Source organism: Dermacentor silvarum, chromosome 3 (genome assembly GCF_013339745.2).
Source record: "Dermacentor silvarum isolate Dsil-2018 chromosome 3, BIME_Dsil_1.4, whole genome shotgun sequence".
Taxonomy (NCBI): domain Eukaryota; kingdom Metazoa; phylum Arthropoda; class Arachnida; order Ixodida; family Ixodidae; genus Dermacentor; species Dermacentor silvarum.
The window spans coordinates 174,435,035-174,507,123 of NC_051156.1; positions in this window are offsets into that span (position 1 = coordinate 174,435,035).

Sequence of the window (72,089 nt, forward strand, 5' to 3'; positions counted from 1 at the left end):
ATATTATCATCGCGAAGCATAGCGGATGCGATTTGGAGAGGAGGAGAGAGGCATGTGGTAGTGGGACGCGTAGAGCTGCTGCCGACGCCGATCGCGTTTCCCGCGTTCGCACCGAACGCACCTGGTGTCCGTGACCAGCCGATGTCTCTGGCGGCGGCGGCGGGGCAGGTTTTGACCGACAACTGGGCACTAGTAGTTGCTTCCAAAAGACAGAAGCGAGAACCGGAAGCTGAAACCAAGCGTCGCAGAAGGGAACATCCTGAGTTTCGATTGGGGGAAGCCGAGAGTTCGCGTAGGCCAAGAAATGAAGATCCGGAGGCTTATGAACGTGGCCGGTTGAATTCATCGCGATACTACGCAGAAAATCGCGAAGAAATCCTGAGCGCCAGAAAAAGTGTGTGGTTTGCCACTACTTTACTAGGCTTTCCTCAGCTACGCTGGCCTCTGGTGTTTGCGGTCGCAGAGCCACGCATAATTTTTACAGCGAAGCTGTATACCTCTCGTTTGTCGGAAAATTTCGTAGCCTTAACACAAAACGCCAGGTTAACAATTGAAGGCAAACGGCGTATCTTGCTTTGCAGTCATATTATATATATATATATATAGTGACGTCACCACGCTTTCATATATAAAAGGGAGGCCCGTCTAGCAACTCATTCATTCATTCTAAGACTGCTAGGAGGAGACCACGGAAATTAGACACCAGAAGAACAGCGCGAATACAGTGCTCGACCATGTGTGGTGTTTGATACAGCTTCACTGGACATTCACGTTCGCAGGGCGGGATGCGGCCAATTTGTTTTCCAACACAATGATTCTGCTTCGACTACCTTGCAGTAGGGTGGTGCGACTTGTCTGAGTGTTCCCGCAGTTTTACGCCTTTCCAATTCATTCGCTTCATCGAGCTCTCAATGCAATATAACTAGTCGATGTAGTGCCGAGCTCAAGGAATCTCAGAGGCATATTCCTGCATCGCACAAGTTTTTCCGGGCGTCTTTCTTCAACACGGTGCGGAGGCCCTGCCCGCTTCAGTGGCATATATATATATATATATATATATAATATATATATATCACAGCCCTTCCACTACTGTGAAGACGGACCCAGTGAAGCTGTGACTTTGGTGGGTCGGTTGTAGTGAATATTGCCCCCCACGATAAGAATGGGCGTATCGTTGTTGAGCATCATCCAACCGAACATGTCTATCATGAACGTTCCGGTTGAGAAGCTCACGTTGAAACCTAGCCGTCGCACCGGGGAAGTAGGCGCTGGCGTTGCCGAGGCATGAACCAACCGTTGTCGGGTTTCAGGAGGGCAAGACAACGCTGACACTTGGCCTCAACATTGCGCTCCCTCAACTCGGGGTCCGCGGCTCTTCGCTGACGTTTCGCCTGGGCTTCGGAAGCCCTCACGCTAGAATCGGCCTCGTCGATGACGAGTCCTTTCCCGAGCGCGTTCGGGGCGGCGTTGCTCAAACGCGTTAGGACAGGTCGTCCAGTTGCTCACGAATGGCTCATACCCCCTTAAGCAATGGCTCATAGCCGCGTAAACGCGGCCTCCCAATTACGACGACCGAAGAGAAGTGAAATTTTACGCTGGAATGATTAGCGGCAACGCAGCTAACTGTGCAAGCAGACGACGACAACTACGAAACACCGGAGCAGTGGCACGAGCCCGAGCGCTAACTTCACTGCCTCCCAGCTCCTGCTCTCCCAGCTCGGCGATGCTGCGCACGACACGAGACCAACCTAGCGAGCCTTTAACAACTCTGCTGTAAAAAAAGAAAAAAAAATCACCAGCCCTTCCTTCCCCTGTCGAGAAAATGGGGGTAAGCGAAGCTTGTCGTGTGTGTCTCTGATCTCCATGACGGTTGTCTTTCTTCCTTACTTTCTCTCTCTCTCTTTCTTTCTCTTTCTTTTTTTTGTCCCTGGTATCTGCCATTGAGCTTGGACCCTTTCTGCACTATCACCAGGATCAGCCCACTTTTCAGCGGGACACCACCACCACTGCCGACACTTGTGAGCCTATAAAGCTACGCTTAAAGAAAGAAACGAAATAGTAGGTCAGCACCGAGGTGCTTTGACTTACCAGAGCACTGGTTGTGTAGGAGGAGGTGATGGCGGAAGCGTTACAGATAAGCCGCTCCTGGTCGGCGAGTTCTCCCCAGCGATTCGCTCGTACATAGCCGGGTCTCTTGGCGTTCCTGGCCAAAACAAGTTTGTCCGCATCCGTTGTATAGTTGAATGCTTCCACTAATCTTCGTGGATGGGCCGGTGACCGCTGACTGCTGTGCCGAGGTGAAGTATCTCGGGGAGTATGAGCGACACTGGATAGCACGAGCAGCAGAGCATTGATGGTCCGCTCCGCTCAGACCGTTGTATCCTATGGCTTTTCGCACAGCTGCTCAGCGGAACGCTAACACTAATGCGCGTGCGCACAACGCTCACATCGGCAGCGGAACGAGGAACGTTGCCCATGCTCCGCTAGGAAGCCGTGTGAGCGGAAGCGTTACGGTGCGTCTACTGGTTGCGTTGTCGTTTTACAGCCACGTTGAGCGCGCGCGACTGGCGTCTCTGGAAGACGCGCTTGTCAAACAAGCGAAATCAACTTACTTCATGCAGTCAGTGGTGTGCGTGAAATGTTAGCGGAGCGGAGCGTAAGCAACGCTCTGCTAAAACTGTCTATTAACCCTTGAGGCTTGAGCGGGGGCGGCGGGACAAGGAGCAGATAGTGAGCCAAGTTACAGTGTTCAAGGGCTCCAGATTTATGCACCTCTTTCCTCCTTTCCATTTATAGAAAGCAAACGCGACTTTTCCGTCGCGCGAAAGGATGTGGGGGGACGGGAGCGATGGAGGGGAAGCGACGTTTAGCTGCGGCACCAAATGCGTATTTATATAAAAACGCCGCGCGCGTTCGGCGCGAACGCGGGCAAAACGCCGTCGGCGTCGACAACAGTTCTGCGCGTTGTTGGTGCTGCTGCATGTCCAAGTTTATACAGCTGATAAAACTACTATCCTTACTCGTATAGCTCTCTACTAATTTGCTATCGCAATTGATGCTTCGCCTTTCGGGTGAAACTGCGGCAATTTTTTTGAACTCCCTCGCCCATCCGCCTATTGCAACTCCGTAAATTCAGCTCCTGCAACGCCGTTTTACTACCTGGAAATCTGGACAGTGTGAGTCTAGAGACTATGAGTGAGGGGAAAGAAAGGCATTGGTAGAAAACGGGGCAGAGGGCTGAGCTAGAGACCCATTTTTCTGCTATACATAACCCCCCCCCCCCCTTGCTTTTCCCCACGTTTTTCCTTTTTTCTTCTCGCAGTCAATCTCAACTCTGTTGCATGAAAAAATAAATTTGGGGGTTTTACACGCCAAACTATGCTCTCGTTATGAGACACGCCATAGTGGGAGACTCCGGATTAATTTTGACCACCTGGAGTTCTTTAACGTGCACCGAATGCACGGTACACCGGTGTTACCCGCCGTGGTGGCCTATTGGCTTTCGCGTTACGCTGCTAAACCCGACGGCACGAGTTCGAATCCCCGTCCCCGGTGACCGAATTTCGATTGAGGGTAAATGCAAAAACTCTCGTGTACCATTCACTAGGTGCAGATTCAAGAACCACAGGTGGTCAAAATTATTCCACAGTCTGTCACCTACGTCGTGCCGCATAATAATGTCGTGATTTTGGCACGTAAATCACCAAAATTTGATTTTTTAGACCATGTTCCTGAATTTCAGCCCCATGGAAATCCGGCCGGGCTGGCTCGGATTTGATTCCAAAACCTTGTGCTTAGCAATTAACCGGTTGTGCTAAACTGGTTAACATCCCTTCCTTTCCTTCTCCACTCTTTCCTTCCTTCCTTCCCTCCTTCCTTGTGCTTAATTAGCAGCGCAACGCTGTAGCCGCTCAACCACCATGACGGACCACTATTTCTAGCACGTGCAGCGAACTGTTTTGCATGTGCCGAGTTGTTTTGTTCGTATATTGCGTATTCATTTTTTGAGGCGTGCTCTCACAATGAAATCGTACAAGTTAATCACTGGTTTCCTTTCCTTTCTCAATAAACCATCCTGCGCTGAGGCGATAAACAAAAAAAAACGACAACACACTGTCGAAAGCCCTGAATCGTAGCTAAATGAAGACGAATCGTAGAAAAAGAAAAAAATCACAGCATATCCACGAAGTGAATGATGATGAGTGGACGAAGCACCGGGGGATAATTCGGGTAAACCACAGCTACGGACGAGAGATAAAGAGAGCGCCCGTCGGGAACGAACGCCCTTGTGCAATGCAGCGCCACTAGCTACCGACGAGAGAGAGCGTGCGTCGGGAACGAAACGCCCTTGTGCACCGCAGCGCCCCTAGCTATGGATGAGAAAGAAAGAGCACGCGCGTCAGGAACGAGAGAAAGAGAACGCGCGTCGGGAACGAGAGAAAGAGAACGCGCGTCGGGAACGAACGTCCTTGTGCACCGCAGTGTACGTAGCTACGGACGAGAAAGAAAGAGAGCGCGCGTCGGGAACGAGAGAAAGAGAACGCGCTTTGGGAACGAACGCCCTTGTGCACCGCAGTGTACCTAGCTACGGACGAGAAAAGAAAGAGAGCGCGCGTCGGGAACGAGAGAAAGAGAACGCGCGTCGGGAACGAACGCCCTTGTGCACCGCAGCGCCCCTAGCTACGGACGAGAAAGAAAGAGAGCGCGCGTCGGGAACGAGAGAAAGAGAACGCGCGTCGGGAACGAACGCCCTTGTGCACCGCAGTGTACCTAGCTACGGACGAGAAAGAAAGAGAGCGCGCGTCGGGAACGAGAGAAAGAGAACGCGCTTTGGGAACGAACGCCCTTGTGCACCGCAGTGTACCTAGCTACGGACGAGAAAGAAAGAGAGCGCGCGTCGGGAACGAGAGAAAGAGAACGCGCGTCGGGAACGAACGCCCTTGTGCACCGCAGTGTACCTAGCTACGGACGAGAAAGAAAGAGAGCGCGCGTCGGGAACGAGAGAAAGAGAACGCGCGTCGGGAACGAACGCCCTTGTGCACCGCAGCGCCCCTAGCTACGGACGAGAAAGAAAGAGAGCGCGCGTCGGGAACGAGAGAAAGAGAACGCGCGTCGGGAACGAACGCCCTTGTGCACCGCAGCGCCCCTAGCTACGGACGAGAAAGAAAGAGGAGCGCGCGTCGGGAACGAGAGGAAAGAGAACGCGCGTCGGGAACGAACGTCCTTGTGCACCGCAGTGTACCTAGCTACGGACGAGAAAGAAAGAGGAGCGCGCGTCGGGAACGAGAGAAAGAGGAAACGCGCGTCGGGAACGAACGCCCTTGTGCACCGCAGCGCCCCTAGCTAGGGACGAGAAAGAAAGAGAGCGCGCGTCGGGAAACGAGAGAAAGAGAACGCGCGTCGGGAACGAACGCCCTTGTGCACCGCAGCGCCCTAGCTACGGACGAGAAAGAAAGAGAACGCGCGTCGGAACGAACGCCCTTGTGCACGCAGCGCCCCTGGCTACGGACGAGAAAGAAAGAGAGCGCGCGTCGGGAACGAACGCCCTTGTGCACCGCAGCGCCCCTGGCTACGGACGAGAAAGAAAGAGAACGCGCGTCGGGAACGAACGCCCTTGTGCACCGCAGTGTACCTAGCTACGGACGAGAAAGAAAGAGAGCGCGCGTCGGGAACGAGAGAAAGAGAACGCGCGTCGGGAACGAACGCCCTTGTGCACCGCAGCGCCCCTAGCTACGGACGAGAAAGAAAGAGAGCGCGCGTCGGGAACGAGATAAAGAGAACGCGCGTCGGGAACGAACGCCCTTGTGCACCGCAGTGTACCTAGCTACGGACGAGAAAGAAAGAGAGCGCGCGTCGGGAACGAGAGAAAGAGACGCGCGTCGGGAACGAACGCCCTTGTGCACCGCAGCGCCCCTAGCTACGGACGAGAAAGAAAGAGAGCGCGCGTCGGGAACGAGAGAAAGAGAACGCGCGTCGGGAACGAACGCCCTTGTGCACCGCAGCGCCCCTAGCTACGGACGAGAAAGAGAAGACGAGCGCGCGTCGGGAACGAGAGAAAGAGAACGCGCGTCGGGAACGAACGTCCTTGTGCACCGCAGTGTACATAGCTACGGACGAGAAAGAAAGAGAGCGCGCGTCGGGAACGAGAGAAAGAGAACGCGCTTTGGGAACGAATGCCCTTGTGCACCACGGCGCCCCTAGCTACGGACGAGAAAGAAAGAGAGCGCGCGTCGGGAACGAGAGAAAGAGAACGCGCGTCGGGAACGAACGCCCTTGTGCACCGCAGCGCCCCTAGCTACGGACGAGAAAGAAAGAGAACGCGCGTCGGGAACGAACGCCCTTGTGCACCGCAGCGCCCCTGGCTACGGACGAGAAAGAAAGAGAGCGCGCGTCGGGAACGAACGCCCTTGTGCACCGCAGCGTCCCTGGCTACGGACGAGAAAGAAAGAGAACGCGCGTCGGGAACGAACGTCCTTGTGCACCGCAGTGTACCTAGCTACGGACGAGAAAGAAAGAGAGCGTGCGTCGGGAACGAGAGAAAGAGAACGCGCGTCGGGAACGAACGCCCTTGTGCACCGCAGCGCCCCTAGCTACGGACGAGAAAGAAAGAGAGCGCGCGTCGGGAACGAGAGAAAGAGAACGCGCGTCGGGAACGAACGCCCTTGTGCACCGCAGTGTACCTAGCTACGGACGAGAAAGAAAGAGAGCGCGCGTCGGGAACGAGAGAAAGAGAACGCGCGTCGGGAACGAACGCCCTTGTGCACCGCAGCGCCCCTAGCTACGGACGAGAAAGAAAGAGAGCGCGCGTCGGGAACGAGAGAAAGAGAACGCGCGTCGGGAACGAACGCCCTTGTGCACCGCAGTGTACCTAGCTACGGACGAGAAAGAAAGAGAGCGCGCGTCGGGAACGAGAGAAAGAGAACGCGCTTTGGGAACGAATGCCCTTGTGCACCACGGCGCCCCTAGCTACGGACGAGAAAGAAAGAGAGCGCGCGTCGGGAACGAGAGAAAGAGAACGCGCGTCGGGAACGAACGCCCTTGTGCACCGCAGCGCCCCTAGCTACGGACGAGAAAGAAAGAGAGCGCGCGTCGGGAACGAGAGAAAGAGAACGCGCGTCGGGAACGAACGCCCTTGTGCACCGCAGTGTACCTAGCTACGGACGAGAAAGAAAGAGAGCGCGCGTCGGGAACGAGAGAAAGAGAACGCGCTTTGGGAACGAATGCCCTTGTGCACCACGGCGCCCCTAGCTACGGACGAGAAAGAAAGAGAGCGCGCGTCGGGAACGAGAGAAAGAGAACGCGCGTCGGGAACGAACGCCCTTGTGCACCGCAGCGCCCCTAGCTACGGACGAGAAAGAAAGAGAGCGCGCGTCGGGAACGAGAGAAAGAGAACGCGCGTCGGGAACGAACGCCCTTGTGCACCGCAGTGTACCTAGCTACGGACGAGAAAGAAAGAGAGCGCGCGTCGGGAACGAGAGAAAGAGAACGCGCTTTGGGAACGAATGCCCTTGTGCACCACGGCGCCCCTAGTTACGGACGAGAAAGAAAGAGAGCGCGCGTCGGGAACGAGAGAAAGAGAACGCGCGTCGGGAACGAACGCCCTTGTGCACCGCAGCGCCCCTAGCTACGGACGAGAAAGAAAGAGAGCGCGCGTCGGGAACGAGAGAAAGAGAACGCGCGTCGGGAACGAACGCCCTTGTGCACCGCAGTGTACCTAGCTACGGACGAGAAAGAAAGAGAGCGCGCGTCGGGAACGAGAGAAAGAGAACGCGCGTCGGGAACGAACGCCCTTGTGCACCCGCAGCGCCCCTAGCTACGGACGAGAAAGAAAGAGAGCGCGCGTCGGGAACGAGAGAAAGAGAACGCGCGTCGGGAACGAACGCCCTTGTGCACCGCAGTGTACCTAGCTACGGACGAGAAAGAAAGAGAGCGCGCGTCGGGAACGAGGAGAAAGAGAACGCGCTTTGGGAACGAATGCCCTTGTGCACCACGGCGCCCCTAGCTACGGACGAGAAAGAAAGAGAGCGCGCGTCGGGAACGAGAGAAAGAGAACGCGCGTCGGGAACGAACGCCCTTGTGCACCGCAGCGCCCCTAGCTACGGACGAGAAAGAAAGAGAACGCGCGTCGGGAACGAACGCCCTTGTGCACCGCAGCGCCCCTGGCTACGGACGAGAAAGAAAGAGAGCGCGCGTCGGGAACGAACGCCCTTGTGCACCGCAGCGCCCCTAGCTACGGACGAGAAAGAAAGAGAGCGCGCGTCGGGAACGAGAGAAGAGAACGCGCGTCGGGAACGAACGCCCTTGTGCACCGCAGCGCCCCTAGCTACCGACGAGATAGAAAGAGAGCGCGCGTCGGGAACGAGAGAAAGAGAACGCGCGTCGGGAACGAACGCCCTTGTGCACCGCAGCGCCCCTAGCTACGGACGAGAAAGAAAGAGAACGCGCGTCGGGAACGAACACCCTTGTGCACCGCAGCGCCCCTGGCTACGGACGAGAAAGAAAGAGAGCGCGCGTCGGGAACGAACGCCCTTGTGCACCGCAGCGCCCCTGGCTACGGACGAGAAAGAAAGAGAGCGCGCGTCGGGAACGAACGCCCTTGTGCACCGCAGCGCCCCTGGCTACGGACGAGAAAGAAAGAGAGCGCGCGTCGGGAACGAACGCCCTTGTGCACCGCAGCGCCCCTAGCTACCGACGAGATAGAAAGAGAGCGCGCGTCGGGAACGACAGAAAGAGAACCCGCGTCGGGAACAACGCCCTTGTGCACCGCAGCGCACCTAGCTACGGACGAGAAAGAAAGAGAGCGCGCGTCGGGAACGAGAGAAAGAGAACGCGCGTCGGGAACAACGCCCTTGTGCACCGCAGCGCACCTAGCTACGGACGAGAAAGAAAGAGAGCGCGCGTCGGGAACGAACGCCCTTGTGCACCGCAGCGCCCCTAGCTACCGACGAGATAGAAAGAGAGCGCGCGTCGGGAACGACAGAAAGAGAACCCGCGTCGGGAACAACGCCCTTGTGCACCGCAGCGCACCTAGCTACGGACGAGAAAGAAAGAGAGCGCGCGTCGGGAACGAGAGAAAGAGAACGCGCGTCGGGAACAACGCCCTTGTGCACCGCAGCGCAGCTAGCTACGGACGAGAAAGAAAGAGAGCGCGCGTCGGGAACGAGAGAAAGAGAACGCGCGTCGGGAACGAACGCCCTTGTGCACTGCAGCGCCCCTAGCTACGGGCGAGAAAGAAAGAGAGCGCGCGTCGGGAACGAACACCCTTGCGCACCGCAGCGCCCCTAGCTACGGACGAGAAAGAAAGAGGGCGCGCGTCGGGAACGACAGAAAGAGAACCAGCGTCGGGAACAACGCCCTTGTGCACCGCAGCGCACCTAGCTACGGACGAGAAAGAAAGAGAGCGCGCGTCGAGAACGAGAGAAAGAGAATGCGCGTCGGGAACGAACGCCCTTGTGCACCGCAGCGCCCCTAGCTACGGGCGAGAAAGAAAGAGAGCGCGCGTCGGGAACGAACACCCTTGCGCACCGCAGCGCCCCTAGCTACGGACGAGAAAGAAAGAGGGCGCGCGTCGGGAACGACAGAAAGAGAACCAGCGTCGGGAACAACGCCCTTGTGCACCGCAGCGCACCTAGCTACGGACGAGAAAGAAAGAGAGCGCGCGTCGGGAACGACAGAAAGAGAACCTGCGTCGGGAACAACGCCCTTGTGCACCGCAGCGCACCTAGCTACGGACGAGAAAGAAAGAGAGCGCGCGTCGGGAACGACAGAAAGAGAACCCGCGTCGGGAACAACGCCCTTGTGCACCGCAGCGCACCTAGCTACGGACGAGAAATAAAGAGAGCGCGCGTCGGGAACGAGAGAAAGAGAACGCGCGTCGGGAACAACGCCCTTGTGCACTGCAGCGCACCTAGCTACGGACGAGAAAGAAAGAGAGCGCGCGTAGGGAACGAGAGAAAGAGAACGCGCGTCGGGAACGAACGCCCTTGTGCACCGCAGCGCCCCTAGCTACGGACGAGAAAGAAAGAGCGCGCACGTCGGGAACGAGAGAAAGAGAACCCGCGTCGGGAACAACGCCCTTGTGCACCGCAGCGCACCTAGCTACGGACGAGAAAGAAAGAGAGCGCGCGTCGGGAACGAACGCCCTTGTGCACCGCAGCGCCCCTAGCTACGGACGAGAAAGAAAGAGCGCGCACGTCGGGAACGAGAAAGAGAACGCGCGTCGGGAACGAACGCCCTTGTGCACCGCAGCGCACCTAGCTACGACCGAGAAAGAAAGAGAGCGCGCGTCGGGAACGAGAGAAAGAGAACGCGCGTCGGGAACAACGCCCTTGTGCACCGCAGTGCACCTAGCTATGGACGAGAAAGAAAGAGAGCGCGCGTCGGGATCGAGAGAAACAGAACGCGCGTCGGGAACGAACGCCCTTGCGCACCGCAGCGCCCCTAGCTACGGACGAGAAAGAAAGAGCGCGCACGTCGGGAACGAGAGAAAGAGAACGCGCGTCGGGAACGAACGCCCTTGTGCACCGCAGCGCACCTAGCTACGGACAAGAAAGAAAGAGAGCGCGCGTCGGGAACGAGAGAAAGAGAACGCGCGTCGGGAACAACGCCCTTGTGCACCGCAGCGCCCCTAGCTACGGACGAGAAAGAAAGAGAGCGCGCGTCGGGAACGAGAGAAAGAGAACGCGCGTCGGGAACAACGCCCTTGTGCACCGCAGCGCACCTAGCTACGGACGAGAAAGAGAGCGCGCGTCGGGAACGAGAGAAAGAGAACGCGCGTTGGGAACGAACGCCCTTGTGCACCGCAGCGCCCCTAGCTACGGACGAGAAAGAAAGAGAGCGCGCGTCGGGAACGAGAGAAAGAGAACGCGCGTCGGGAACAACGCCCTTGTGCACCGCAGCGCACCTAGCTACGGACGAGAGAGAAAAACGCCGGAAGCGTTCTCCGGAAGCCGGAAGCTGGCTTCCGGAACCGGAAGTGGAACCGGAAGTGGAAGCGGAAGTCGGCTTTCGGTTATACTATACATATACATATATATGTATATATTGTCACGAGCCTCGAGAAGTAGCCCTGAAGGTTTAATAAACGTAGAGCAGCTGGCTCTTGGAAGACGCGACCGTCGGGGCTGGCTCGAGCAGAGAAGGAGCGCGCGGTCTTCTTTCTTCTCTTGAGCTCGACCCACTCTTGCCCTCGACCCACTACCTACAGGTGGCAATATCCCCCCTTCCGAACAAAAGCATCGCCTCGATGCTAAAAAAAAAAAAATAGGCGTAGAAGACAAAGAAGAGGAAGGCAGCCAAAGCGAAAGTACACAAAAAAAAATGTAGCCGTCACGCCGGCACAGTCAATGAACGAAGAAGCAAGCTCCCAAAGATAAATGAAAAGTAGAAACAAAGAAGGGAATGAGAAAAAAAATGAAAACAAAAAAAAAAATTACGGACGCGCAATGTACGGCTTCATGCGCACAACATGAACTATGTCTGAGGTCGGTTGTCTTTGTGTCCTACTCCGTGTCTGCGATGTTGTGTCCGGAACAACTTCGTAGTTTACGTCACTGACGCGGCGGAGCACTTTATACGGACCGAAATACCGGCTCAGAAGCTTTTCACAGAGGCCACGACGGCGAACGGGGGTCCACACCCAAACTTGGTCTCCGGGGTTGTAGGACACGTCCCTGTGGCGGATGTTGTAGCGTCGTGCGTCTGCCTGCTGCTGCTGGCCGATATGCAGCCGCGCGAGCTGCCGAGCTTCCTCAGCACGCTCTGCAAATTCCTCGGCGTCAGTTGTCACTTGGTCAGCGTCTTGACACGGCAGCATAGCGTCCAGCATCGTCTGGACTTCGCGACCGTAGAGAAGGCGAAAGGGCGTGAAGCGCGTCGTCTCTTGCACGGCGGTGTTATACGCGAAGGTCACGTAAGGCAAGATCCGATCCCATGTTTTGTGTTGAACGTCGATGTACATTGCGAGCATGTCTGTGACAGTCTTATTCAGTCGCTCGGTAAGTCCGTTGGTCTGCGGATGGTACGCGGTCGTCTTGCGATGCCTGGTGTTGCTCAATTCAAAAACTTCGTCCATAAGCTGCGCTGTGAAAGCTGTCCCTCTGTCGGTTATTACAGTGGAGGGAGCACCGTGACGCAAGACGATGTGGCGCATGAAGAACTACGCTACCTCTGAGGCCGTGGCTCATGGGATCGCCTGCGTCTCAGCATAGCGTGTTAAATAATCAGTCGCGACGATCACCCATATGTTACCCTCGGCCGAGAGAGGAAACGGTCCGAGAATGTCCATGCCGACTTGGTCGAAAGGCGTGTGAGGCGCTTCAATTGGCTGAAGTAAGCCAGCCGGTTTAACGGATGGTGTCTTGCGGCGCTGGCATTCACGGCAGCCTTTAACGTACTGTTTGACGCTTGCTGAAAGCCCGGGCCAATAGTACATTTCGCTTACTCTAGCGAGTGTTCGTGAAAAGCCTAAATGACCAGATGTCGGTTCGTCATGGCAAGCGAAGAGGATGTCGTCGCGCATGTCCCTTGGAACCACCAGGAGGTAAGCACGGCTGGTCGAACGAGCATTCTTCTTATAAAGCACGTTGTCTCGTAGACAGAAGGACGTCAGCGAGCGGGACAGATGGCGTGGTATGGTTGTGTCGTGGCCCTCTAAATGATCGATGATCGGTCTAATCTCAGCGTCGTCACGATGCCGTCTGCTCAAGTCCGACGAACTAATGGCGCCCAGGAAGCCGTCATCATCCTCTGTTTCCTGACTGGCAAGATCAATGGGTGCGCGGGACAGCGTGTCAGCGTCTTCATGCATCCGGCCAGACTTATAAACGATGGTGATGTCAAATTCCTGTAGCCGCAAGCTCCACCGTGCCAGTCGTCCTGAAGGGTCGCGCATGCTTGCCAACCAACAGAGGGCATGGTGGTCCGTCACTACTTTGAAGGGACGACCATAGAGATAGGGGCGAAACTTGATGATCGCCTACACGACCGCGAGGCACTCTTTCTCCGTAGTCGAATAATTCGCCTCGGCACGGGACAGGGAGCGGCTGGCATACGCTATAACTCTTTCCACTCCATCTTGAAGCTGGACGAGCACTGCGCCAAGGCCAATGCTGCTGGCGTCGGTATGCACCTCAGTATCAGCATCATCGTCAAAATGTGCAAGAACGGGTGCTGACTGCAGGCGCTGTCGTAATTCAGCAAAAGCCGCCTGTTGCTCATTATGCCACACAAATGGCGTATCGTCCCTCGTAAGGCGTGTCAAGGGTTCCGCTATCTTCGAAAAGCCTTTAATAAACCGGCGATAGTAGGCGCACAAACCCAGGAAGCGCCGGACGGCCTTCTTATCGGCAGGAGCTGGAAACGCGGCCACAGCGGCAAGCTTGTCGGGATCGGGGCGGACCCCTTTGGCGCTTACTACATGCCCGAGGAACTTGAGCTCTTCATAACCAAAGTGACACTTTTCGGGCTTAAGTGTGAGGTCTGCCGATCGGATGGCTTCTAGCACACTCCGTAGGCGGTGAAGATGCTGCTCGAACGTTTCAGAGAAGATGACCACATCATCCAGGTACACATGACAGGTCTGCCACTTCAGTCCAGTAAGGACAGTGTCCATCATTCGCTGGAAAGTAGCCGGGGCTGAACACAAGCCAAAAGGAAGCACTCGAAATTCATAGAGCCCATCTGGAGTCACAAAGGCTGTTTTCTTGCGGTCGCGTTCGTCTACCTCGATTTGCCAGTACCCTCTTTTTAAATCGAGAGAAGAAAAATAGTGGGCACGCCGTAGTCTATCTAACGAGTCGTCGATACGCGGCAGCGGGAACACGTCCTTTTTAGTCAGGTTGTTGAGCTTGCGGTAGTCGACACAGAAGCGTAGCGTTCCGTCTTTCTTTTTGACAAGAACGACCGGAGACGACCACGGGCTGTTAGAAGGTTCGATGACGCCATCGTCAAGCATCTCGCGGACTTGCGTACGTATGGCTTCGCGTTCTTTTGCCGACACGCGGTAAGGCTGCTGGTGTATCGGGCGTGCGTCTTCGTACGTGATGATCCTGTGTTTAGTGATCGAAGACTGGCGTACCTTGGAAGAATGTACGAAGCAGGTCCTGAATTCAAGCAAGAGCTTGCGCAGTGCTGTCTGGCTATCGGTGGACAGTTCAGAATTGATGTCGAGATGGCCCAGAGACGTGTCTGCTGTCTCCACTGCTTCTGACGTGAAGCAGTTAACGTTTGCTACTGCGTCAGCAAACGCTAACGAAGTGCCGCGGAACAGGTGTCGGTGCTCGTAGCTAAAGTTGGTAACAAGCAATTGCGAATGACCAGCACGAATCTGTATAACACTTCGAGGCACACAAACACCTTGCTTCAGTAGGTGTTCCAAGTTACTTTCGGCCACCGCTTCGCCATCGCGTAAGCCACAGCATGTAACGTCGACGAGGACACTGGCTCGAGGAGGAAGCGTTACACTGTCTGCCGAAACACGAAGTACGTCGTCGCGCCGTTGGCCGTCTTGCACGTCGATTGCTCGTGCGGCAGAGAAAGTGATACGACGCTCTTGCAGATCGATAATCGCGCCGTACTCCTGCAGGAAGTCAACCCCAAGAATAACGTCGCGGGAGCATTCGCGTAAGACAAGGCAGCTCGCAACGAATGTAGATCCTTGAATCTCAACTCTAGTCGTGCAGGCGCCCAGCGGAGTAACGACGTGGCCGCCAGCCGTCCGAATCTGCGAGTTATGCCAGGGCGTGATCACTTTCTTCAGCTGCGTTGCTATTTTCCTGCTTAGTATGGTGTAGTCTGCGCCGGTGTCCACTAAAGCACTCACGGCATAACCGTCAATGGTCACTGGTATATCGAGCGAAAGCCGGTCGTCTCGTTCAGCTGCAGGCAGTGGCGTAGCCAGAAATTTCGTTCGGGGGGGGGGCTCAGGTTGCGGCGCGGCCTCCTCCTTATAGAATTTGTCGAGGGATCAAATGCATATACAATAACTGCATTGCCAATGCCATTGTATATTAGATGCTGCAAACGAATTATTGAATGCTATGCACTGTCAAGTAAAATATGTATTTTAGGGGCGAAGCTCCTTAGGGTGTGGGTCTGTCCCTCCTCTGTAGTATGTAGTAGTAGTAGTAGTAGTCGTCGTCGTAGTAGGTAGCCACGTCTACTTTTATGAAAAAAAAATCCGAAAGTTGTGTCCGTAGCGCGGAATCGAACCAGGGACCCCTCGCTTCCGAACGTGCGGCGCTAGCCACTACGCCACGAAGCGCACATGGACACACGCACCACGATGACAATAAATACCCAACATTAACGAAAGACTGCGCGTTTCTAACGCGTTTGTGCTAGCGCGTTACGGCCCGTGTAAGAAGCTGGTGTAAGACGCTGCGGCCTCTCCGCTTTACCCCCGTATTCATAAACGCTCCTCGACTTGAACTTGACTTGCCACCGCCTTGGGCGGGAGGATCTGGAAGGAAGTCTGCTGGTCTACACAGATGGATCAGTCCTGGCGAACGGATCGGCTGCTGCAGCCTGCACCATCCCGGCTAGGGCGGTCCACAGACAATGTCGGATCCCCTTTTCCGCGAGCTCTACCGCGGCAGAACTAGCGGGGCTCCACCTAGCCGCCGATGTCCTGGCTGAGGACCCTCCTGGGCAACCGGTGGCAGTGCTCTGCGACTCGAAGCCAGCGCTCCAGAGCCTAATAAACCACCGCCGATCAGGGCTTACGGGGGCCCTGCTCAGCTCGAAGTTCTCGGCATTGGCTGCCGCGGGGGTCACCATCTCATTTCATTGGCTGCCTTCCCATGGTGGAATAGCAGGTAATGAGGCAGCGGATACCCTCGCCAAAACCGCCCACCATCCTGAAGTGCCGCTCACACGAGCAGTCGCTTCCTCAGATTTTTCAAGGCAGCGCCTGAAAAAACTGCTCACAATCGTCCACCCGGATGCCAGAGTGGCAAATGGCAACGGTCCCAGGCCACTTCCAGAGTGTGGCCTTACCAGGAGGGAACGCGCAACGTTGCTTCGAGTGCGCACGGGCTGTGTCTGGACGGCGGCGCGGCTGCACGCCAAGGGACGCTCCACATCACCGGCCTGCGAACGTTGTGGCGACCCCGAGACCCTCGAGCACCTTCTCTGGGCATGCCCAGCGCTGGCACAGGACCGCTCAAGGGTCATCACTGCCTACAGACAACAGGGTCTACCTGCTGCGACAACCAGCGACCTCCTGTTGCCGTCACCTCCCCACCTCCGAGCTCTCCACAGCCTTTTGGAGTTTGTGGAACTGAACGGAATCTCCGCCCATCGCTAAGCACTCGTCCCTAGCAGGCCATCGCCTCCATCACCAGCCTCCTCCATGATCGGATGAGACTCTTGCTGCTTCTTCTTCTCTTCCCTCCCTTTCAACATCTTTATCTCCTTTTTCCCCTTCCCCTGACGCTGCGCCGTGCTCCCTATTGGGCAGCAGAAATAAGCGTCACTTTCTTCTTCAATAAAATCACTACTACTAACGCCTTGGGCAGCGCATTCGAAACGCGTTGAAGGCGGTGGCAAGTCAAGTTCAAGTCGAGGAGCGTTTATGAATACGGGGGTTATACTCTCTCAGCAGTCATGTGATGGCGTCGGCAAACGCGGTGCACGTTCCGGCATGTGTAAACGGCTGCGTAAGACGCTGTGGCCTCTCCCCCTTACTAGAGAGTACTGCACGTTTCTAACGCGTTTGTGCTAGCGTACCCTTAAGCGGGAGATGGTGCAATTATAATGAAGGGTGCTGTTATAAAATAGGAATGACGTCACATATGGCGCGTGTCATTGGTGGAAGTCAATCGTTCGATTTAGTGCGGCGAGACTGGGCGAATTACACGGACGATTCACGGCTTACCGATGATTCCCTCCGGAGCTTCGCCCACTCATCATCATTCACCCCATGGATATGCGGTGTTTTTTGCTGCAGTGACAAACAAAGCCCCCTGTTTGAGCAGGTCAGCAGAGAGAGGCCTGGCCTCGCGCGAGCGTTGCATGCTGCCGCCTCGCGCGTACATTAAAGGGTTTTTTTTCATAAAAGGATATATTCGTATGTCCCAAAAATTGTGGCAGAAGCAACTGATATCAATGCATCTGCGTTTTCTTTTGTCTATTTAATAAGTAAAGAAAATATCACACGAACTTTAGAACTATATCAGTTCGAAACCAGCAAAGCGGTGTGTGCAGCTGATATGAAAAACATAAAGGCCAAGAAATGCATAAGTTGAGGAGAAATATTTTGATGAATCTTTGTCATTCAAGAACTTTGTTTACATTTTTGTACATATGCAACGGAAAGGAAGAACCTCAATGACGCTGTCCTTCGGTGCAATAGATTGCGCAGGAGCAGCTGTAACCGGTCGTGTATTACAATTACACCGAGATTATACTCGCAACAGTGAGTAGAAATAAAATGTAGGAGTTCTGAAAAATATACATTAGAAATGCGAAGATAGAATGGAAAAAAAATAAATGCGAAGATACAACTCGCTAAGGGGCAAAAAAGAGTCGCTGGAAACAAAGTTCACTGCTTGTATACACAAAACCTCGCAACAAGATATTTAAAGACACGTATAAGTCTGCAATAAATCTACGTATTTAAGCAAACGTCACTGCATATAATGCGTCAAACAAGACAAATAAACATGTTGCGCAGTCACAGATAGTAAACTTTGCGCACAGAAAGACAGATGATCCAGGCAAGAACAAAACTATGATCGCAGAAATCGTGATATGTACTCGGGCCATGCGACGGTCGTGACAGCGCCATATGGGTAGAGTAATAGAGGAATAATGCAGAAATCCGTTCGAAAATGTTTAATTTAACTGCCTGCACCGCGCCAACAATTATTCTGCACCCAAAACTAAAGGAGGGTGTTGCTTCGTTTCAAAAAAGAAATAAAAGCAGGTAGCTAAAAAGGAAAGAAAAGGACAAACGAAAGCCACAGATGGTGCAGCAAGTTAAACTATCCAATATCCGAGTGTGTTTTGGCAAACGCCGCGTGGGCCGGGGTTTCAATGAGCAAGGCCAGTCAAAATTGGTTATTGATGTCCTCGTAATTTTTGTATTCGCTTGATAATTTTGATCATGATGCTAACTGCGATAATAAACGGCGAAAATTTCTGCGGTTTTAAAAGCTAATGAACAGTCATACGTTTTCATAATTAAAAGCTTATGGACCTGAAGGAACATAGCTTTTTACTTGCATTGCTTTTTGCTGCTTCGCTATCTACAGGACAAACTTCTCTCGGCGGGAAGTTGAGTGAAGCGGTCAATGACTTCGGGCACGTTGATGCCGTCATTTCTGTGGGGGTATAGAAGCGCCAGCCTAATCATGGGTTCCACAGACATTGTAGAGCGCAAGTAGTTTTTTAGTAAACCTTTGTTAAAAAATATTCTCTCTGCGCTGGCAGTGGTCACTGGAAGGGTGACTAGAATCTGCAGTATTATTTACACATTTACATAGAACCTGCAGTGGCAATGAGAGCTGGGCATTTATTCCGGTGTTAAAACCTAAAACACTCCTTCGATGTCGTTGGCATCCTTGTTTACGTACCTTGCAAAAACAGTAGGCTGTTCGATTCCAGCCATGTCCGTCGTTTCGGCAGGAAGTATGGAGAAGCAGCCTGCTTTTGCATCTATAGGCTTTCTTTGATAATTTCACCTCAAATTTCTATAATTAGGTTTTGCGGATCTGGGCTTAAATACGAGGCATTACTGGGGCAACTTTCCAAATGGTTCTTCAGATATGTATCTCCACAATCAGCTCGCATGCGAAGAAGCGCTTTGAAAATACCTGTATTTTCAGGGGGGCTATGCTGAAATCCATAGGGCCACTGCCCCTGTGGCCACGGAGAGCCAGACCTTGTAGCACGCAAAAAAAAATCTCAATAGTAGGCCGTTTACTTTCTTCTGTTTTCCCATATTTTACTTTGCCTGCCCTGGTCCAGGTGATCGATCACATTGGGCACGCTTCCTGAAAATCTTTGGAGAAAATTATCAGCTGCTAGCTGACAGTCACGGTGATATTTAGTATTTTCTTGTGTGTAGAAGATTGCGAGCACGTGCTTCCATTTTTGGAACGGCTTGGACACGAGGGCTCCAGTGCGCGCATGTTGGCCCAAGTTTATAAGAACATTAACCCCATAAAGTTCCAGAATGGAAAATCTTTTAAAGCACGCCTTTGGTAATGTCAGTGCACCTTTCGCGTCAAAAGTTTATGAGAACTTTATACCCATAAAGTTTCGTAATTTAAATCCATGCGCTCCGTAGATTCTGCGGCCGCTGCGAGATGCCGCAACGCGCCTGCTCACTATCGAAAAACCCTTGAAAGTTTGTGCTCGGTTGGGGCTCCATGTGTTAAGTGACTCCAGGTGCAAGGGCATTGCCACAAAATCCAGCCCGGGTTAGCAATGTTCGTGCCAAAATGTCTTTTAGAGCGTGAAAAAGACATTGTAGACAAAATCCAGAATGATTACAGGCGTCAGTGGTAGTTTTGGTCGGCGGTGCATGCCAGCACGAAAAAATTTCGGGGGGGGGGGGGGGGCTGAAGCCCCATCAGCCCCCCCCTGGCTACGCGCCTGGCTGCAGGTGATGGCGGAGCGGTATGTTTCCGTAACTGCGTCCGTCGGAGGTCTTCAGCGCTTCGACCGTCAGCGACCTCGCCCCCAAAGATCGCCTCAGTTAGTTTTCCCGGCGGGTACTGGTCGACCGCTCGGGAGAATAGCGCTGGGGCGGAGGTGAAAATCGTCTGGGAGACGGCGATCGCGACTGCCGCCTGGCAGGCGGTGGCAAGCGCTGCTGAGAGAGGTAGTCCTCAATGTCCCGGGGTCGCTGGCCGTATCGGGGTGGCGGCGAGTATGCGGAAAAGCCGCGAATCCCAAGGCGCCGGTATGGGCACTGGCGGTACAGGTGGTCAGCTTCACCGCAGTGGAAGCACAGAGGCCGATGATCGGGTGTGCGCCAAACATCCGACTTCCGAGGGGGCGCTACGTCGACGTAGCGAACCGCTTGCTCCGAATGGTGGGCAAATGGAGCGGCATGAACAACCGGCGGCGGTGTATACCCAGCGTCGTAGTACGACATCGGCTGCGCCGACTGAATTGACACCGTAGGAGGAGCACGAACGAAGAGGGAGAAGGGCGCTTCAGGGCTTCCGCGTAGGTCGCACGCGGATATCCAACAGGTACTGCCGCAGCGTTAGCAGGAGGCAAGGTGTCACGGAGCGCCTGGTGCACTTCGTCCTTGATAATGCTCGCTATGGATCTTACCGTAGGGTGCGGTGTTACGGCGGCCTTTTGCAACTCTTCACGCACGACAGAGCGGATGAGTTCTCGCAGACAGTCACCGTTGCTTCCTATGGCCGTGAAAATGTCAGCAGCAGACATGCTGTTCGCTTGCCGCTCATACATGTTCGAGCGATGCAGAAGCATCTTTTCCATAGTCACGGCCTCGGACAAGAACTCCGCGACAGTCTGCGGAGGGCTCCGTACGAGGCCAGCGAAGAGTTGCTCCTTGACCCCGCGCATCAGATGACGTAACTTCTTCTCCTCCGTCATTCTTGGATCGGCCCGTCGGAAGAGGCGCGTCATGTCTTCGACGTAAGTGGTCACAGTTTCGTTTGGCAACTGGACGCGGGCCTGAATCGCACGTTCCGCTCGTTCGTGGCGATCAGGACTGGTGTATGTCTCCAAAAGCTGACGACAAAACTCGCGCCACGACGTCAGTTGCCCCTCGCGGTTCTGAAACCACGTACGCGTGCCATCCTCCAGGTAGAAGTAGACGTGTTGGAGTTTCTCCGTGTCGTTCCATTCGTTACGGAGGCCACGCGCTCGTATTCGACCATCCAGTCTTCGACGTCTTCGAACACTGTGCCATGAAACGTCTTCGGGATCCGTGGGCTCTCAAGTGTGTAACGGTTAGACATCGTGCTTCCCGTACCGGTTGGGGCGGTTTGAAGAGAAGCGTTGGTCATACCGGTTGATGTGGTGGGAACTGTAGCGTTGACGACTTCTGGAGACAGTCCCCTGATCCTGCGGCTGGCCCGATGCACGGGAGTGTCGACAGGCACTGGATTCGTAGCGCGGATCCTTGGAGGGGTCTGCAACATGCGTGAAGACGCTTACCCCGCACCTCCACCAGTTTGTCACGAGCCTCCAGAAGTAGCCCTGAAGGTTTAATAAACGTAGAGCAGCTGGCTCTTGGAAGACGCGACCGTCGGGGCTGACTCGAGCAGAGAAGATGATGATGATGATGATGATGATGATGTCCTCAGCACATGGCTCGTACCCACTTCGGGGGATTGGCCAAGAATTGAGCATCTGAACTTTTACATATGCATTCTGAAACTACAATTAATGTGCATTTTAGTAATCAGAACAACAGACAGATTAATTTTTCTGAACTGCATAATTTATAATACTAATGCCATAAATTAAAACTGAAATATCTCTCAGAGAATTGTAAAAGTGGGAATTTAAAATTTTATTCGTTTTGTTGATTGAATGAAACCACAAACGGCATCAAATACGTCCCTGTGGCTAAAGCCCAATACCGAGGCACCGAAAGTGAGTACTGATTCTGATGTTAAATTTAACCCTAATTTAGCAAGCGGTATTTCAAGAAGTCTTTTTCTTTGTAATTTATACTGACGACAGATTAAAAAATAGTGTTCTACGGTTTCTATTTCTAGGCAGAATTGGCACAGCGGCGATATCGCCAGACCAGCCCTGTGTAAATATAAATTTAATGGTGGGACACGGCAACGTAATTTTGTAAGGATGACTTCCGATTGTCTTGATGGACACCAATGAATTTTCCACGGAAATTTTAGGTGCTGAAATTCAGTCCATGATGTTATTGTTTCCACGATATCTCTACGAATTGCATATTTCCGATATCTGATCGCTGTTATTTGTGCCACCACTGGAAGGACCGATAGTATCGGTCCATTCAGGGATGCTCTCGCTAATGAATCGGCCATTTCATTTAAATGTAATCCGCAGTGTCCTGGTACCCATAATAATTTTATAAGATTCATCTGGGGGGGAACTAATGTTAGAAACGTCTTTAGAGCCGGTGAATTTGTTGAAGCTGTAAGCGCAGTACAGGCAGAAAGGGAATCTGTTAGAATTAACGCGCTGGATTCATTTAAAGGGAGTTTCCGCAAAGCTAGAATCATTGCCAGGAGCTCAGCTTCAAATACAGGAGTGAAATCTGGTAGTCTGAAGGAGAATGACCAGCCAAGCGAAAGCGAGAAAATGCCTACGCCCGCCTTTTCGTCATTCACGGAAGCGTCAGTGGCTATTATGTTAATTGTCTGTACGTGTGCAAGGTAATCTTGCAACATATTATTTAATAACCGGACTGAATGAAACTTAGGGTTCTGTGGGAAAATTTCATCTAATTCAATCTTTAAATTCTGATTTGAATGATATGATGGAATAACGTCTCGAATTTTTACATTCAAACTGTCTAATTGCTTTTGTACAAAAATAACCAGTGGGGTGTGAAAACGTGGCCAATGAGCAAGAAAGAAGGAGTTTGGATCGTTTATAAATACATATTCAGATCGTCTAATTGGAGAACTGTAAAATTTGAGAAATGTTTGTATCGTTAAGATGCGGAATCTGCAGGGCAATGTTGGTAGGCGCGCTTCCTGATAAAGAACATTGTTTGCTACAAACCTAGGGAGTCCCAGGCACAGGCGCAGGGCTTCACGCTCCAATAGAACCAGAGGCTTAGTTTTATAAGCAGGGCTTCCCGAGAACAATACACAGCCGAATTCCAATATTGGACGCATGTACATTTTGTATATCATTAAGAGGGCTTGCCTACGTAGCCCATATTTTCGGTTGCTCAGTCTGCGTAGTAAACCTAAAGCACGCTGAGCCTTAGATGCCACGTTTTCTATATGTGGACTCCAGTTGAGTTTTCCGTCATAAATGATACCTAAATATTTAAGAGACTCAACCTGCGGAATGTTTTCTTGATTGTAAACTATGGATATAGAAACCGGATGCATAAGTGGGAACACCAATATTGCGCTTTTACTTACGTTTAATGACATGCCAATTGATTGAAGCCATACCTCAAGCATACTCAAGTATCTCTGCAATTTTTGGTATAAAGAATATATGTCATTGTCGGCGGCGAAGAATGCAATATCGTCTGCATAAACGTAAACTTGCACGTCCTGACTGGCTGGAATAGAACTCATTAATATGTTAAATAATATTGGAGATAGGACTGCTCCTTGGGGGACACCACGAGTCTGTTTGAACTTAGACGAAAAGCAGCCATCCTTAAAGCAATAAAATTCTCTTGATCTCAAAAATTCTGCCAACCACGCAATTATATAATTTGGGACATTAGGATTCCGTAGTACATTCAGTAGAACTGTATGTTCTACGGAGTCATATGCTTTAGCTATGTCTAATGTCACTAAAGCGGCATATTGTCTTCTTTTTCTAGCGAGTTGTATGCGGCTCTCTAAATCAGCATGGGCACACCATATAGAGCAGTCAGCTCTGAAGCCTATTTGATTTGGATTTAATATTAAATTATCCGACATCCAGACAGTAATTCTGTAATGTAGAACCCTCTCTATGAGTTTAACCATATTAGAAGTAAGAGAGATAGGTCTGATATTTTCTATGGAGTAACCTAATCCTTGTTTTTTAGGTATCGGGATTACTTTAGCTAGTTTCCAATCGTATGGTATCCAGGCGTTGTTTAGAGAATAGTTTATAATGCTTAGGAGATCAGAAGGAGATAGTTCGAATAAAATTTTTATCATATGCACTGTAATTCCATCAGGACCTGGAGCTGACACGGGTAAGTTTCGAATTACTGGAGCTAATTCAGGCAAAGTAACTTCATTAAAGTCTGACGTTAGGGCTGGTTTTTGCAAGTTTTGTGACATAGATGACGTGAATCTACGCTCAAGGCCTTTCGCAATCTGTTCTAGGGATTTTGTCATTCATCAGATGTTAGAGTTACATAATCAATATTAAATGGTGGTGGCAGAATTTTGCGATTTCGCGTATATCTAAACAGCGCTTTTTTGTTTTTGGGATTTGAAAGGAAATCAAAGTGCTTCCTATCATAATCTTCTTTTGATTGAGCGACTGTGCGTTTAAATATAGCGGCGTAAAATTTGTAATCAGCCCAATTTTTGGGGGACTGGTTATAGAGTAGTTGCTTCCAAGCTGCTTTTCTTCGTCTGTAGTCTCGTGTACAGTCTGGATGACTATGAGAGGCTCTCTTGGCAGACTCAATAATAAATTCAGCCTCTTTGTATGATCGTTTGATAACAGCACAAATTTTCATAGGTTTGTATTCTTCGCGCTCTTCAGAATGGTGGGCCAAATGTGCTTTTAAACCATTTTTAAATTTATTGTAGTTCACGAATACTCGGATCTGAGAGCACAATGGTATTAACGGGCAAGCAATTTCAAATATTATTGGACAGTGATCACTGTTGGTGGCACAGTCCAAGGCTGCCCAAGATGAACTAGTGAGAGATGAACTTATGAAACTTAAATCCAAGGCTGAGCGCGATCGATTACAAACAAATGTAGGAGTTCTAGTGTTGAGACAAGTCATATTATTATCTGTTGACCAATTCCACAAGCGTTTGCCACATTGGTCTGTCCGAAAACCCCAACACGTGTGATGGGAGTTGAAATCTCCCACAAGGATTTTATCCTTGCACCATGACGTCAACGCGGAATCCAAAGATCGAGTGTCTTGCACACCCGCAGGAAAGTATACATTTACTAAAGAGAATGGTAGGCAGCCCGGTAAGGTTACATCTAAAGCAAAAATTTCACTTTCAGGGGACATATGTTTGTATGAAATCTTCACCTTAAGACTAACTCTATTACTAATGAAGAAGGCTAAGCCGCCGCCTTTCGAAGGACGGTCCAATCGGAAAGATCGGAAGTTATTTATATGAAAAGGTTGATGTGTTGAAAGCCATGTTTCTTGTAGTGCAATAATATCCGGGGAGAATTTCGATGCCAAATACAATAAATCTGTTACGGAAGAGTGAATGGATCGGCAATTCCAATGAAGAATTTTGAGGAATCCTATGGTTGCGAAAGGATTGACTCAGTAACTGCCTTGCTTAAAATGTTGTCTTTTAAGAAATCGTTCTTTGTAAGGTTTTCTTTCAGGTATTTTTTGGTCTTTGAGTGAATAAGTGTAGTGGCTGTTTTCGACAAAGGGGATCTTGAACGTTTTAGCGATCGGGGGTCCATGTCCATTTCCTCTGAGCTTTGTGCCTCCTCATTGATGCTTTCACTGTGATTTCTGTTTGCATCAACAGATGGACCAGCAATTTGATCATCTTGGGACATGAGTTTAGGAGCTACCTCTTCATTTGATGGTCGTGAACACTCAGTAGTTTGCGAAGTTATAGTGATAGGTGCTGTTGTGCCGAATATCTGCGCCATCTGGGTAGCTAAGATTTGTGACAAGGACTCACAAAGGTTTCCAGCTAGGCGCTCCATGGCCTTCTCCATTGCCCTTTCGACAGCATCGGCAATTGAAATTGAAAGAGACGCTTCCGTGGACATTGTATGACGGGCTGTGACACCTGCGTACCCCTGTGTTCTAGCCTGCATTTCAGCTATGGCTTCTTGACGAGAACAACGTCTTCGCTCAACGATTTCTAGAATCTGTAGTTCTCGTGCCCTTGCTGAGCAATTCAAATAATCAGCAGAGTGGCCTTCACTGCAGAGGCAGCACTTTTCTTCTTTGTTGGTGCATTCGCTGGAATTATGTTCCTCACCACAAACTCGGCATCTAGGAGCAGACCTACATCCTTTCATTGTGTGTCCGTAGCGCCAGCACTTTACACATTGAAGAGGACGAGGGGATAAAGGTTCCACTCGATAGATTAGGGGCCATGCCTTGATTTCTGTTGGCCTATCTGTCCCTGCAAATGTTACAATGACCGATTCAGTAGGAATTTTGTTTTTGTCTACGACACGTCCACACCGATAAATTGAAATAGCACCTGCTGGTGAAAACAACTCTAATATTTCTGTTGCTGACATGTTGACATCAACGCCACGCACAAGCCCTTTCACACACGCCAAGTGCGGTGGGATGAATGCCCTTACCGGATTGGAGGCAAACGTGGAACACTTTAGAAGGTCTTGTACACAGGGCTGGTCTGGAGAAAAGCAAAGGATACCTCCTCTGCCGAACTGGCGGACCTCTGTAATATTCAGGAAATGGGCTGTCGCGGATCGCAGTTCCGCCTGAATCGCTTTCGGGTTCGTCATCCGTATGATGCCATCATTGGTTGGGACGATAGCCACGGGAACTGATTTGACGCCGTTACGCAGAAACAAGTCCACAGGTAAATCCTGCGAGGGAATAGAGGCGGACCAGGGGAAAGCCCCGGGCCCTGGTGACGAAAATGGCATCTGTCTGGTCTGATTACCCAAAAAGCACTTATTAAATAACAAATATGCTACAAAAACAGTTAACAAGCAAAAAAGAGTCAGGAACTACTCAATTCGTGGCCGCAACCCCCAGAGCCGAACACGGTCTTCACAACACGATCGTGGCGTTGCAGGGGCTACAACCTTTACCCAAACTGATCCACTCAATCCACCCAAATTAATCCTAATTAATTTAATTAGAGAAGGAGCGCGCGGTCTTCTTTCTTCTCTTGGGCTCGACCCACTCTTGCCCTCGACCCACTACCTACAGGTGGCAATATGCGTATACATACATACATAGCGGTCTCCATGCCAACCAGAGCTACGGACTTACGCCATCTAGTGAACACTTCATAAAACTACAGGTGGCTACATTCTACATCGGAGGAAGGACAGACCCACGCCCTAAGGAGCTTCGCCCCTAAAAGACGTCACGTTGGAGCTTGCGTGTCAAATACGACGAGCTCCAACGCGTCTCTTAATTTTCGCGCTGCTGTCGATGTCCCCGGCCGGCCTGGTGGCAACGGTGATAATGAAGGCAACGGATGCCAACTATACGTGGGTCACAGCGTGTTTTATGAGAACTGCATCGTATAGTATACAGGGTGTCCCACCTATCATGCATCAACATTTAAAGATATCCAAATGCCACGTAGCTGGGCAAAACTAAAATAATCTTCTTTGCCGTCGCTGGGAGATACTCAGATTATTTTTGCATTCCGTCTAATTGCAAAATTAATCCTAATTAAATTATCAACTTCTGAAATAATAATTGGATGAAAAGTGTCACTGGGAGCATTGTAGAGCAACATGAAAAACTTTTGATCCAGCTTTCTGTTGTTGAACACGTGCTACATAAAAGCGTTTTTCCGAGCGTGAAAGAAGTCCACGAATACACGCAAAGTGCTTCCAGGGGCCAGTCGGGCTGCCGACGTTTGGTAAGGGTGGAAAAGCACGCCATGTGAATTCACAACGACGAAGAGGCAATATATAAAGTCTTGCTGTCACGGTGACTGCCTTCTGTTATTATATTTGATTATTTTGGCCAAGTGATGCTAATCTTGATGCAATTAAAACGCCGTAAAATGCCGCTATATTGTGCAGCGCTATTTAAATCAAGTGCGCTTCTGTTTCCCACCAGTTCGAACCCGTGGAGCGCCATTTTGCCTCCAGCCGAGACCAGCGCACACTTCGTGCTTGGCGCTTCATGCTACATGTTTGTGTCTACGAGTCATGTTAGAGCGGAGCTGTTAGGCTCCCGCTGCAGTGGCGAGCGTCGGCGTTATCCTTCGTAACGATGGGAACGAACGCAGCGAGCGAGAATGTTTTATAATGGACGTGCCGGATTGACATGTTAAGAAGCACTTTCAGTTCTACGCTCAATATAACAATTACTTTCCTAGGACCTTCAATAACTCAAGTTGGAACTCTTGCTCTTTACGTCACATTAAAAAAAATAAAAGGAAATGCTGTGGCCCCTATGCACACAAACAACTGCATAGGACTCGTGCTGTCTAAGTGGCTGATAATTTGTATAATTTGGGGGACATTGAGATCCTAGTCTCCTTTTAATATTGATATGAATACATGGGAACTGGGAAATAGTGCTGTATTGGCAACCACTGCACTGACATTGACGAAGTTCGTTGCATCTGAAAAAGTTAAAATCTAGTAAGCGTGTAGAAAGGAAATCTTAAGTTACGTAGGTGTTTCGCAGTGCATATGGGTGAGAGGTGACGTTTAGCGCACAATTCTGGACCTCACCAGTCGCTTGCTGCTTTATATATTGTCATTGGTTCAAGATGGTAAAAACACACTATGTTTGCCGCTTCTAATTACGTTGAGTTGTATTTCCTAGGGTCATACCTGCATGTTTATACCAGCACTGTGATACTTGACTGTGAAATCATAGCAGTGGCCTCATTAAGATAACATGCCATAGACATCCTTTAGCACGCTAAGGCAAGAGAGAAATAATTCATTCGAGAAAAAGCACAGACGTCGGCCTGAGCTGGTATACTCTAACAGGTCACGTTGCCGAGGCCATGTCATATATGCTTGCTGATCACGAGCAAACAAAGGTGCTTTAATCTGCGCTGTAAACACTTCTCAATGTTTCGTGTAGGCTGTCCTATAGAAATCCCTCCCCCCTACCCCACCAATTAGAAAGATTTATTATGATAACTACAGACAACTAAGTAAATCGCCAACAATTTACGATTTTTTCATTCATTCAGGTGTCCTAAAGTTTCTCTACATTTGTGATTGAATCTTACTTTGTATATTCCATTGTTTTCTTCAATAGCATGTCTTCTCTTTTTTTATGCCTACGTGCACATTGCACCTAGCGTCTTGCAGCGCCCACTTTACTGCTGATGGACTCAAGACCATTGCCGCTAAGTGTACGTCAAAGGGCGCGTGTGACTATGTTCGTGTACGTAGATTCAGTTGCTCATTTCGTCAGGCCACTTCTGCACATTCACTAGGCTTCCAAACGTTCCTGAAAAACCGACGTCGAAAACCAATCATCCAACCCCTATCATGGAATAAATCAATCAATTTGCAACAGCAGGCGTAACAAAAGATTAAAAAATAAGAGGTCGAATGAAACATGAAGGAAAAGGAACAGCACTTGTGTTGTCATTTCGTTTTTCTTGCGCCCAATATTTTTTTGAAGGGCCCCTTTAGCGCTTTACAAAAGAGTAAGAAGGGAAATGAAGGCTCGCTTCCCACATCTCTCACCTTTGGTTTGCACCCCCCCCCCCCCCCCCCCCTGGCACAATGACCACGTAGCTACGCTAAGACCACGTGGCTGCCTCCTTACCAAGAGCAGGATTTTTCGGCCTTCATGAAAAGCGTAGCACTCGTGAAATAGCGCCACGAAAGAGCATGACCAATGTGGTATCTCCCCTCACCGCTACAATATGCAGAAGTGTGTTCCAGCTTTGGGTTATCAATCCGTCTCAGCTGTCTTACGCCTAATATTTGTCTAATGAAACTAACGCACAAAGAACGGGAACAACGACACGATATAGCTGTGAACTACAGCAACAACTTCATTGATACGAGAGAGAAAGAGGCAAAAGTCATAGGGAAAAACAGGGTGGTTAACCAGGCTGAGCCCGGTAGGCTACCCTGCAATGGGGAACGGGGAAAAGGAATTGAAAGAGGAGAAGGAAGAGAGAAGTTCACCGTCAGCACATTTACACATTCAAGCGTTTATCGCTGAGTTTCGTCAAAGGTGTTCATACAATCCCGTGCACCTCAAAACACTCAGCAGCGCCTTTGTAGCCCTGCACATAGCAAAGCGTCAAAAGGCTCATTGAGCGAAAAATCCGGCGCCTGTAGCCGCGAAACTGCACCCAAACCCCATTGGCTGCGACGTGACGTTATAAAGGCGCTTCTACGAAGTTCCCGTTGGCTGCGGCGCCACGGCACGAGCGCCCCTCGATGGAGCAGAACAGGCGAAAAGGCACACCTGCTGCTGCTTGCTGGCTCGGGCAGCACGTGCCGCTATCGTACATTACTCGTAGCGCAAACCTAATATATATATATATATATTTATATATATATATATATATATATATATATATATATATATATATTGTAAGCACATTTCACGTACTTCGTCGTTCTCATTTGTATATAGCCATCATCATCCCTGTTTCTCTTCTTCTTCGTGTTTGAGCCTCGGCCGTGCCGGTGGAATAAACGGGTCTGCCAGTGCTGCCTGTCCTGGTCGTCTTCCGTCTTTCAATATATATATATATATATAATCATATCATAGCAAGTCAACAAACTTAGACACCAAGGACAACATAGGGGAAATATCTTGTAATCACTAATTGAATTTAAGAAATGGTAAATTAATGATTAATAAAACAGATGAAAAAAAATGTCAGTTTCGCCCTAAGGGCGAAGCAATGAATGCGATAGCAACACAGCAATGTCATACGAAGTAAGGTGAGCGGCTTTGGTAGCAATATGAATTGTAGTAAACATGAGCTGATTAAGTAAGCAGGTGTGCTGCGGCGTAAGTAGACCGACATGAAGAGAGACTCGATGACCACGAGAAGGCGCGTGTGAAACGGTGGTGTTGATGAGAAGCGCTTCCAGTGGGCAGCGCGTGCGAAGGGACACACCTGTAGCGCTGCACTGCCGATCCGGGCAGCATTACATGTGTAGCGTGCGTTGGAAAATGTGGCCCGACTATTACTAACTGAATGAACAAGCGTGGTGTGAGCGCGCACAAACAAACATGAATAGATCACACTGAATGACTGCAGACAACGACCGTCAAAACTCTGGCAGCAAGCTCATACGCCGCAGCGGCGAAGGTACGTGCGGTCTATCGCTTCAACGGAAACTGAGCGGCGAATGCACGGCGCATAAAGGCCCAACCGCATGCACGCGATTTTCGAGCGACAGCGACAAGCGACGGCGACGAGCGACAGGTTTTGCCGTCGCGGAGGGCTATCCGTCGCTGTCGCTGGTCGTGTCGCCAGTTTCTGGCCAGCCAGAAAATATCGTTTGTCGCCCGGAAGTCAGCGCGACGACATCCGCTGGGGACAGCGATTGCACAACAACATGACAGCAATCAATCTGCCCGCTTCGATCTGAATTCGCTCTTGCAACTTGCTCTCTGCTGTGAAAGCAAAAAATAAATAGTACAATCAGTCATCGCTTAACCTCATCGCTAGCTAAAGACTAAGTATCGGCGCTCTCTTGTCGTTATTATTGAGATCGGTTGTTTTGTTTTGACGCTGTTAGGCCTGAGACGCCACCGAGAGCCGAGAAAGTGTTTTAAGTTTTGCCCAACAGATGGCGCCACGGCACCTTACACTGGCGGCATGGGACGGAGTTCCACTGGGGATGCATGGGACGGATTTTCACTGCGGATGATAACATATTTTAGCTAGGTCTAGATAAAACATTGACCTTTTGATAAAATTGAGATTTCTTTACGCGCGCACGATAACATTTATTCGCACAACAATGTAAATCCGTCGCTACTCTTTTTCTTGATGTCGCGTTCATGCGGTTGCTCCACGCCGCGACACGACAGCGCGACAGGGTGTGCCTGTCGCGTCGCTTGTCGCTGTCGCTTGAATATCGCGTGCATGCGGTTGGGCCTTAAAGGTCAGAGCCGTGTGGAGATAAGAGACGGTGCGAGCGAGCGACGAGCGCGGTTGTTGGCAGAGTGGAAGTGCGCCCCCCCCCTCCTCCCCCCCGCTCCCTCCGGCGCTGGCTTCCCGCTTCCTTGCTTGCGCGTGGGAGATTGAGTGCGTTCGCTCTCCGTGATAGCGGGCGTCCCCGCACGCTTCCGCTCGGGCATACGGCGCGCGGCGAAGATTTTATCTATGGGGAACCTCACGGCGACGGCGACGGCGAAGCCAACGGCAGAAATCCGGCTGAAGTGTCCATATAATTGCTATCGCAATAAAAGAACTTGCCGCAGGTGGGGAACGATCCCACGTCTGCGCATTATATATACGCGCGCGATTCTCTTACCATTGAGCTACCCGCGGCGCCATTCTCCCATCCACTTTCTGGGGTATTTACGTGTTTACAAATAGAACAAACCCTAGGAGTGTTATGCAGCACCACCACTCACAAGCCCATGACTATATATATATATAGGCTTACAATGCATGGGCAATGGGTGATGTCCCTTCGCTGTTAGCACGTTAATTATGCATGCTATCAATGTTTTCTGGCATAATTCTAGATCACTGAATGAGGTGCTAAACAAATTGCTTAGAACTCACTTTCTGCTTGTTTTGTGACGTTACATTAACCGCTTACAATGCAATGTTTCTCGATCCGATGCCTGGGAGAACAAAAGGTGGCTTTTTGTTGTGGTTGTTTTGAGAGAATGCATGCTGTGTTACGGCTAACATACTTGGAAATTTCCAAGTGTGTTGGTTTATTAGAGTCATTGAAGATAACGACTAAATATTCGTTTTCATCCTCTTCAGGTAAGTTATACAAAGCGCGTACTTCTCTTGGTGCCCTGGGAGAAGTGAACATGTTACTTATGTTATAAGCTTACACGAGGATAGGGGACGAAAGGGGTTCATGTTGAGGATCATGTGCGATCACAGTTTAAACTGCGTGGGTTAATTGCAGCTGTCGCTGAAAATTACTAGAACAAGTGTTGGACATTACAAAGCGTTAAACGCGTTTTTATGAACCACATACGAAGTTTGCTCAGTGCCCGAAAAAAATTCTGAACGTGCCACAGAAATCAGGTTTCGAGAAAATACGGGGCAACTTATGATGTTGGATGCACGCCCAGTTGAAAAAGAGTCAATTAATTACGGGCTCTGAAAAATGGCACAGGGTTCCGTGGCACATGCTGCACAGTCACTGCGTATTCTGGACTAGCGCCTCCATAGGAAGTCGAATTTAGGCAGCACGCACTTGAGGGTTCATACATTGCGAGGAGGCGCCATAACGTGTAGATAAACACAGGCACCGAGAGTACGCGGCGCACATGTCACATCCCTTGGCCCGTGGTACGATACAATTCTGTTGACGGTGATGCCTATTATCATTAATTTTCATGCCCTTTGAAACAAGGCGGTGAGAAATGGTCAGGTCCATGCTACATGCAACTGCTATACGTTTTTCATTACATCCTTTTTGCATACATATCCTTAAACTTCTTTTTCTTCCTTAATTTTCACTACCTACCCTTTACCACTACCTATGAGCTGCTACATGGCATGCCACCTGGTGTAATACTATGCAACTGCAATGCGAAATATGCACATATCGACGTTAGGCGGTGCCCATCTCACATCGCGTGCCACATGACGCGATACGATGCTAATGATTTAATTGAATCTCCTTTAAAATGGGGTGGCGACCAACAATTACCAGGCCGCCTTGATTTCTCCCATGCATGTTCTGCATTCTAGGATTTTTTATATATCTCTTTAATCTGCTTTTTTTCTTGCTCAAGACTTCTCTGTCCATCTCGTACCGCTATCTGTGCAACTGGTACATGGCGTGCCACCTGGTGTAATATTATTCAACTACAATGCAAAGTGTGCACGCATCGACGCCACGCGGTGCGCATTTTACATCACGTGTCTCCTCGCGCGCTATAGGACGCCTGTGTAGGGCATGTGTCGGCTACAAGCTAGGAAGCGCTGACTCAGTGGTATAGTAGGGATGGTCGATTAAATATTTTAATCGATTAACGATTAATCGTTCGTCGGTTTAGCCTATAATCGATTAATCGCTTTCGATGCGGGGCTTTTCGTCGATTAATCGATTAATCGACTTTTTTTCGGGTGCTTTAAGAATGCTGAAACACAGTTATCTACTCACGTAAGTACCCATTATAACGTTTGAAAGGTGGAACCAGGATAAGAAATACAAGGGTATAACCTTTGATGAAGAATAATGTTTTTTAACTTCTTAAAGGCCAACTATAATTGCCACTAGGGACTAGTGAAGGAATAAACAATGTACAGGGTGTTCATATGTAAGTTTTACGGAATTTTTCAAAATTGCCTGTGGCAGGTAGCATAATTCTTATCGTTGAGCTGGGTTATTCGAAGAGGCGGACATTAGTAGCACGAAAAATCGAAATACATATTTGACTAATTAACAAACATTGAGTAATGAACTTCTTAGTTAATTACTTTACGACATATATTACAATTTATGAATTGTAGCCGATGAGTTTGGAAGACCCACTTGAAAGGAATTTACAGGATGACACCAGTTTCGAGATATTTCTCAAAGTGTGGGACGAAATACATGGGCGTTCTAGTTACTTTTGTTCTTCAATGCATTTTGGTAGAAATGTAAGTGGAACAACAGCGTTTTTTTACGGCGAGTTTGATAGTGCATATCTTCAAACTGGTGTCATTCTGGAAATTCAGTAAGTTCTTGATGAGGGCTAGTTGGTTCATAATTTGGAACTGAGATTTGAACAGCGCGAAGAAAACAAGGACACGAAGAAAGAAATACCCCAAACAAGCGCTTGTTTGTGGTATTTGTTTCTTCGTGTCCTTGTTTTCTTCGCGCTGTTCAAACCTCAGTTCCAAAATCTGGAAATTCATTCCAAGTGAATAAGCCTGACAAGTGGATACGCCTGTTTTCTAATGTACAGCGGTGAGCACTGTTAGGGTGAACACGCGAGCGCGTGGCCGACGGCACTATCAGCGCCGCGTAACAGCCATCGTTGGAAACATTGCACATGCGCAGCATGTGCTTTGCGAAACACTCTTTCCACCGCGCGCATCACGTCATCGATACGCTTGTTCGTCGTCTGCTAGCCGCATTTTTTGTTCGCTGAGCTGATACCTTCTGCATTTCAAGGTCCATCTGGATTGAAGATTGGCGCGTGAAGGAAAAAAGTGAGTGTAAGAGGGATAATTATTAAACTTTTTATTCAAGAAAATTGCCGAAGCCAGAGGGTTCCTGGACTAAGGAACCTTCCCACCTCAGGGTGATACCGGGCCTCGCTCGGGACACTGTTTCAATAATAAACGTTTCTCTCTCTCTCTCTCTCAAGAAAATTGCACTTTTGCAATTCAAGTTAAACAAGACCATGAGAACAAATATAAAAACATGAGCAAATCTAATAGCGAGTCATGTGACCACTTACAGCAACGACTGCAGCTATTCTGGACGGTAACGAGTCGTAAAGTGATCGAACATATTCCCGATCGGCTTTCAGCCTTTCCCACTCGTTGCTGACTTGCGCCCACAACTGGTCCGAAGTCGCGGAATAAAGGGGCTTCCGGCCTTGCCAAAGAAGCTTTCAGACGGCCCCACACGTTTTCTATCACATTCAGGTCCGCTCCTTTCGGAGGCCATTCCAGTAGCTGCATGTGCTGCTCCGCCTGGAACTCCTTGACAGCCCGCGCCGTGTGTATCGGTGACCGGTCCTGTTGGAACAGGTAATCACCGTCTGGGAATAAACTGCTCGCATATGGCAACAGCACATTGTTCAAAATGTTGCAGTATTGTTCCGACGATAAGTGTCCACGTATACGTTGCAGGGGCCCTAAACCATATCTTGAAACAGCACCCCACACGTTCACACTCGATCTCCCACTGGCAGAAACACCTTGCACGTTGTCCGGGTCGTTCCTGCGTGGCATTGTGACGTTAACTAAAACAATTGCTTTTCAAAGCAGGAAGTTTGCCTCACCGTGTGCCTGGTAGTCTCCAAACACGCAATCTTTGGTCTTGTCGCGTCGAAAACGTCGACTCATCCGAAAAGATGACGTGACCCCACTCTTCTGATGTCCATGCTTCGTGCAGCTCAGCGAACTGCCGTCGTGCGTCCTTGTTTGCCGCCGTTAGTAGTGGCTTCTGCGCTGCGACGCGACTGCGAAGGCCCGCAGTACGCAGGCGACGTCGAACAGTGGTGTCCGAAACGTCCAAATCCAAGTCCTCGCGTATTGCTGGGGCTGGCAAGAAAGGGTTACGAACAGCAGCTGCAACTATGAGGGCGTCTTCAACGTCTGTGGTAGCTTTAGGGCGGGGCGCGCGGGGTGCATCCTGAATGCGACCTTCATACTTGTAGGCTTGAATTATCCTGTTCACAGTCTTCAGGGGCCTATTAACTAAAGCGCCAATATACCGCTGGGAATAACCTTTCAGGGAAAGATCGACAATTGAGCGCCGTTCATCATCGGGAACCCTAGCCATAATACGATCTGGCGACAGAATGAACGGCTGCGAAAGATGTTTGGTTGTTTTATATACGGCGTTGCATGCACAACAACTTTGAAGGGAACGAATAGACACGCCCCCATAGATATACAAGTTTTTTTGTCTTGTTCTGTTCAAGCACAGATGTTTAAAGAAATCTTAAAATGCAGGATGCATGGGCTTAGAAAACAAAAATGCGGCTAGCAGACGACGAACAAGTGCATTCATGACGTCATGCGCGCGGTGGAACAATTATTTCGCGGAAGGCGTGATGCGCATGCGCAATGTTTCCAGTGATGACCGTAACGGGGCGCTGACAGTGCCGTCGGCCACGCGCTCGCGTGTTCACCCTAACAGTGCTCACCGCTGTACCATGCAGCAGGTGTTCCTCAAGGCTCAGTCCTCGGTCCACGTCTCTTTTACAGCGAAAGCTGCATATGGCTAGGCGAAACGAAAAACCGTTCGTCCCATGTTTCGATAAACGTCTCCATTGGCTGCACCGTCAGTTACGTCGTTCTCTACGTCGCACCCAAGCGCGCGCGCCATTGGTAGCTAGCGCCGTTAGTGACATTGTTAGCGAACGCGTTCCCGCCATTGCCAAGTTGACGCTGCTGTGCCTGAAACGCCTCCTCCTCGGCTCGCCGTTGTCGCATGCGTTCGATATCTCGAGTTAGCTCGGCGTAGCGGATAGCAGCATCCGCCCGCCATTGGCGCTTGCGTTCCACTTCGTGATTTCAACGTGGACGTTTTGTCGCAGCCGAAGCCAAAGTGCCGCCCGAGAAACTCCCGCCGAAAGCGGGCGTTGCCCCGGCGAACGCGTTCCCGCCAATTCCACGTTGACGCTGCTCTTCCCGCAACGCCGCTTCCTCGGCTCGCCGTTGTCGCATGCGTTCGATATCTCGAGTTAGCTCGGTGTCGTGGTTATTAGCAGCATCCGCCCGCCATTGGCGCTTGCGTTCCACTAGAAACACAAACATGTAGCCAATATTTGAGAAACGCTTCAATACAGCGTCGGGATTAACCACTGCTAAACACCGGGGCCGCACGTTTCAGCTTCGCTGATTAACCATCTGTACGGAGTGCTTGGGCGCTGTTTTTTTAATCTATATTAACGATCTTCCGAACTGCGTTCTTTGTTCTTCCATAAAGCTATTCGCAGATGACTGTGTTGTATACCGTAAAATTCCTAATCCTTCCGATTCCCAAGAACTGCAGGACGACCTTAACCGCGTAACTGAGTGGTGTTCTAGTTGGTGCATGCAACTAAATTCAAATAAATGCAAGGCCATGCGAATATCTCGTAACACTGTCATGCACACGTACTTTATTAATGGTGCACCTGTGACGTCAGTTACTTCTTACAAGTATCTCGGCCTTCACATATCAAATAACCTTTCTTAGCATTCGCATATTGACTATGTTGCTAATAACGCTAACCGTATGGTTGATTACTCGCGCCGTAATTTTAGCTCTGCCCCTTCGTCCCTGAAGCTAACTCTTTACAAAACTTTAGTTCGCTCCAAATTGGAGTATGCTTGAGCCATTTGGGATCCCACTCAGTCTTCATTAGTTTCTACTCTAGAAAGTATTCAAAACCGCGGTGCACGCTTTGTCTTATCTAATTATTCTCGCTATGCAAGTATTTTATCAATGAAACGAACTCTTAACTTACCAGATCTTTCGTCACGCCGCAAATGTTCCCGTCCGTTCCCTTTTTCACAAAGTTTTATTGCGATAGCAATTATATGGACACTTCAACCGGATTTCTGCCGTCGCCGTCGTCGTAGCCGTTGCCGTCGCCGTGAGGTTCCCTATAGATAAAATATTCGCCGCGTGCCGTATGCCCGAGCGGAAGCGTGCGGGGACGCGCGCTATCACGGAGAGCGAACGCACTCAATCTCCCACGCACAAGCAAGGAAGCGGGAAGCCAGCGCCGGAGGGAGCGGGGGGGGAGGGGGGGGGCGCACTTCTACTCTGCCAACAACCGCGCTCGTCGCTCGTCCGCTGCACCGTCTCTTATCTCCACACGGCTCTGACCTTTATGCGCCGTGCATTCGCCGCTCAGTTTCCGTTGAAGCGATAGACCGCACGTACCTTCGCCCGCTGCTGCGGCGTATATATGCGCTTGCTGCCAGCGTTTTGACAGTCGTTGTCTGCAGTCATTGAGTGTGATCTATTTATGTTTGTTTGTGCGCGCTCACACCACGCTTGTTCAATCAGTTAGTAATAGTCGGGCCACATTTTCCAACGCACGCTACACATGCAATGCTGCCCGGATCGGCAGTGCAGCGCTACAGGTGTGTCCCTTCGCACGCGCTGCCCACGGGAAGCGCTTCTCATCAACACCACCGTTTCACACGCGCCTTCTCGTGGTCATCGAGTCTCTCTTCATGTCGGTCTACTTACGCCGCAGCACACCTGCTTACTTAATCAGCTCATGTTTACTACAATTCATATTGCTACCAAAGGCGCTCACCTTACTTCGTATGACATTGCTGTGTTGCTATCGCATTCATTACTTCGCCCTTAGGGCGAAACTGACATTTTTCATTTGAACCCCCTTTTAAAAGAAACCCGTCTTGCCCCGCCGTCTTATATTTCGTCTCGCACTGACCACAGCCCCAAAGTCGGGGTACCATCATTGTGCCGCACAAACCGGTACAGTGACTCATTCATCCCTAGGACAAGCACGGACTGGAATCGCCTTACCGCATCAGTCGCACTCATCACCGACCAACTTCAAGACCGCTGTTCGAATGCATTTGGTTAATATTTTTGGTTTGTATTTTTGCTGCATTATTTTTTGTTTTTGACTCCACTCCTTTCTGTAACGCCTTCGGGCCTGGAAAGTACGTGCAATAAACAAACAAAAAACTTCACCGGCTGCAATTGGTAAATTGCAATATGCGTCGTAAATTAATTAACTACGAAGTTAATTAGTAATTTTTATTAATTAATTGAATTTGTGTTTCTATTTCTCGTACTAATGTACGCCTCATCAATGATAAGAATTATGCTACCTGCCACAGGCGATTTCTAAAAATTCCATAAAACTTAAAAATTAACACCCTGTATGTTGAAAATGGCACTTACTGAGGAGGGTGGGCGTGGAGGAAGAAGAAATTAGAACAGAGCATCGCAGCACAACTGACATCAAGAAGTAACGGCGCAACACGTGATCGCCACATCAGAGCGCGCGGTCGGTTTAATGCTGCCGGGTGCAGGGCAGCAGCGCAGCTGAATGGGTGCGCACCGATTTGAAACTACTGCGAACCAAACTTTATCGGCCAATACGTTGTCTCTCAGGGTCACGTGCTGACCCTATACTGCGAGGTGAACAGCGAAGGAAATGGCTTGTCGATGAGTTCGCTTTCCAAGACTTGCTGCCTCACGTAATGCTCTCTCCTAGTTTATTTCTTCCTCCACGGGGGCGGCCTCTCTCCGGCCCCAGGTAGCCTGTGTGACGTGTGCGTAAAGCGGGGAAACGCTTGGCAATCTCGGCAGGACTCGGGGAAAACAGTTGACAGTCGCTCTCGGTCTTCGCAGCCGCGCTGTCGTTGCTCGTGTTCCGCATTCTATAGTACGATTTCAAAATTTTCACGCCACTTTAGTCACTGTCTGGAAAACGATTAATCGAAGCGGTTTAATCGATTAAACCGATTAAATTAAAGGTAGACATCGATGACGATTAATCGTTTTGCGGCGTACTTTTCGTCGATTAATCGATTAATCGTTCATCGGTATTACCATCCCTATGGTATAGAGTAATTGACTCCAGCGCAGCGGACCCGGGTTTGATCCCGGTGGGAATCTACCTCAGTAACGTCCTTGAAGCCGTACAGAATCGCGCTACTAGGTTCAATATTTCAGAACATTCTTACGACATCAGCGTATCATCCTTACAAGCAGACTCCCTTTTACCGACTATTTTGAATCGCCGTCACTTCACTAAAAGATTTTTTTACGCTCCACTCGCCCCCGCACCACACATTTCCCGACCAGGACGTACATCACGTTCGAAAGGTCATACATTAGGTGTTGCCCGCCCCAAAGTGCGCACTGTTAGTTCGTCTTTTTTCCCTCGTGTAGTTAATTGGACACGGGAACGGGCTTCCTTTCGACACCGCTGGAATCACCAGTCCATCTAAATTCACGGAAGAAGTGTCAGCGATTCTTTCACCTTCACTAATATTGTTTTGAGTATTGTTGTAATACCACCCCTTACGTAATGCCCCCCGAGTTGGATCTGTTGAGGAAATAAAGAAAGAAAGCCAATTGTCAGCACTGCCTGTAAAGCCCTACGAAGCTGACGTGCCGCTGGTGCAGGCGAATTCGTAGCAGCTGTGCTGCACTTCAAGGACACCTGTTTGAATTGGGCTAAATTGAAAAGAACCGCCGTCGTATAGAGCAAATAAACGTCTACAAATAATCGCCGAATCTCTTTTAAAAACAAGACACAGTTCTTGTCATAACAATCTGGCAAAACCAGCGAGGAATGAAAGGTGGCCATGGGTGGATCAGAACGAAGGCTTTATTAAAACAGTTGACTAGAGAATCAACGCACGTGACTTTCTACGGTTCTATTTAATGTTGGAGACGACGAACTCCCACACCGGTACACCGTATATCTTCACAGGTTCATGTACTTCTCGCAAAAGATGATTCGTATGGCGTCTTGTCGTTTCTGCACCACGGAAGCATTTGGGTCGCGGAAGGAAACAAACCGCTCATGTCGCATCTCGTCCAGCTTCTCGTCGATGAACTCGAAAACCAAATCCGCATCGGACATCTGTAAGCAATGAAGAAGAGGCAACACGTGAGTTGACAGGCTATACCGGTATACCAATACAGTAAGACAGCGCTTCCTTGAACGTAATGAGCGACAATATTTTTTTTCTAGTTGCCATTCACTTGCAATAAATTTTAATGAGACTTGTTTCAACATATTCATGGCAAAAGTGTACCACAAAATACATCAGTGTGTCAGATATTTCAGAGACTGAACGTATGGAAAAGCGTTCAGTCAAAAATAAAGCCGTAACAGCAGTGCATTCTCACGGTAAGTTTGACACTGCGTGTCTCCTACTTACACAACACTACCCACATTTTTTAGGAACAAATTACATCGCTTTATGTGCCTAAACCATGAAATGATTGAGGCACGCCGTAATGCGGGAGTCCGGAATAATTCTGACCACCTGGAGTTCATTAACGTGCAGCTAATACACAAAACCCCAGCATTGTTGCATGTCGCCCCCATCAGAATGTGGCCGTAATTTGATACGCTGACCTCGTTTTCAACAACGCAACACCATAGATGTTAGGTCACCGCGAAGGGCAACACTTGTTTTACCTCAAAACGTTTTTTTTTTCAAGAGCATGCAAAGTTTACTCGAATTACAACACGGCCCGCAAGTGACTTATCTGTCTGAAGCGTCCACTGCGCAGTATCGCTTTTGGGCATATGTGTATAAGGAATTGTTATGAACAGCAGTAACACATGCATACATTCTCACATCGCGTGCCACCATCCAAGGCAGCTCCTGACAATTTCACTAAATTTATTCGCGGTGACGGTCATAGGCCTACAATAGCGAACGAAATTTCGTTTGGTTCGGAAGAGAGAAGCGACAAGTAACGGATAATTGTGAATCTCTCGAACAAACAAAATAATTGTAAAACACTGTCAAAGGTTTCTCATATTTAAAATATGAAAACACACCACCCAGCTGCTCCACGTTTGTGGTGATTCCCGTAAAGCATGGTGATAACGTTGAAAATGGTCACGAAGTGAGGAAGAAGGCGTTGAAACGTGGAGACACCTACCTCTGAAGAATTACTGCGGGACATGGCTGGTTGTAGCGGAGCGGTCCCCAGCTGCTGATGCCGACTTGCATTCGTCGCTGCTTGGCCGCAAACGTTCTGCAGCATCGGAGGTGCAGAGCTACCTCCGTGTGGCGAACACATGCAAGGCATCGTCGATGTCCAGGTTCGTTGATGTGTCCGAGCGTGCAAAGGCATCGGACGTGCAAAGTTGACTCCTTGTGAGAAAAGATTGAGCGGCACCGAATATGCATTAGTTGGTCCGCCATTGCGGTCATGCAGGATCTCCTGTTGCTCCATGAGCATTTTCAACTTCAGCGCGTCTTCAGTTCTTCCCCTGTGATCGTCCATGCCGTGATGATTGTAGCTCAAGGAGGCAAAGTTCTACGCTAACGAAGAAAACGTGGCTCGCTGAACTGACTGCTAGATTGACACGTGCGCTGGTTTTATAGGCCCCTGACAACCACGGGTGGCCAGACCTGGAGAGCAAGGGTGTAGCTATGCGAAGAAAAGAGTGATAGGCGGAGGAGGGTTATTGAACTTTACTTCTTAACCACCGTTCACCACCCTCTCCCTTTCTGCGGACAGGTGTTGAAGGGCGGGCCCTCCACAAAAGCAACTCCTTGCAACGTCTTTACCAAGTGTCCCTATTGCTCGCAGTTGACAATACAGCACCAATATTCAGCAGACCATTTTATATAGAATTGACAACCGCACTGAAATTACTGCCACACCCAAGAGAAGTATATCTAAAATATTGGCAGATTCAGGTTGCATTGCCTCTTACCAGAAAGCATCACATGCTACGATACGTTGGCATCCCGAATACAAATGTTTGCCTGAAAGGAATTGCCTCAGACTGATGCATCTTTGGAGACCTTCCGTTTTTGTATATCGTCCCTATCTGGCAATGCAAAACAAGCACACTGAAAGGCCGCGAGAAGCCTTGCCAATGTTTCGTGATGGCGGGAACTGGCTGCATAGACTGCGCCACTTGAACCCATCTTCCCTTCTTGAAGACACGAACATAACGTGTACGTTGCGGTGTATCAGGCCAGAAAGAGAATTTTAGGAACAGCCACCATATTTCACACAAGAATCGAAATAGTCCTCCAAAATATTTTACATTGTTTTTTATAGCGTTTTTTTTTTCTTTTTTGGAGCGGTCGAATAAAACACCTTCACCCTGGATTATTGACTGAATTCAGCTTCAGTAAAAGCGGCATGCTCGGATCAGATGGTGCGTGTTGGTGTTGCGATAGCCAATCAATTGCTAATCTATAATCCACCAATAATCAATAAATTCCGGGAAATGCTGCGAATGACTTGGTAGTGCTTAGCCTAGCCCAAAAGCCAGGACTAGCTAGGTGCCCTTCAGATCAGCTGTCTCTTGAGCATTGTGCCTCCAGTGCAACCTGGGAAATCTTTTCTTTTTTCCTTTTTTTAAAGTGTTCAAGCAAGCGCGCTTTGGTCACGCATCGCGTGGCCAACGAGGCTATTAGAAGAGTTTTCAGAGGCGGTTCAAAAGAAAAGAATCTGTGCTTGGCGGCAATATTGTTACTTCCATCGCAGCCTTCACTCAGTAATCTTACAAGAGAGGCGATCAGCATTGAGCCCGTCGCGGTAAGGTCTCTACCTTGCTGGTTCTTGGTAAGCTCGCACAGACCACTTGTGAGAGATTTCGCTGGTACCACTTTCTTCATTCATTTTTCGCATCATTCCTGAATGGCGTGGTTTGTCGGATTACCCTTCAGGATGACGTGGCCAACCTGCCAGAAAAACACCCCCCGCTCGCTTCTACCCTTCCACCGTCGCATCTCCTCCCTGCTCTCAGAATGACAGGGACATCAACTCATTGTTATACAACGAATAGAGAGTGCATGCTCCAAGAAAAATAAATGTGCAAGCTGGCTTGCTGTCTCGAATGTGGGGTTGAAACAGAGGTTGGAAGCTCATCCAAATATAAAGAAGCATAACGATATATAAGAAATGGCTCTCATTGCAACTCCCATGCGGCCGCAATGGCGAAGGGGAAGTCTTCTATACACGTTTTGGTCGAGCGACGCGTAGATTGAGAGGCTTTAGGAAATACCTCAGTAATGTTGCCGTCTGATTACTTCTCTAAAGAGGACGCGTTTACGCTTCGAAAACAGGTGTTAAAATACGAACACTTGGGGTTTGAAAACAAGATAAACGCTTTATGTTTTTTTTTCTTTTTGTTTCTCTTCCGTCGGCTTGTTTTACGCCCGCTGGCATCAAATCGCGAATCCTTTCCTATTACCTTGTCATTCTCTTTTTCTTTTTTTTAATGAAAACATGGCTTTCCATATACGGTATTGATTTCATGATTTTTTTATGAATGCACAAAAACAAAAGGTCATAACGCAGAGTCAATAAGTGTTCACAACTTCACAAGCACTCACTAAAGAATTTTTCTTTTGATTACGCTAAAAACAAAGCTTCGACCGGGGAGAACAAAGTTTCTTGTACCATAAGCAATTTCTGGCGCCTTATTTCATATAGGTAGCGTTTGTTATTCCACAGTCACTTACTGGGGTACTCTGCGTTTTATTTTTATCACTATATTGGTCCCAAAAATTCTAATATTGTATCCTATTTATTTTCATTGACCTTACAGTTAGAAGCCTGTTCAGGGATCTCCGAATTGCACGCTACCGTTGAAATTTGTACCTCAGGTCAAAAAGTACGGATAGCTACAATTGTCATTCCTTAGCGCACGGAGCTTTGCCACAAGCGGTCTTATCGGCTACTTCACACATTTATTTGTTTGATTTTTAGATGCGAAGCAGCTTATGGTCGGGGCTATGTCACTACCTCCCTCCATCCGCCGTGCAGCGTCCACACTGCGTCCGCACCCGCACTGCGTATGCGCATCCTTCCCCCCTCCTCTCCTTGTCTCATCTCCTCTCCTCTCGGCATTCATCCTCTCCGGCTTCCGGAAGCCGGAACCACAAGCCGGCTTCTGCTTCCACTTCCGCTTCCGAAGGTTCCACTTCCGCTTCCGGAAGGCAGCTTCCGGCTTCTGGAGAACGGTTCCGGCGTTTTGCCCAAATGATCCCAGGGTGCTTCACCCACTCATCATCATTCGCTTCGTGGATATGCGGCGTTTTTTTTTTCAACGTAGTGTGTCGTAATATTTAAAGAGTAATAACAACAGCGCTGACAGGCAACGAGTTATTAATTTAATATTTTTCTTCGTGCGCATCCGACTGTGCGTTTCAGAGCGCTCTGAGAGTGTCAAGAATGCCGTGCGGCATTCTTTTAATGCACTAGCTGTTACGAAAATCAATGGGCTAGGGGATTTGTCAGTACGTAGGTGTTTAGCAGTGCATATGGGTAAGTGGTGACGTTGAGCACAAAAGTTTGAACCTCACCAGTCGCTTGCTGCTATAGATATTGTAATTGGTTCAAGATGGTAAAAACACTCTACGTTTGCCGCTTATAATTACGCTGAGTTGTTTTTCCTAGGGTCATACTTGCATGTTTATACCAGCACTGTGATACTTGACTATGAAATCATAGCAGTGACCTCATTAAGATAACATGCCATAGATAGCCTTTAGCACGCTAAGGCAAGAGAGAAATAATTCATTCGAGCAAAAGCGCAGAGGTCGGCCTGAGCTGGTAGGCTCTAACACACCACGTTGCCATGTCATATAAGCTTGCTTACCACGAGCAAACCAATCAGAATAATTTATTATTATAACTACAAAACACACAGTAAATCGCCAACAATTTACGATTTTTTCATTAATTCAGGTGTCTCAAAGTTTCTCTACATTTGTGATTGATACTTACTTTGTATATTCCATTGTTTTCTTCAATAGCATGTTTTCTCTTTTTTATGCCTGCGTGCACATTGCGCATAGCGTCTTGCAGCGCCCACTTTACTGCTGATGGACTTAAGAGCATTGCCACTAAGGGTACGTCAAAGGGCGCGTGTGACTATGTTCGTGTACGTAGATTCAGTGGCTCATTTCGTGAGGCCACTTCTGCACATTCACTAGGCTTCCAAACGTTCCTGAAAAACCGACGTCGAAAGTTGCCAAGCAACCATGCAACGCCTATCATCGAAGAAATCAATCAATTTGAAACAGCAGGCGTAACAAAAGATTAAAAAATAGGAGGTCGAATGAAACACGAACGAAAAGGAAGAGCACTTGTGTTGTCATTTCGTTTTTCTTGCGCCCAATATTTTTTTGAAGGGCCCCTTCAGCGCTTTACAAAAGAGTAGGAAGGGAAATGAAGGCTCGCTTCCCGCATCTCTCAACTTTGGTTCTCACCCTCCCCCCTCCTCTTCAAATATTTGCCCCCCCCCCCCCAAGTGTGTTGGGGGGGGGGGGGGGCGGCACAATGACCACGTAGCTAAGCTAAGACCACGTGGCTGCCTCATTACCAAGAGCAGGATTTTCCCGCCTTCACGAAAAGCGTAGCACTCGTGAAATAGCGCCACGAAAGAGCATGACCAATGTGGTATCTCCCTTCACCGCCACAATATGCAGAACTGTGTTCCAGCTTTGACTTATCAATCCGTCTCAGCTGTCTTACGCCTAATATTTGTCTAATGAAACTAACGCACAAACAACGGGAACAACCACACCATATAGCTGTATATATATATATATATATATATATATATATATATATATATATATATATATATATATATATATATATATAGGCATATGATGCATGTGCAATTGGTGATGTCCCTTCGCTGTTAGCACGTTAATTATGCATGCTATCAATGTTTTCTGGAATAATTCTAGATCACTGAATGAGGTGCTAAACAAATTCCTTATAACTCACTTTCTGCTTGTTTTGTGACGTTACGTGAACCGCTTACAATGCAATATTTCTCGATCCGATGCCTGGGAGAACGAAAGGTGACTTTTTGTTGTGGTTGTTTTGAGAGAATGGGAGCTGTGTTACGGGTAACATGCTCGGAAATTTCGAAGTGTGTTGGTTTATTAAAGTCATTGAAGATAACGACTAAATATTCGTTTTCGTCCTCTTCAGGTAAGTTATACAAAGCGCGTAATTCTCTTGGTGTCCTGGGAGAAGTGAACATGTCACTGAAGTTATAAGCTTACATGAGGATAAGGCACGAAAGGGGTTCATGTTGTGGATCATGTGCGATCACAGTTTAAACTGCGTGGGTTAATTGCAGCTATCGCTGAAAATTACTAGAACAGAGTTGGACATTCCAAAGCGTTAAACGCGTTTTTATGAACCATATACGAAGTTTGCTCATTGCCCGAAAAAAATTCTGAACGTGCCACAGAAATAAGGTTTCGAGAAAATACGGGGCAACTTATGATGTTGGATGCACGCCCAGTTGAAAAAGCGTCAATTAAATACGGGCTCTGAAAAATGCCACAGGCTTCCGTGGCACATGCTGCACAGTCACTGCGAATTCTGGACTAGGGCCTCCATAGGAAGTCGAATTTAGGCAGCACGCACTTGAGAGTTCGTACCTTGCGAGGAGGTGCCATAACGTGTAGATAAAGACAGGTACCGAGAGTACGCGGCGCACATGTCACATCCCTTGGCCCGTGGTACGATAAAATGCTGTGGACGGTGATGACTATTATCATTAATTTTCATGCCCTTCGAAACAAGGCGGTGAGAAATGGTCCGGTCCATGCTACATGCAACTGCTATACGTTTTTCATTACATCCTTTTTGCATACATCTCCTTAATCTTCTTTTTCTTCCTAAATCTTCACTACCTACCCTTTACCGCTACCTATGAACTGATACATGGCATGCCACCTGGTGTAATACTACTCAACTGCAATGCAAAATATGAACATATCGATGCTAGGCGGTGCCCATCTCACATCGCGGGCCACATGACGTGATACGATGCTAATGATTTAATTGAATCCCCTTTAAAATGGGGTGGCGACAAACAATTACCAGGCCGGCTTGATTTATTCAGGTCTGCCATACATGTTCTGCATTCTAGGATTTTTTATATATCTCATTAATCTGCTTTTTTCTTGCTCAAGACTTCTCTGTCTATCTTGTACCGCTATCTGTGCAACTGCTACATGGCGTGCCACCTGGTGTAATATTATTCAACTGCGATGCAAAATGTGCACGCATCGACGGCACGCGGCGCGCATTTTACATCACGTGTAAAGCCCCTTGATCTCAAGGGACTTTAATCACGTGTCTCCTCGAGCGCTTTAGGACGCCTGTGTAGGGCATGTGTCGGCTACAAGCTAGGAAGCCCTGACTCAGTGGTATAGAGTAATTGACTCCAGCGCAGCGGACCCGGGTTTGATCCCGGTGGGAATCTACCTCAGTAACGTCCTTGAAGCCGTACAGAATCACGCTCCTAGGTTCAATATTTGAGCACATTCTTACGACATCAGCGTATCATCCTTAAAAGCAGACTCCCTTTTAACAACTATTTTGAATCGCCGTCGCTTCACCTGACTAAGATTATTTAAAAGATTTTTTTTTACGCTCCACTCGCCCCCGCACCACACATTTCCCGACCAGGACGTACATCACGTTCGAAAGGTCATACATTAGGTATTGCCCGCCCCAAAGTGCGCACTGTTAGTTCATCGTCTTTTCTCCCTCGTGTAGTTAATTGGACACGGGAACGGGCTTCCTTTCGACACCGCTGGATTCACCAGTCCATCTAAATTCACGGAAGAAGTGTCAGCGATTCTTTCACCTTCACTAATATTGTTTTGAGTATTGTTGTAATACCACCCCTTACGTAATGCCCCCCGAGTTGGATCTGTTGAGGAAATAAAGAAAGAAAGCCAATTGTCAGCACTGCCTGTAAAGCCCTACGAAGCTGACGTGCCGCTGGTGCAGGCGAATTCGTAGCAGCTGTGCTGCACTTCAAGGACACCTGTTTGAATTGGGCTAAATTGAAAAGAACCGCCGTCGTATAGAGCAAATACACGTCTACAAATAATCGCCGAATCTCTTTTAAAAACGAGACACAGTTCTTGTCATAACAATCTGGCAAAACCAGCGAGGAATGAAAGGTGGCCATGGGTGGATCAGAACGAAGGCTTTATTAAAAAAGTTGACAAGAGAATCAACGCACGTGACTTTCTACGGTTCTATTTAAAGTTGGAGACGACGAACTCCCACACCGGTACACCGTATATCTTCACAGGTTCATGTACTTCTCGCAAAAGATGATTCGTATGGCGTCTTGTCGTTTCTGCAGCACGGAAGCATTTGGGTCGCGGAAGGAAACAAACCGCTCATGTCGCATCTCGTCCAGCTTCTCGTCGATGAACTCGAAAACCAAATCCGCATCGGACATCTGTAAGCAATGAAGAAGAGGCAACACGTGAGTTGACAGGCTATACCGGTATACCAATACAGTAAGACAGCGCTTCCTTGAACGCAATGAGCGACAATATTTTTTTTTTCTAGTTGGCATTCACTTGCAATAAATTTTAATGAGACTTGTTTCAACGCATTCATGGCAAAAGTGTACCACAAAATACATCAGTGTGTCAGATATTTCAGAGACTGAACGTATGGAAAAGCGTTCAGTCAAAAATAAAGCAGTAACAGCAGTGCATTCTCACGGTAAGTGTGACACTGCGTGTCTCCTACTTACACAACACTACCCACATTTTTTAGGAACAAATTACATCGCTTTATATGCCTAAACCAGGAAATGATTGAGGCACGCCGTAATGCGGGAGTCCGGAATAATTCTGACCACCTGGAGTTCATTAACGTGCAGCTAATACACAAAACCCCAGCATTGTTGCATGTCGCCCCCATCAGAATGTGGCCGTAATTTGATACGCTGACCTCGTTTTCAACAACGCAACACCATAGATGTTAGGTCACCGCGAAGGGCAACACTTGTTTTACCTCAAAACGTTTTTTTTTCAAGAGCATGCAAAGTTTACTCGAATTACAACACGGCCCGCAAGTGACTTATCTGTCTGAAGCGTCCACTGCGCAGTATCGCTTTTGGGCATATGTGTATAAGGAATTGTTATGAACAGCAGTAACACATGCACACATTCTCACATCGCGTGCCACCATCCAAGGCAGCTCCTGACAATTTCACTAAATTTATTCGCGGTGACGGTCATAGGCCTACAATAGCGAACGAAATTTCGTTTGGTTCGGAAGACAGAAGCTACAAGTAACGGATAATTGAGAATCTCTCGAACAAACAAAATAATTGTAAAACACTGTCAAACGTTTCTCATATTTAAAATATGAAAACACACCACCCAGCTGCTCCACGTTTGTGGTGATTCCCGTAAAGCATGGTGATAACGTTGAAAATGGTCACGAAGTGAGGAAGAAGGCGTTAACGTGGAGACACCTACCTCTGAAGAATTACTGCGGGGCATGGCTGGTTGTAGCGGAGCGGTCCCCAGCTGCTGATGCCGACTTGCATTCGTCGCTGCTTGGCCGAAAACGTTCTGCAGCATCGGAGGTGCAGAGCTACCTCCGTGTGGCGAACACTTGCCAGGCATCGTCGATGTCCAGGTTGGTTGATATGTCCAAGCGTACGAAGGCATCGGACGTACAAAGTTGACTCCCTGTGAGGAAAGATTCAAGGGCACCGAATATGCATTAGTTGGTCCGCCATTGCGGTCATGCAGGATCTCCTGTTGCTCCATGAGCATTTTCAACTTCAGCGCGTCTTCAGCTCTTCCCCTGTGATCGTCCATGCCGTAATGATTGTAGCTCAAGGAGGCAAAGTTCTACGCTAACGAAAAAAACGTGGCTCGCTGAACTGACTGCTAGATTGACACGTGCGCTGGTTTTATAGGCCCCTGACAACCACGGGTGGCCAGACCTGGAGAGCAAGGGTTAGCTATGCGAAGAAAAGAGTGATAGGCGGAGGAGGGTTATTGAACTTTACTTCTTAACCACTGTTCACTACCGTCTCCCTTTCTGCGGACAGGTGTTGAAGGGCGGGCCCTCCACAAAAGCAACTCCTTGCAACGTCTTTACCAAGTGTCCCTATTGTTCGCAGTTGACAATACAGCGCCAATATGCAGCAGACCATTTTAATTATACAATTGACAACCGCACTGAAATTACTGCCACACCCAAGAGAAGTATATCTAAATATTGGCAGATTCAGGTTGCATTGCCTCTTACCAGAAAGCATCACATGCTACGACTACGTTGGCATCCCGAATACAAATGTTTGGCCTGAAAGGAATTGCCTCAGACTGATGCATCTTTGGAGACCTTCCGTTTTTGTATATCGTCCCCATCTGGCTATTTAAAACAAGCACACTGAGAGGCCGCGAGAAGCCTTGCCAATGTTTCGTGATGGCGGGAACTGGCTGCATAGACTGCGCCACTTGAACCCATCTTCCCTTCTTGAAGACACGAACATAACGTGTGCGTTGCGCCGTATCAGGCCAGAATGAGAACTTTAGGAACAGCCACCATATTTCACACAAGAATCGAAATAGTCCTCCAAAATATTTTACATTGTTTTTTATCGCGTTTTTTTTTTTTTCTTTTTTGGAGCGGTCGAATAAAACACCTTCACCCTGGATTATTGACTGAACTCAGCTTCAGTAAAAGCGGCATGCTCGGATCAGATGGTGCGTGTTGGTGTTGCGATAGCCAATCAATTGCTAATCTATAATCCACCAATAATCAATAAATTCCGGGAAATGCTGCGAATGACTTGGTAGTGCTTAACCTAGCCCAAAAGCCAGGACTAGCTAGGTGCCCTTCAGATCAGCCGTCTCTTGAGCATTGTGCCTCCAGTGCAACCTGGGAAATCTTTTCTTTTTTCCTTTTTTAAAGTGTTCAAGCAAGCGCGCTTTGGTCACGCATCGCGTGGCCAACGAGGCTATTAGAAGAGTTTGCAGAGGCGGTTCAAAAGAAAAGAATCTGTGCTTGGCGGCAATATTGTTACTTCCATCGCAGCCTTCACTCAGTAATCTTACAAGAGAGGCGATGAGCATTGAGCCCGTCGCGGTAAGGTCTCTTGGTTCTTGGTAAGCTCGCACAGACCACTTGTCAGAGATTTCGCTGGTACCACTTTCTTCATTCATTTTTCGCATCATTCCTGAATGGCGTAGTTTGTCGGATTACTCTTCAGGATGACGTGGCCAACCTGCCAGAAAAACACCCCCCGCTCGCTTCTACCCTTCCACCGTCGCACCTCCTCCCTGCTCTCACAATGACAGGGACATCAACTCATTGTTATACGACGAATAGAGAGTGCATGCTCCAAGAAAAATAAATGTGCAAGCTGGCTTGCTGTCTCGAATGTGGGGTTGAAACAGAGGTTGGAAGCTCATCCAAATATAAAGAAGCATAACGATATATAGAGAAATGGCTCTCATTGCAACTCCCATGCGACCGCAATGGCGAAGGGGAAGTCTTCTATACACGTTTTGGTCGAGCGACGCGTAGATTGAGAGGCTTTAGGAAATACCTCAGTAATGTTGCCGTCTGATTACTTCTCTAAAGAGGACGCGTTTACGCTTCGAAAACAGGTGTTAAAATACGAACACTTGGGGTTTGAAAACAAGATAAACGCTATATGTTTTTTTTTTCTTTTTGTTTCTCTTCCGTCCGCTAGTTTTACGCCCGCTGGCATCAAATCGCGAATCCTTTCCGATTACCTTGTCATTCTCTTTTTCTTTTTTTTAATGAAAACATGGCTTTCCATATACGATATTGATTTCATGATTTTTTTATGTATGCACAAAAACAAAAGGTCATAACGCAGAGTCAATAAGTGTTCACATTTTCACAAGCACTCACTAAAGAATTTTTCTTTTGATTACGCTAAAAACAAAGCTTCGACCCGGGAGAAGAAAGTTTCTTGTACCATAAGCAATTTCTGGCGCCTTATTTCATTGAGGTAGCGTTTGTTATTCCACAGTCACTTACTGGGGTACTCTGGGTTTTATTTTTATCACTATATTGGTCCCAAAAATTCTAATATTGTATCCTATTTATTTTCATTGACCTTACAGTTAGAAGCCTGTTCAGGGATTTCCGAATTGCATGCTACCGTTGAAATTTGTACCTCAGGTCAAAAAGTACGGATAGCTACAATTGTCATTCCTTAGCGCACGGAGCTTTGCCACAAGCGGTCTTATCGGCTACTTCACACATTTATTTGTTTGATTTTTAGATGCGAAGCAGCTTATGGTCGGGGCTATGTCACTACCTCCCTCCATCCGCCGTGCAGCGTCCACACTGCGTCCGCACCCGCACTGCGTATGCGCATCCTCCCCCCCCTCCTCTCCTTGTCTCATCTCCTCTCCTCTCGGCATTCCTCCTCTCCGGCTTCCGGAAGCCGGAACCACAAGCCGGCTTCTGCTTCCACTTCCGCTTCCGAAGGTTCCACTTCCGGTTCCGGAAGGCAGCTTCCGGCTTCTGGAGAACGGTTCCGGCGTTTTGCCCAAATGATCCCAGGGTGCTTCACCCACTCATCATCATTCGCTTCGTGGATATGCGGCGTTTTTTTTTCAACGTAGTGTGTCGTAATATTTAAAGAGTGCTAACAACAGCACTGACAGGCAACGAGTTATTAATTTAATATTTTTCTTCGTGCGCATCCGACTGTGCGTTTCAGAGCGCTCTGAGAGTGTCAAGAATGCCGTGCGGCATTCTTTTAATGCACTAGCTGTTACGAAAATCAATGGGCTAGGGGATTTGTCAGTACGTAGGTGTTTAGCAGTGCATATGGGTAAGTGGTGACGTTGAGCACCAAAGTTTCGAACCTCGATCACCAGTCGCTTGCTGCTATAGATATTGTAATTGGTTCAAGATGGTAAAAACACTCTACGTTTGCCGCTTATAATTACGCTGAGTTGTATTTCCTAGGGTCATACCTGCATGTTTATACCAGCACTGTGATACTTGACTATGAAATCATAGCAGTGACCTCATTAAGATAACATGCCATAGATAGCCTTTAGCACGCTAAGGCAAGAGAGAAATAATTCATTCGAGCAAAAGCGCAGAGGTCGGCCTGAGCTGGTAGGCTGTAACACGCCACGTTGCCATGTCAAATAAGCTTGCTTACCACGAGCAAACCAATCAGAATAATTAATTATTATAACTACAAAACACACTAGTAAATCGCCAACAATTTACGATTTTTTCATTAATTCAGGTGTCTCAAAGTTTCTCTACATTTGTGATTGATACTTACTTTGTATATTTCATTGTTTTCTTCAATAGCATGTTTTCTCTTTTTTATGCCTACGTGCACATTGCGTCTAGCGTCTTGCAGCGCCCACTTTACTGCTGATGGACTCAAGGAGCATTGCCGCTAAGTCTACGCCAAGGCGCGCGTGTGACTATGTTCGTGTACGTAGATTCAGTGGCTCATTTCGTCAGGCCACTTCTGCACATTCACTAGGCTTCCAAACGTTCCGGAAAAACCGACGTCGAAAGCTGCCAACCAATAATCCAACCCCTATCATGGAAGAAATCAATCAATTTGAAACAGCAGGCGTAACAAAAGATTAAAAAATAGGAGGTCGAATGAAACACGAACGAAAAGGAAGAGCACTTGTGTTGTCATTTCGTTTTTCTTGCGCCCAATCGTTTTTTTGAAGGGCCCCTTCAGCGCTTTACAAAAGAGTAGGAAGGGAAATGAAGGCTCGCTTCCCGCATCTCGCAACTTTGGTTCTCACCCCCCCCCCCCCCCCTCCCGGCACATTGACCACGTAGCTAAGCTAAGACCACGTGGCTGCCTCATTACCAAGAGCAGGATTTTCCGGCCTTCACGAAAAGCGTAGCACTCGTGAAATAGTGCCACGAAAGAGCATGACCAATGTGGTATCTCCCTTCACCGCTACAATATGCAGCAGTGTGTTCCAGCTTTGGCTTATCAATCCATCTCAGCTAGTCTTACGCCTAATATTTGTCTAATGAAACTAACGCACAAACAACGGGAACAACGACACCATATAGCTGTGAACTATAGCAACAACTTCATTGATACGAGAGAGAAAGAGGCAAAAGTTATTTGGTTTAAACAGGGTGGTTAACCAGGCTGAGCCCGGTAGGCTACCCTGCAACGGGGAAGGGGGAAAAGGAATTGAAAGAGGAGAAGGAAGAGAGAAGTTCACCGTCAGCACATTTCACACATTCAATCGTTTATCGCTGAGCTTCGTCAAAGGTGTTCATACAATCCCGTGCACCTCAAAACACTCAGCAGCGCCTTTGTAGCCCTGCACATTGCAAAGCGTCAAAAGGCTCATTGAGCGAAAAAGCCGGCGTCTGTAGTCACGAAACTGCACCCAAACCCCATTGGCTGCGACGTGACGTCATAAGGGCGCTTCTACGAAGTTCCCATTGGCTGTGGCGCCACGGCACGAGCGCCCCTCGATGGAGCGGAACAGGCGAAAAGGCACACCTGCTGCTGCTTGCTGGCTCGGGCAGCACGTGCCGCTATCGTACATTACTCGTAGCGCAAACCTAATATATATATATATATATATATATATATATATATATATATATATATATATATATATATATATAGGTACATATTCATATCATAGCAAGCCAACAAACTTAGACACCAAGGACAACACAGGGGAAATATCTTGTAATCACTAATTGAATTTAGGAAATGGTAAGTTAATGATTATGAAAACAGACAAAAAAAAAGAACTTGCCGCAGGTGGGGAACGATCCCTCGTCTGCGAATTATACGCGCGCGAGTCTCTTACCATTGAGCTACCGCGGCGCCGTTCTCCCATCCACTTTCTGGGGTATTTACGTTTTTACAACTAGAACAAACCCTAGGCATGTTATGCAGCACCCCCACTCACAAGCCCATGACTATATATATATATATATATATATATATATATATATATATATATATATATATATATATATATATAGGCATATGATGCATGTGCAATTGGTGATGTCCCTTCGCTGTTAGCACGTTAATTATGCATGCTACCAATGTTTTCTGGAATAATTCTAGATCACTGAATGAGGTGCTAAACAAATTGCTTATAACTCACTTTCTGCTTGTTTTGTGACGTTACGTGAACCGCTTACAATGCAATGTTTCTCGATCCGATGCCTGGGAGAATGAAAGGTGGCTTTTCCTTGTGGTTGTTTTGAGAGAATGGGAGCTGTGTTACGGGCAACATGCTCGGAAATTTCCAAGTGTGTTGGTTTATCAAAGTCATTGAAGATAACGACTAAATTTTCGTTTTCGTCCTCTTCAGGTAAGTTATACAAAGCGAGTACTTCTCTTGGTGTCTTGGGAGAAGTGAACATGTCACTGAAGTTATCAGCTTACATGAGGATAAGGCACGAAAGGGGTTCATGTTGTGGATCATGTGCGATCACAGTTTAAACTGCGTGGGTTAATTGCAGCTGTCGCGGAAAATTACTAGAACAAGAGTTGGACATTCCAAAGCGTTAAACGCGTTTTTATGAACCATATACGAAGTTTGCTCAGTGCCCGAAAAAAATTCTGAACGTGCCACAGAAATAAGGTTTCGAGAAAATACGGGGCAACTTATGATGTTGGATGCACGCCCAGTTGAAAAAGCGTCAATTAAATACGGGCTCTGAAAAATGCCACAGGCTTCCGTGGCACATGCTGCACAGTGACTGCGTATTCTGGACTAGCGCCTCCATAGGAAGTCGAATTTAGGCAGCACGCACTTGAGGGTTCGTACATTGCGAGGAGGCGCCATAACGTGTAGATAAACACAGGTACCGAGAGTACGCGGCGCACATGTCACATCCCTTGGCCCATGGTACGATACAATTCTGTTGACGGTGATGCCTATTATCATTAATTTTCATGCCCTTTGAAACAAGGCGGTGAGAAATGGTCAGGTCCATGCTACATGCAACTGCTATACGTTTTTCATTACATCCTTTTTGCATACATATCCTTAAACTTCTTTTTCTTCCTTAATTTTCACTACCTACCCTTTACCGCTACCTATGAGCTGCTACATGGCATGCCACCTGGTGTAATACTACTCAACTGCAATGCAAAATATGAACATATCGATGCTAGGCGGTGCCCATCTCACATCGCGTGCCACATGACGTGATACGATGCTAATGATTTAATTGAATCCCCTTTAAAATGGGGTGGCGACAAACAATTACCAGGCCGGCTTGATTTATTCAGGTCTGCCATACACATTCTGCATTCTAGGATTTTTTATATATCTCTTTAATCTGCTTTTTTCTTGCTCAAGACTTCTCTGTCTATCTTGTACCGCTATCTGTGCAACTGCTACATAACGTGCCTCCTGGTGTAATATTATTCAACCGCGATGCAAAATGTGCACGCATCGACGGCACGCGGCGCGCATTTTACATCACGTGTCTCCTCGAGCGCTATAGGACGCCTGTGTAGGGCATGTGTCGGCTACAAGCTAGGAAGCCCTGACTCAGTGGTATAGAGTAATTGACTCCAGCGCAGCGGACCCGGGTTTGATCCCGGTGGGAATCTACCTCAGTAACGTCCTTGAAGCCGTACAGAATCACGCTCCTAGGTTCAATATTTGAGCACATTCTTACGACATCAGCGTATCATCCTTAAAAGCAGACTCCCTTTTAACAACTATTTTGAATCGCCGTCGCTTCACCTGACTAACATTATTTAAAATATTTTTTTACGCTCCACTCGCCCCCGCACCACACATTTCCCGACCAGGACGTACATCACGTTCGAAAGGTCATACATTAGGGGTTGCCAGCCCCAAAGTGCGCACTGTTAGTTTATCGTCTTTTCTCCCTCGTGTAGGTAATTGGACACGGGAACGGGCTTCCTTTCGACACCGCTGGAATCACCAGTCCATCTAAATTCACGGAAGAAGTGTCAGCGATTCTTTCACCTTCACTAATATTGTTTGGACTATTGTTGTAATACCACCCCTTACGTAATGCCCCCGAGTTGGATCTTTGAGGAAATAAAGAAAGAAAGCCAATTGTCAGCACTGCCCGTAAAGCCCTACGAAGCTTACGTGCCTCTGGTGCAGGCGAATTCGTAGCAGCTGTGCTGCACTTCAAGGAGACCTGTTTGAATTGGGCTAAATTGAAAAGAACCGCCGTCGTATAGAGCAAATAAACGTCTACAAATAATCGCCGAATCTCTTTTAAAAACGAGACACAGTTCTTGTCATAACAATCTGGCAAAACCAGCGAGGAATGAAAGGTGGCCATGGGTGGATCAGAACGAAGGCTTTATTAAAACAGTTGACTAGAGAATCAACGCACGTGACTTTCTACGGTTCTATTTAAAGTTGGAGACGACGAACTCCCACACCGGTACACCGTATATCTTCACAGGTTCATGTACTTCTCGCAAAAGATGATTCGTATGGCGTCTTGTCGTTTCTGCACCACGGAAGCATTTGGGTCGCGGAAGGAAACAAACCGCTCATGTCGCATCTCGTCCAGCTTCTCGTCGATGAACTCGAAAACCAAATCCGCATCGGACATCTGTAAGCAATGAAGAAGAGGCAACACGTGAGTTGACAGGCTATACCGGTATACCAATACAGTAAGACAGCGCTTCCTTGAACGCAATGAGCGACAATATTTTTTTTTCTAGTTGGCATTCACTTGCAATAAATTTTAATGAGACTTGTTTCAACGCATTCATGGCAAAAGTGTACCACAAAATACATCAGTGTGTCAGATATTTCAGAGACTGAACGTATGGAAAAGCGTTCAGTCAAAAATAAAGCCGTAACAGCAGTGCATTCTCACGGTAAGTGTGACACTGCGTGTCTCCTACTTACACAACACTACCCACATTTTTTAGGAACAAATTACATCGCTTTATATGCCTAAACCAGGAAATGATTGAGGCACGCCGTAATGCGGGAGTCCGGAATAATTCTGACCACCTGGAGTTCATTAACGTGCAGCTAATACACAAAACTCCAGCATTGTTGCATGTCGCCCCCATCAGAATGTGGCCGTAATTTGATACGCTGACCTCGTTTTCAACAACGCAACACCATAGATGTTAGGTCACCGCGAAGGGCAACACTTGTTTTACCTCAAAACGTTTTTTTTTTCAAGAGCATGCAAAGTTTACTCGAATTACAACACGGCCCGCAAGTGACTTATCTGTCTGAAGCATCCACTGCGCAGTATCGCTTTTGGGCATATGTGTATAAGGAATTGTTATGAACAGCAGTAACACATGCACACATTCTCACATCGCGTGCCACCATCCAAGGCAGCTCCTGACAATTTCACTAAATTTATTCGCGGTGACGGTCATAGGCCTACAATAGCGAACGAAATTTCGTTTGGTTCGGAAGACAGAAGCTACAAGTAACGGATAATTGAGAATCTCTCGAACAAACAAAATAATTGTAAAACACTGTCAAACGTTTCTCATATTTAAAATATGAAAACACACCACCCAGCTGCTCCACGTTTGTGGTGATTCCCGTAAAGCATGGTGATAACGTTGAAAATGGTCACGAAGTGAGGAAGAAGGCGTTAACGTGGAGACACCTACCTCTGAAGAATTACTGCGGGGCATGGCTGGTTGTAGCGGAGCGGTCCCCAGCTGCTGATGCCGACTTGCATTCGTCGCTGCTTGGCCGCAAACGTTCTGCAGCATCGGAGGTGCAGAGCTACCTCCGTGTGGCGAACACTTGCCAGGCATCGTCGATGTCCAGGTTGGTTGATGTGTCCAAGCGTACGAAGGCATCGGACGTACAAAGTTGACTCCCTGTGAGGAAAGATTCAAGGGCACCGAATATGCATTAGTTGGTCCGCCATTGCGGTCATGCAGGATCTCCTGTTGCTCCATGAGCATTTTCAACTTCAGCGCGTCTTCAGCTCTTCCCCTGTGATCGTCCATGCCGTGATGATTGTAGTTCAAGGAGGCAAAGTTCTACGCTAACGAAAAAAACGTGGCTCGCTGAACTGACTGCTAGATTGACACGTGCGCTGGTTTTATATAGGCCCCTGACAACCACGGGTGGCCAGACCTGGAGAGCAAGGGTTAGCTATGCGAAGAAAAGAGTGATAGGCGGAGGAGGGTTATTGAACTTTACTTCTTAACCACCGTTCACCACCCTCTCCCTTTCTGCGGACAGGTGTTGAAGGGCGGGCCCTCCACAAAAGCAACTCCTTGTAACGTCTTTACCAAGTGTCCCTATTGTTCGCAGTTGACAATACAGCGCCAATATGCAGCAGACCATTTTAATTATACAATTGACAACCGCACTGAAATTACTGCCACACCCAAGAGAAGTATATCTAAAATATTGGCAGATTCAGGTTGCATTGCCTCTTACCAGAAAGCATCACATGCTACGACACGTTGGCATCCCGAATACAAATGTTTGCCTGAAACGAATTGCCTCAGACTGATGCATCTTTGGAGACCTTCCGTTTTTGTATATCGTCCCCATCTGGCTATGCAAAACAAGCACACTGAGAGGCCGCGAGAAGCCTTGCCAATGTTTCGTGATGGCGGGAACTGGCTGCATAGACTGCGCCACTTGAACCCATCTTCCCTTCTTGAAGACACTAACATAACGTGTGCGTTGCGGTGTATCAGGCCAGAATGAGAACTTTAGGAACAGCCACCATATTTCACACAAGAATCGAAATAGTCCTCCAAAATATTTTACATTGTTTTTTATCGCGTTTTTTTTTCTTTTTTGGAGCGGTCGAATAAAACACCTTCACCCTGGATTATTGACTGAACTCAGCTTCAGTAAAAGCGGCATGCTCGGATCAGATGGTGCGTGTTGGTGTTGCGATAGCCAATCAATTGCTAATCTATAATCCACCAATAATCAATAAATTCCGGGAAATGCTGCGAATGACTTGGTAGTGCTTAACCTAGCCCAAAAGCCAGCACTAGCTAGGTGCCCTTCAGATCAGCTGTCTCTTGAGCATTGTGCCTCCAGTGCAACCTGGGAAATCTTTTCTTTTTTCCTTTTTTTAAAGTGTTCAAGCAAGCGCGCTTTGGTCACGCATCGCGTGGCCAACGAGGCTATTAGAAGAGTTTGCAGAGGCGGTTCAAAAGAAAAGAATCTGTGCTTGGCGGCAATATTGTTACTTCCATCGCAGCCTTCACTCAGTAATCTTACAAGAGAGGCGATGAGCATTGAGCCCGTCGCGGTAAGGTCTCTTGGTTCTTGGTAAGCTCGCACAGACCACTTGTCAGAGATTTCGCTGGTACCACTTTCTTCATTCATTTTTCGCATCATTCCTGAATGGCGTAGTTTGTCGGATTACTCTTCAGGATGACGTGGCCAACCTGCCAGAAAAACACCCCCCGCTCGCTTCTACCCTTCCACCGTCGCACCTCCTCCCTGCTCTCACAATGACAGGGACATCAACTCATTGTTATACGACGAATAGAGAGTGCATGCTCCAAGAAAAATAAATGTGCAAGTTGGCTTGCTGTCTCGAATGTGGGGTTGAAACAGAGGTTGGAAGCTCATCCAAATATAAAGAAGCATAACGATATATAGAGAAATGGCTCTCATTGCAACTCCCATGCGGCCGCAATGGCGAAGGGGAAGTCTTCTATACACGTTTTGGTCGAGCGACGCGTAGATTGAGAGGCTTTAGGAAATACCTCAGTAATGTTGCCGTCTGATTACTTCTCTAAAGAGGACGCGTTTACGCTTCGAAAACAGGTGTTAAAATACGAACACTTGGGTTTTGAAAACAAGATAAACGCTATATGTTTTTTTTTTCTTTTTGTTTCTCTTCCGTCCGCTAGTTTTACGCCCGCTGGCATCAAATCGCGAATCCTTTCCGATTACCTTGTCATTCTCTTTTTCTTTTTTTTAATGAAAACATGGCTTTCCATATACGATATTGATTTCATGATTTTTTTATGTATGCACAAAAACAAAAGGTCATAACGCAGAGTCAATAAGTGTTCACATTTTCACAAGCACTCACTAAAGAATTTTTCTTTTGATTACGCTAAAAACAAAGCTTCGACCCGGGAGAAGAAAGTTTCTTGTACCATAAGCAATTTCTGGCGGCTTATTTCATTGAGGTAGCGTTTGTTATTCCACAGTCACTTACTGGGGTACTCTGGGTTTTATTTTTATCACTATATTGGTCCCAAAAATTCTAATATTGTATCCTATTTATTTTCATTGACCTTACAGTTAGAAGCCTGTTCAGGGATTTCCGAATTGCACGCTACCGTTGAAATTTGTACCTCAGGTCAAAAAGTACGGATAGCTACAATTGTCATTCCTTAGCGCACGGAGCTTTGCCACAAGCGGTCTTATCGGCTACTTCACACATTTATTGTTTGATTTTTAGATGCGAAGCAGCTTATGGTCGGGGCTATGTCACTACCTCCCTCCATCCGCCGTGCAGCGTCCACACTGCGTCCGCACCCGCACTGCGTATGCGCATCCTTCCCCCCTCCTCTCCTTGTCTCATCTCCTCTCCTCTCGGCATTCCTCCTCTCCGGCTTCCGGAAGCCGGAACCACAAGCCGGCTTCTGCTTCCACTTCCGCTTCCGAAGGTTCCACTTCCGGTTCCAGAAGGCAGCTTCCGGCTTCTGGAGAACGGTTCCGGCGTTTTGCCCAAATGATCCCAGGGTGCTTCACCCACTCATCATCATTCGCTTCGTGGATATGCGGCGTTTTTTTTTTTCAACGTAGTGTGTCGTAATATTTAAAGAGTGCTAACAACAGCACTGACAGGCAACGAGTTATTAATTTAATATTTTTCTTCGTGCGCATCCGACTGTGCGTTTCAGAGCGCTCTGAGAGTGTCAAGAATGCCGTGCGGCATTCTTTTAATGCACTAGCTGTTACGAAAATCAATGGGCTAGGGGATTTGTCAGTACGTAGGTGTTTAGCAGTGCATATGGGTAAGTGGTGACGTTGAGCACCAAAGTTTCGAACCTCGATCACCAGTCGCTTGCTGCTATAGATATTGTAATTGGTTCAAGATGGTAAAAACACTCTACGTTTGCCGCTTATAATTACGCTGAGTTGTATTTCCTAGGGTCATACCTGCATGTTTATACCAGCACTGTGATACTTGACTATGAAATCATAGCAGTGACCTCATTAAGATAACATGCCATATAATAGCCTTTAGCACGCTAAGGCAAGAGAGAAATAATTCATTCGATCAAAAGCGCAGAGGTCGGCCTGAGCTGGTAGGCTGTAACACGCCACGTTGCCATGTCAAATAAGCTTGCTTACCACGAGCAAACCAATCAGAATAATTAATTATTATAACTACAAAACACACAGTAAATCGCCAACAATTTACGATTTTTTCATTAATTCAGGTGTCTCAAAGTTTCTCTACATTTGTGATTGATACTTACTTTGTATATTTCATTGTTTTCTTCAATAGCATGTTTTCTCTTTTTTATGCCTACGTGCACATTGCGTCTAGCGTCTTGCAGCGCCCACTTTACTGCTGATGGACTCAAGGAGCATTGCCGCTAAGTCTACGCCAAGGCGCGCGTGTGACTATGTTCGTGTACGTAGATTCAGTGGCTCATTTCGTCAGGCCACTTCTGCACATTCACTAGGCTTCCAAACGTTCCTGAAAAACCGACGTCGAAAGCTGCCAACCAATAATCCAACCCCTATCATGGAAGAAATCAATCAATTTGAAACAGCAGGCGTAACAAAAGATTAAAAAATAGGAGGTCGAATGAAACACGAACGAAAAGGAAAAGCATTTGTGTTGTCATTTCGTTTTTCTTGCGCCCAATATTTTTTTGAAGGGCCCCTTCAGCGCTTTACAAAAGAGTAGGAAGGGAAATGAAGGCTCGCTTCCCGCATCTCGCAACTTTGGTTCTCACCCCCCCCCCCCCCCCCCCCCCCGGCACAATGACCACGTAGCTAAGCTAAGACCACGTGGCTACCTCATTACCAAGAGCAGGATTTTCTTGCCTTCACGAAAAGCGTAGCACTCGTGAAATAGCGCCACGAAAGAGCATGACCAATGTGGTATCTCCCTTCACCGCTACAATATGCAGAAGTGTGTTCCAGCTTTGGCTTATCAATCCATCTCAGCTGTCTTACGCCTAATATTTGTCTAATGAAACTAACGCACAAACAACGGGAACAACGACACCATATAGCTGTGAACTATAGCAACAACTTCATTGATACGAGAGAGAAAGAGGCAAAAGTTATTTGGTTTAAACAGGGTGGTTAACCAGGCTGAGCCCGGTAGGCTACCCTGCAACAGGGAAGGGGGAAAAGGAATTGAAAGAGGAGAAGGAAGAGAGAAGTTCACTGTCAGCACATTCACATATTCAATCGTTTATCGCTGAGTTTCGTCAAAGGTGTTCATACAATCCCGTGCACCTCAAAACACTCAGCAGCGCCTTTGTAGCCCTGCACATTGCAAAGCGTCAAACGGCTCATTGAGCGAAAAAGCCGGCGCCAGTAGCCGCGAAACTGCACCCAAACCCCATTGGCTGCGACGTGACGTCATAAGGGCGCTCCTACGAAGTTCCCATTGGCTGCGGCGCCACGGCACGAGCGCCCCTCGATGGAGCAGAACAGGCGAAAAGGAACACCTGCTGCTGCTTGCTGGCTCGGGCAGCACGTGCCGCTATCGTACATTACTCGTAGCGCAAACCTAATATATATATATATATATATATATATATATATATATATATATATATATTCATATCATAGCAAGCCAACAAACTTAGACACCAAGGACAACACAGGGGAAATATCTTGTAATCACTAATTGAATTTAGGAAATGGTAAGTTAATGATTATGAAAGCAGACAAAAAAAATGAACTTGCCGCAGGTGGGGAACGATCCCACGTCTGCGAATCATACGCGCGCGATTCTCTTACCATTGAGGTACCGCGGCGCCGTTCTCCCATCCACTTTCTGGGGTATTTACGTTTTTACAACTAGAACAAACCCTAGGCATGTTATGCAGCACCACCACTCACAAGCCCATGACTATATATATATATATATATATATATATATATATATATATAGGCATATGATGCATGTGCAATTGGTGATGTCCCTTCGCTGTTAGCACGTTAATTATGCATGCTATCAATGTTTTCTGGAATAATTCTAGATCACTGAATGAGGTGCTAAACAAATTGCTTATAACTCACTTTCTGCTTGTTTTGTGACGTTACGTGAACCGCTTACAATGCAATGTTTCTCGATCCGATGCCTGGGAGAATGAAAGGTGGCTTTTCCTTGTGGTTGTTTTGAGAGAATGGGAGCTGTGTTACGGATAACATGCTCGGAAATTTCCAAGTGTGTTGGTTTATCAAAGTCATTGAAGATAACGACTAAATTTTCGTTTTCGTCCTCTTCAGGTAAGTTATACAAAGCGCGTACTTCTCTTGGTGTCCTGGGAGAAGTGAACATGTCACTGAAGTTCTCAGCTTACATGAGGATAAGGCACGAAAGGGGTTCATGTTGTGGATCATGTGCGATCACAGTTTAAACTGCGTGGGTTAATTGCAGCTGTCGCTGAAAATTACTAGAACAAGAGTTGGACATTCCAAAGCGTTAAACGCGTTTTTATGAACCATATACGAAGTTTGCTCAGTGCCCGAAAAAAATTCTGAACGTGCCACAGAAATAAGGTTTCGAGAAAATACGGGGCAACTTATGATGTTGGATGCACGCCCAGTTGAAAAAGCGTCAATTAAATACGGGCTCTGAAAAATGACACAGGCTTCCGTGGCACATGCTGCACAGTGACTGCGTATTCTTGACTAGCGCCTCCATAGGAAGTCGAATTTAGGCAGCACGCACTTGAGAGTTCCTACCTTGCGAGGAGGCGCCATAACGTGTAGATAAAGACAGGTACCGAGAGTACGCGGCGCACTTGTCGCATCCCTTGGCCCGTGGTACGACATAATGCTGTTGACGGTGATGACTATTATCATTAATTTTCATGCCCTTTGAAACAAGGCGGTGAGAAATGGTCCGGTCCATGCTACATGCAACTGCTATACGTTTTATTGCGATAGCAATTATATGGACACTTCAACCGGATTTCTGCCGTCGGCGTCGCCGTTGCCGTCGTCGTCGCCGTGAGGTTCCGTATAGATAAAATCTTCACCGCGCGCCGTATGCCTGAGCGGAAGCGTGCGGGGACGCGCGCTATCACGGAGAGCGAACGCACTCAATCGCCCACGCGCAAGCAACGAAGCGGGAAGCCAGCGCCGGAGGGAGCGGGGGGGGGGGGGGGCACTTTTCCTCTGCCAGCAACCGCGCTCGTCGCTCGCCGCACCATCTCTTATCTCCACACGGCTCTGACCTTTATGCACTGGCCGCTCAGTTTCCGTTGAAGCGATAGACCGCACGTACCTTCGCCCGCTGCTTGCTGCCAGCGTTTTGACAGTCGTTGTCTGTAGTCATTCAGTGTGATCTGTTCATGTTTGTTTGTGCGCGCTCACACCACGCTTGTTCATTCAGTTAGTAATAGTCGGGCCACATTTTCCAAAGCACGCTACACATGTAATGCTGCCCGGATCGGCAGTGCAGCGCTACAGGTGTGTCCCTTCGCACGCGCGCTGCCCACGGGAAGCGCTTCTCATCAACACCACCGTTTCACACGCGCCTTCTCGTGGTCATCGAGTCTCTCTTCATGTCGGTGTACTTACGCCGCAGCACACCTGCTTACTTAATCAGCTCATGTTTACTACAATTCATATTGCTACCAAAGCCGCTCACCTTACATCGTATGACATTGCTGTGTTGCTATCGCATTCATTGCTTCGCCCTTAGGGCGAAACTGTGACATTTTTTCATTACATCCTTTTTGCATACATCTCCTTAATCTTCTTTTTCTTCCTAAATCTTCACTACCTACCCTTTACCGCTACCTATGAACTGATACATGGCATGCCACCTGGTGTAATACTACTCAACTGTAATGCAAAATATGAACATATCGATGCTAGGCGGTGCCCATCTCACATCGCGTGCCACATGACGTGATACGATGCTAATCATTTAATTGAATCCTCTTTAAAATGGGGTGGCGACAAACAATTACCAGGCCGGCTTGATTTATTCAGGTCTGCCATACATATTCTGCATTCTAGGATTTTTTATATATCTCTTTAATCTGCTTTTTTCTTGCTCAAGACTTCTCTGTCTATCTTGTACCGCTATCTGTGCAACTGCTACATGGCGTGCCACCTGGTGTAATATTATTCAACTGTGATGCGAAATGTGCACTCATCGACGGCACGCGGCGCGCATTTTACATCACGTGTCTCCTCGAGCGCTATAGGACGCCTGTGTAGGCCATGTGTCGGCTACAAGCTAGGAAGCCCTGACTCAGTGGTATAGAGTAATTGATTCCAGCGCAGCGGACCCGGGTTTGATCCCGGTGGGAATCTACCTCAGTAACGTCCTTGAAGCCGTACAGAATCACGCTCCTTGGTTCAATATTTGAGCACATTCTTGCGACATCAGCGTATCATCCTTAAAAGGAGACTCCCTTTTAACAACTATTTTGAATCGCCGTCGCTTCACCTGACTAACATTATTTAAAAGATTTTTGTACGCTCCACTCGCCCCCGCACCACACATTTCCCAACCAGGACGTACATCACGTTCGAAAGGTCATACATTAGGTGTTGCCCGCCCCAAAGTGCGCACTGTTAGTTTATCGTCTTTTCTCCCTCGTGTAGTTAATTGGACACGGGAACGGGCTTCCTTTCGACACCGCTGGAATCACCAGTCCATCTAAATTCACGGAAGAAGTGTCAGCGATTCTTTCACCTTCACTAATATTGTTTGGACTATTGTTGTAATACCGCCCCTTACGTAATGCCCCCGAGTTGGATCTTTGAGGAAATAAAGAAAGAAAGCCAATTGTCAGCACTGCCCGTAAAGCCCTACGAAGCTTACGTGCCTCTGGTGCAGGCGAATTCGTAGCAGCTGTGCTGCACTTCAAGGACACCTGTTTGAATTGGGCTAAATTGAAAAGAACCGCCGTCGTATAGAGCAAATAAACGTCTACAAATAATCGCTGAATCTCTTTTAAAAACGAGACACAGTTCTTGTCATAACAATCTGGCAAAACCAGCGAGGAATGAAAGATGGCCATGGGTGGATCAGAACGAAGGCTTTATTAAAACAGTTGACTAGAGAATCAACGCACGTGACTTTCTACGGTTCTATTTAAAGTTGGAGACGACGAACTCCCACACCGGTACACCGTATATCTTCTCAGGTTCATGTACTTCTCGCAAAAGATGATTCGTATGGCGTCTTGTCGTTTCTGCACCACGGAAGCATTTGGGTCGCGGAAGGAAACAAACCGCTCATGTCGCATCTCGTCCAGCTTCTCGTCGATGAACTCGAAAACCAAATCCGCATCGGACATCTGTAAGCAATGAAGAAGAGGCAACACGTGAGTTGACAGGCTATACCGGTATACCAATACAGTAAGACAGCGCTTCCTTGAACGCAATGAGCGACAATATTTTTTTTCTAGTTGCCATTCACTTGCAATAAATTTTAATGAGACTTGTTTCAACGTATTCATGGCAAAAGTGTACCACAAAATACATCAGTGTGTCAGATATTTCAGAGACTGAACGTATGGAAATGCGTTCAGTCAAAAATAAAGCCGTAACAGCAGTGCATTCTCACGGTAAGGTTGACACTGCGTGTCTCCTACTTACACAACACTACCCACATTTTTTAGGAACAAATTACATCGCTTTATGTGCCTAAACCATGAAATGATTGAGGCACGCCGTAATGCGGGAGTCCGGAATAATTCTGACCACCTGGAGTTCATTAACGTGCAGCTAATACACAAAACTCCAGCATTGTTGCATGTCGCCCCCATCAGAATGTGGCCGTAATTTGATACGCTGACCTCGTTTTCAACAACGCAACACCATAGATGTTAGGTCACCGCGAAGGGCAACACTTGTTTTACCTCAAAACGTTTTTTTTTTTCAAGAGCATGCAAAGTTTACTCGAATTACAACACGGCCCGCAAGTGACTTATCTGTCTGAAGCGTCCACTGCGCAGTATCGCTTTTGGGCATATGTGTATAAGGAATTGTTATGAACAGCAGTAACACATGCATACGTTCTCACATCGCGTGCCACCATCCAAGGCAGCTCCTGAGAATTTCACTAAATTTATTCGCGGTGACGGTCATAGGCCTACAATAGCGAACGAAATTTCGTTTGGTTCGGAAGACAGAAGCTACAAGTAACGGATAATTGTGAATCTCTCGAACCAACAAAATAATTGTAAAACACTGTCAAACGTTTCTCATATTTAAAATATGAAAACACACCACCCAGCTGCTCCACGTTTGTGGTGATTCCCGTAAAGCATGGTGATAACGTTGAAAATGGTCACGAAGTGAGGAAGAAGGCGTTAACGTGGAGACACCTACCTCTGAAGAATTACTGCGGGGCATGGCTGGTTGTAGCGGAGCGGTCCCCAGCTGCTGATGCCGACTTGCATTCGTCGCTGCTTGGCCGAAAACGTTCTGCAGCATCGGAGGTGCAGAGCTACCTCCGTGTGGCGAACACTTGCCAGGCATCGTCGATGTCCAGGTTGGTTGATGTGTCCAAGCGTACAAAGGCATCGGACGTACAAAGTTGACTCCCTGTGAGGAAAGATTCAAGGGCACCGAATATGCATTAGTTGGTCCGCCATTGCGGTCATGTGGGATCTCCTGTTGCTCCATGAGCATTTTCAACTTCAGCGCGTCTTCAGCTCTTCCCCTGTGATCGTCCATGCCGTGATGATTGTAGCTCAAGGAGGCAAAGTTCTACGCTAACGAAGAAAACGTGGCTCGCTGAACTGACTGCTAGATTGACACGTGCGCTGGTTTTATAGGCCCCTGACAACCACGGGTGGCCAGACCTGGAGAGCAAGGGTGTAGCTATGCGAAGAAAAGAGTGATAGGCGGAGGAGGGTTATTGAACTTTACTTCTTAACCACTGTTCACCACCCTCTCCCTTTCTGCGAACAGGTGTTGAAGGGCGGGCCCTCCACAAAAGCAACTCCTTGCAACGTCTTTACCAAGTGTCCCTTTTGTTCGCAGTTGACAATACAGCGCCAATATGCAGCAGACCATTTTAATTATACAATTGACAACCGCACTGAAATTACTGCCACACCCAAGAGAAGTATATCTAAAATATTGGCAGATTCAGGTTGCATTGCCTCTTACCAGAAAGCATCACATGCTACGATACGTTGGCATCCCGAATACAAATGTTTGCCTGAAAGGAATTGCCTCAGACTGATGCATATTTGGAGACCTTCCGTTTTTGTATATCGTCCCCATCTGGCAATGCAAAACCAGCACACTGAGAGGCCGCGAGAAGCCTTGCCAATGTTTCGTGATGGCGGGAAGGGCTGCATAGACTGCGCCACTTGAACCCATCTTCCCTTCTTGAAGACACGAACATAACGTGTACGTTGCGGTGTATCAGGCCAGAATGAGAACTTTAGGAACAGCCACCATATTTCACACAAGAATCGAAATAGTCCTCCAAAATATTTTACATTGTTTTTTATCGCGTTTTTTTTTTTCTTTTTTGGAGCGGTCGAATAAAACACCTTCACCCTGGATTATTGACTGAACTCAGCTTCAGTAAAAGCGGCATGCTCGGATCAGATGGTGCGTGTTGGTGTTGCGATAGCCAATCAATTGCTAATCTATAATCCACCAATAATCAATAAATTCCGGGAAATGCTGCGAATGACTTGGTAGTGCTTAGCCTAGCCCAAAAGCCAGGACTAGCTAGGTGCCCTTCAGATCAGCTGTCTCTTGAGCATTGTGCCTCCAGTGCAACCTGGGAAATCTTTTCTTTTTTCCTTTTTTTAAAGTGTTCAAGCAAGCGCGCTTTGGTCACGCATCGCGTGGCCAACGAGGCTATTAGAAGAGTTTGCAGAGGCGGTTCAAAAGAAAAGAATCTGTGCTTGGCGGCAATATTGTTACTTCCATCGCAGCCTTCACTCAGTAATCTTACAAGAGAGGCGATGAGCATTGAGCCCGTCGCGGTAAGGTCTCTACCTTGCAGGTTCTTGGTAAGGTCGCACAGACCACTTGTCAGAGATTTCGCTGGTACCACTTTCTTCATTCATTTTTCGCATCATTCCTGAATGGCGTGGTTTGTCGGATTACCCTTCAGGATGGCGTGGCCAACCTGACAGAAAAACACCCCCCGCTCGCTTCTACCCTTCCACCGTCGCATCTCCTCCCTGCTCTCACAATGACAGGGACATCAACTCATTGTTATACGACGAATAGAGAGTGCATGCTCCAAGAAAAATAAATGTGCAAGCTGGCTTGCTGTCTCGAATGTGGGGTTGAAACAGAGGTTGGAAGGTCATCCAAATATAAAGAAGCATAACGATATATAAAGAAATGGCTCTCATTGCAACTCCCATGCGGCCACAATGGCGAAGGGGAAGTCTTCTATACACGTTTTGGTCGAGCGACGCGTAGATTGAGAGGCTTTAGGAAATACCTCAGTAATGTTGCCGTCTGATTACTTCTCTAAAGAGGACGCGTTTACGCTTCGAAAACAGGTGTTAAAATACGAACACTTGGGGTTTGAAAACAAGATAAACGCTATATGATTTTTTTTCTTTTTGTTTCTCTTCCGTCCGCTTGTTTTACGCCCGCTGGCATCAAATCGCGAATCCTTTCCGATTACCTTGTCATTCTCTTTTTCTTTTTTTAATGAAAACATGGCTTTCCATATACGGTATTGATTTCATGATTTTTTAATGTATGCACAAAAACAAAAGGTCATAACGCAGAGTCAATAAGTGTTCACAACTTCACAAGCACTCACTAAAGAATTTTTCTTTTGATTACGCTAAAAACAAAGCTTCGACCCGGGAGAAGAAAGTTTCTTGTACCATAAGCAATTTCTGGCGCCTTATTTCATTGAGGTAGCGTTTGTTATTCCACAGTCACTTACTGGGGTACTCTGGGTTTTATTTTTATCACTATATTGGTCCCAAAAATTCTAATATTGTATCCTATTTATTTTCATTGACCTTACAGTTAGAAGCCTGTTCAGGGATCTCCGAATTGCACGCTACCGTTAAAATTTGTACCTCAGGTCAAAAAGTACGGATA